This window comes from Apteryx rowi, unplaced genomic scaffold (assembly GCF_003343035.1).
Source record: "Apteryx rowi isolate R43461 unplaced genomic scaffold, aptRow1 scaffold_9, whole genome shotgun sequence".
Classification (NCBI taxonomy): domain Eukaryota; kingdom Metazoa; phylum Chordata; class Aves; order Apterygiformes; family Apterygidae; genus Apteryx; species Apteryx rowi.
The window spans coordinates 3,680,880-3,752,968 of record NW_020451204.1 but is presented as its reverse complement, the minus strand read 5'-3'; the positions used below and the strand labels follow the sequence as shown (position 1 = coordinate 3,752,968).

Genomic DNA, 72,089 nt, shown 5'->3' with positions numbered 1-72,089 from the left:
TTTGCTCTTAGCTCCATGGAAATTGTTTGTCATGCTGACCGGCGGGTTTGAATGTCTGTCTGGCATGGTATGGGGTGTGATCCCTCTTGAGATGAGCTTAGCACAGATAAGAATGTGGCCTTCATACACCGCTGTGTCAGTCTGGCCTCCTGCCCAGTTAGCTGCATTGTTTCCAGTGGGATTATTTCAGTATGGCACTGTAATACCGTGGGGCAGCCTTTACGCTTCTCCCTTCAGCTAATTTTACAGGGACATTTACTGTTCCAAATGTAATCTGTTCTGTACTGTTGATAAGGGCTTGAAGTAATGATGCTTGGTGCTGATAGTAGAGCTTGCCTCTTTAAATCTTTGTGCAGACATTTATTAATCCTTTCACCAGTCTAGTGAGATTGCAAAGATTTAACAGCTGGTCTGCCTTCTGGACACACGAAACCCCAATTCCTGAGAAATCAGATCATCTTGCAGTTTTTCATGTATTTAACCTCACCACACTGCTGAGTGCTAGATARGTGAGTTACCACCAATTGATAGCTTGTCCGTATCCTTGATGATAGTTTAAGTGCTTTGCTCCCACAGAATAGAAATCCAGTGGTTAAATACCCTCAGCAGATGTGGAGCTAAGTGGTAAGCAGGTTACTCAGTGGTAAGCAGAAATTCTGTGGCAGAATAGGCAAAAGAAACAGTTCTAAATCCTGGAGAACTTCTTTTGCAGACAGGGAAGCTACCAAGCAACTTTTTCTAAGGCCATGTAGTGAGTCAGAAATGTTCAGTATATTAGCMAGGGATCCATGATGTTTGGGGGGAGACTGGACCATGTACTGGAGACAGTTCTTTATTGTCCAGATCTCCACAACCAAACTCTTCCTTCACAGGCCAGTGTCAGTGTAAAACAAAATGCTTGTTGTCCGAACTTGCGAAGGAGTTTTCCTTGGTTATGTGATCCGTGTCTGCCAGCAGGAAAGCACAAAGATACATTGACAAGGAGGGGTGAGCTGCAGTCCATGAACTGCACAATGCTGCCTCCAAAGGAAAAAAGGGCAGATTGTCTTCTCCTAAGAGGGGGATGGAAGATAGCAAAAAATCCAAGGATATGATTCTGGGTTAAAGACCATTTTTGGTTCAAAAGTCCGTGTTAAGAACTGGCACGTGATCTGCATTATGTGGACAGAAAGGAAATGGGGACGTAGAGGAAAATAAAACTCACAAGATGTGGCTTCAAACCTCAGCAGAAATGACATTACCCAAACCTTTGATCTCTCTGTATGTCAGCTCCTTCCTGAAAAAAGGTAGTGGTGCTCACACTTGCCTTTTCCTTGGCTGTTGGGATCGCAAACTGGATCCTTAATTTGCAATACCTTGTCTGGCCTCGGTAGAACTGTTCTATGTGCAACTTTGATGTCAGCCTTTCCTGAACTCTCAGTGTTAATCCCTCTAACAAAATACAGGCAGAATTGACCAGATATTGCTGTTTTTGCAAAGTCAGATCTGGAACTTTTCATTAGTTGTCCATGGAAAGGGATAGCTATGAACAAAAACATGGAAGATATTGGGGGAAAAAAAATCCCTCTGCTAATCGTCTATTTTTTTTCTCCCTGTGCTTTCTTGCAGTGTTTTGCCAAACAACATGTTTACTTGTACTTTTCTCCTTATCACTGTAGGAGGTCTGATTTCTGAGCCCTTTCTCTGTGCTTTTACACTGTCAGACAAGTTACTGGACAGAGATGTGGGTTCATAATTCCCTTTGAACTTACATCTTGTGCCTTAGCTCCCTTCTTGTCAAATATGGACACTCACAGGAGATCTGGAAGAACAGCTTAAAGGCTATGGTACATTCAGATCCTGAAGTAATAGGCAGGTAAGCCCCAGAGGTAACAGTGATAGATAGTTGTCCCGTGAGTCAATTATGGCATACTACTGTCAGGACTCTGTATGCAGCTGAAATGTTGTCTTCTAGTTAGAGCATCATTCTGTCCTTCAGTAGATGGTTGTCGATGGTCTCATGTCCTCCATTCCAGCCATCAGCCCAGAGTCAGATTGTTCTTTTGCAGCTCTCTCAGCTGATGGTAATGCTCTCTAAAAACTTTGTGTCCTGCTGTTAGTGCTTTACTGAAAGAGTAGGTCTCTTTGCTAGCCATGCTCTTTAGACTCAATGATCTCAAGCTCACATGGTTCTCTGGTGCTGGCTGAACCTGGAAAGGGGCTGTCACTGGTGTCGATGTCTCCCCGTCCAGCCGTTGCGAGTGCAGATGCCAGCTGTGTTAGGGCCTGCAGGGTGAGGCTGAGTATTGCCAAGTGATCTCAGAGGCACTGGCAGGGTGAGTGCTAGGAGACCTCCCTCTACATCTGGAAACTATTTTGAAGAGGGGGCTGAGGTTACACTGCAGTGATGCAGAGACCAGTTGTTCATACAGAATTGGATTCAGCATGGACTGATAGTCTTTTGATTTCACGGGCTGGCATGAGGCTTGTGCAGAGGATGCGGGTCTAAGACGGAGCTCTTACGAGTGCTCCAAATCAGTGGAAAGCATGAATACGTGGGCCTGGAACATGCATTATAATGAAATGCTTGAACTCCACTCCTGTTTCATAGCAGAGCCAGTGTCTGGCAATGCCAGGGCATCTAACAACCACGCATTGTCTCCCTTTGAACTGCACAGCTTTTAGGATAGTCAGGCTTTGCCCTCACCCTGCTCCTCAAACAACCAAGAGACTGTGGCGGAAACGTCACCGGGGCTCAGATCCCTCCTAAAAGGTGCCCAGATGGTCTGACATCATTCCAGCTGTCCCTGAGGCAGATCTTTAACCCAAAGAAGGGCTAAAGGCTCTCAGCTGGCCCATAAGAGTGTGTCTCCTTCCATGCTTTGTTCCAACAGTGCTTAAGCTAAAGAGGATCTGTCAGCGCTAGCTCCAAGGACCAGGTGCAAAAGTGACAAGTGACAGCTGAACCAAGTGTAGCTGAGGGAGTTCTCCCTTTCTGTGCTGTTCTGGGCATTGTCCAGCCTAGACTGGTCTCAGCAAGAAGGGAACAGATGAGTAGCAGTTGTCTTGAAGGTACAGGTATGACTGTGGCAGTGGCAGCTTGGACCAGGTTGGCGGCTGGGAGCTGGCTTGTTTCTGACCTTGTAGGCCCGAGAAGGCACTACTTGTAAATTGTTTATTTAGACAGTGTTAAGTCCATGTTCAGCTTCCCACTGTTTCTGAAGCACAGACATAACTTCTGATCCCCCTGGCAATCACCGTCACCTCATCCTTCCCCAGCTGTAGACCATCGTTCTTCTGCTCCACATTTGGGGAGTGATGTTTTACAGCCCTGGAGGTGCCTGTTTCAAGTCCTAGGGTTCCAGCTGTGCTGACAGCTGTCATTCACAATCACGGTTTCTCAACACAAATGCACCAGAATGGCGATCCAGTCTCCTCCACATCTCAGCTCATTTTCTCCCATGCTAATTTAGAGGAAACAGGGGAATCTTCCATCAACTTATCCTCTTTTAAATCCTCACTTAAAACTTCTCTGTAACAGCTACAAGCCATACCAAACCGGCAAAAATTGATTTTTTCTAGGCTGTTCTGTATTGCTAACTCCTGCCACCCCCTCCTTTAATCCCTGCTCCTCCCTCCACACAAGCAAGCATCTACCCAGGCAGACGTGTAGGGAGAGGAACAGTCTTTCTTGCTTTGCTTACAGCACTGGCACAAGAGTGCTGGACACTTAAACTGTGCTTTGTCAGTGCTAAAGGGTTAGATCTGTGCTCTGCCTAACCCCAAAATGAGATCAGTGTCATCTACACAACTGTTTGGGAATCGGTGTCATCTACACAGCTGTTGGGAAATGATCTGAAACTTGCCAGGGAAAAAAATGGTTAATTTTCTGCCTTGCACGAGAGAGCCTTTGGCATGGGTTTCAGTGTAATGACTTGCATTTCAGTGTAATGACTCACTAAGGCCTGGCAGGATTGGAAGTGCAAAGACACCGTCCTCAGCAGAGCAGCTTGGGAATCCCACTGCAGCCTCCATCCTTGGCTCTTCAGAGCCATGAGAAATTCCAGCTGTGGCCTTACAAGGCCAGAATGGAGAAACCTGTTGATGTGTCCTAAGCAAAGCTGCTGCGAGGCACTCCCAGCACAAAGAGCTCTGCAAATCCTCGCCTGAGGACCAGGGAGACTGGAGGAAAGGACTGGGCCTGGAGAGCACTCAGTTATAGCAGCGTATATAAGGATTTCAGCAGTGTACTTTTACGGAGATGTTCCCCTTATTTAAAGCTGCCAACTCCTGAATCATATCCAACCCTCCAGAGGGAAGTCAGGTCTCTCTTGCAGCCCATTTATGGGTGAGGGATATTGGCAGTGAAGCATATATTGCCACTCCATAAGGACTGCAGCCTTTAGGATAAACTAGGAGGTCCATAAGGGCTGGAGGAGACAGGGAATCACACAGAATAAGCCAGGAAATTCAGAGCACCTTGAGAGAGTTGGAGAGCCAGTTCAGCTCCTGTTAGCTTCAGTAAGCACTGTGGTGGTCAGTCTTGGCATAAGCCTTGAGGTGAGTCCTACCTTTGCTATAGCTGAGCTACTCACTCAGCCTCTTGGACAGATGCACTTCTAGATGGTGACTCAGCCCATCCTAAAACCTATCTAAAATGGATGGGATGAATGACTTTCTGGAGGTGTCTCCCCCTGCCTGGTGAGGGATTGGATGAAATACCTAGCTTTCTGATGACTGAGTTGGGAAAATTGAATCACATAGTTCATTTTTACTGGGGATGAGGTAAAAGCTACGGGAGAATAGAACCCTTTGGCCAAGTAAGCTGACTCCCTCATATTTTGCTCACTTTGGAACCAAACCATGTATGCATGCACACATATATGTGTTTGTTTGTATATATATAGATATATATATCACACAAATGCAAAGGTCTTTAAAGTTGCAGAGACAAGCTTGTGTTAATTAGAGATGCCAGGATTTGGGTTGCCTTTGCACGTGCATTAAAATATTTCAGAATGTTTTCACAGGGAAAAACTTTGACTCAGACTCCATGGAAACGACTCAACTGTGACCAAATGGGAGATGGAAAAGGAAAGAGAGAATGAAAGAAGGAGAGAGGCAGACAGTCCCAGTCCCCTAGTAAGCCCCTGTCTGAGGGTGTGGGGGAGTACTGTGTTTTCAAGGAAAGTCTGCTTCAATTCCCTCCTGACCTGTTCAGCAATTTTACCTTGGATGCTGTGTACATACAAATACACTGCTGTTCTGCATTGTTTTTCCTTTTCTTTTCCCTTTCTTTTGGCTGAACACAGGCAAAAATGTCAAAAGAAATTTCTGGGCACACTGGAGGTGAGATGCAGTCTTTCAGCGAGAAGACCAAAACATGATTATTTTTCCTCTTGCCTTGTTCTCAGAAACAACAGAGCTGCTTGAGCCAAATAAATCCCTCTGAGAAAAATGCAGTTTGACAGAACTGCAAGCATCTGAAAAGAGGATTTTGTAATGGAAAATATCAAATGATGTTAATTATAATCAGAGCTATAATATAGACAAGAAGATTTGGGGAGTTTCCCTCCAAACTAGCTTCTAGGCCTCTCTCTGTTTTTCTCTCTTGCCTACACTGGGAGGTCGGTACATGAGAAATGCTGTGGTCTCACTGTTTCTCACTCTAACATCCTGCCAAAATTTCCCTCACCAGTGGCTGGGAGGAAGGCCTGATCACACTCATCATGGACAGAAGCTTCCCCATTTCCACTTTCCCCTTACTTATGTCTGATTTTTGAGGGGCAACTGCGCGAACCACTCTTGTTATCATGGAACAAATCCAAGAGTCCTTTTCTCCACTGTATGGAGAAGGGCTGCTTTGCCCTTCTGTGCACACAGTTTGGCCTAGTGGATAGACAGCTGAAAACTTTTGGAAAGATTTCAATCTGTGGCCTTGATCTCATTACTCAGGTGGTCTGTGCCTCAGTTTTCACATTTATAAAATCAGACTATGAGTGCATGTCCTTCTGAGGGATGATGTCATGTATTGTCAGATGCATCTTTACCATGCAAAAGCTATTGTAAGAGAGGAGATAGGAGAGCATTAAAAACTTCCCTTCCTTTCTTCTTGGAATAACTGCTATTTAATTTGTCTTAGCAAGCTTCTTAATGACTCTTAGACTGAGGAGGCAACCTTCATGTTTGGGCAGGCATTCATCTTCTTGGAGGTTTGTTTGGTACACCTCATGACATGATATTGCCTCATGCTCCTCTCATGTGTTTTGCATCCAAACATGGGGTATGTTTGCACAGAGAGGGGCTGCTTTTGGGCATCTTCTCTCAGTTGGTCTTTTTAGCTGAAGTTTGAATCCATGCAAACACAGCTGTATGGCTGTTAAAACAAAGTTGGTCACACTGGGGATAACAGGACACATCTGCACTCTTCCTGTTGGCTTACTCTCCATGGTCTGTCTTTACCATCACCCAGGGACCTCACTAGCTATAAACTCAGCTTAATACCAGCTTTCCTCGCTCTGGTTGCCTATATTTGCTTTGGATGATGAACAGAGAGCAATAAAATGTTGGCATATTGCTGGAAAAACAGTATGCCTGAGACCAAACTGACTAGCAGGTAGAATCTGTGAGGCTTCGAGGCTTCTTTTCATATCTTATTCATTTGAATACCTTAGTTTATACATTTGTTAATTGTCTGAACCATTAATTGGAGTACTTATACACAAATCAGTATGCCAATTATGAACAGGGCATGTGTATCCTTGACATCTTTAGAGCTATTGCAACTTATAAGTGACCTTTATAATGATATGCCACTTCCAGCTTACTGCAAGCGTAGAGTGTTTTAGAAGAACTCTGTGAGACTTTTGATATTACTCAACATTATTCAGTAATCCTCATTCCAGGGCATGGTTCTCACAGGCACTGGGAACTTTTATTTTAAATATTATGCATGACTTTTAAGTTCACTTAGATCCAGGCAGGTCTCTCCCAGCTTTGCAAGATCTTATGGGCAAGAGTTGTTCTTTTGTCATATATTTGCACAGTACCTGGCACAACAGTGATCAGACCTTGAGACAGGAAAGGACATCCCAACTGTCTTCATGAGCCAAACTGTCAGTGTAGAAATATCTTTAAGATCAGTAAACATCTTAAGAATTTAATTCTCACCTGCTAAAGCAGTGACAGTTGCACCTACTGGTCTCTTTTCTCTTCTCTTTCTAGACCAAAGAAGCTCTCTTCACAATTCTCCAGGACCTAAGGCCTGAGGACCACTTCAATATCATTGGCTTTTCCAACCGAATAAAGGTCTGGCAACAGGACCGGCTAGTGCCAGTTACTCCAAATAATATAAGAGATGCCAAAAAGTACATTCATAACATGTCACCTACTGGAGGTAGGATCCAGGAATATGAATGGAATCGATTTTGCTATCCAATTAGCTATACCTAATGTGTAGCTGTGTAATGTGGTCTAGTAGCTTGCAACAATAGAAAAGCATTAGGACTTGGCTCATGGGACAAGGGTCCCTTCTCTATTCCTACGCTGGGTTATGTGCAGAAGGATATGTGCCCTGCACCAGTTTACATGGCAGGGAGGTGCCCCCAAAACAAGTCATATAACCTGATGTAGTTGTTAAAGTGAAGCCATGCCCATTTTCCCACTCATCATGTGGGACATTTGGAATGGGAAAGTTCCCAAAGTCATTTCTTGAGGATACAGGAAAAAAACCCTGTATCCTAGAGGAGGACACACAGGACCAGTACTTGTGTGGTTTCTGAAAAGCTAAAAGCAGGCCCAGGGCTTTGTCTGGGTTGTAAACTCCAGGGCTGACCTAGCCAGCGTGGGCTGTGTGGTTGCCCTCTTGAAGAGCTGGTTCCTCACCTAGTACTAGCTCCTCCTTGTCTCCACCTTCTAATTACCGTTATGGAGCAGCCAGAACAACATTTAAGAATTTCTTGTCCCTTTTGCTTGTGCCTTATTGATGGGAGGGGAGAGGAGGAGACACCAGGACAGTGGCAGAGCACAAGCATGATTTTGAATTTGATTCAGTGGTGATCTATAAGGCTGTGGACACTAGCTTAAAAAAGTATAGCAAGGTTTATAATTAAACACATTTGGGCAGCAATGCCCATTCTGGCTAAGTACTCACAAGGTAAGCAAAGAGAGCTGCAAAATGACCTACGCCAATCCTTCCCCATGCTAGCAATGACATCTGGCAGAAAGCTGGACAGGGCTTCCCTACAGCTTCCCCTGAGCAGAGACCACTCCTAGCAAAGGAAACGTTCTCATGGAAAAATGCAGCAAACAGGATGGCTGGCTGTACTGTTTGTATTGCGAGGGGAAGAGTTTAGGAAGTAGCCAGGGGAGCTGCCCAGCTGAACAATTACCAATGGTGGGACTAGTTGCAGAGGTACAAACCTTTTTTGCTGCAGAAGTGCCGGAAGAGAGCTGTGCAGGAACCAGCTGAGTTTGCCTATACTAAACCTGACAAAGAACAAAAGCAAAAGGAACTGATTAACTTTGAGGTTCAACAGGGAGATGCAGTGATTTTCCAGTGCAGACCAGGGCTAGCTTAGTTTTGGCTAATTCTGTGCATTTTCCTTATAAAGGAGATGTTGCTTGGGTATCTTCCTGTAAATGTGAATGGGCACTGGCTCACAGACCACACACACAAAGCATGTGCTGTGCTTACCCTGCTATGTCAAACCTGCGCACTGAGAAAGTGGGAGTTTATTGTTGCAAAATATTTGTGCATGTGGAAAGGCAATCTTCAGTGCTTGGTAACTCTGTGATGTGTCTGGGTTTGAAAGGACAGTATCTGCCACATGGAGTGGTTTKCTTTAACTTCTGGGAAAATAATTCTTTCTGAAATTTTGGATCTGGATGGGGACTGTGAGAGTATTAGGATATTTAGATCCAAGATTTTGGTTCAGACCCATTTTGCAAAAACACAGTCTGGATTTTGGGGACTTTTCGCAAGTTTTAGGCCCTTTCCTGTTCTTTGTCTTGCTGCAGTCACTGGAGCTGTGCACACTAACATTGTAGGTGTACACCCTAATGCACAATCAATCATCAGACCTGCTAGAACATCCTTGCTGATAACCTCCCTAGATCTCCCTTTCTGGACACCCAATAGGCCAGTGTGTTTGATTCTTAACTCATTTCAYCCACTTCTTTTTCTGAGGGTGGTGTTTAACCCAGACATATGGATCTTGCAAAGGTTCCACAACCAATCACTCTATACTTTGACTAGCACAAGAAATATATAGAGCAGGGAGATACCTGTACTCTTTTTCCTGCTTTCTTTTTCTGAACATACAGCCAGCTCAAATCCTCTTCTCTTATTCATGGCTGTTCTTCTGAAGTCCATCCATTCATTCATCTGTTTTCTCTTTTCTTCCTCTCTCCCCATTTCAGGCAGCTCCATTCTTTGTTAGCCAGTTGTTTTGTGAAAACTCTTCTCAGCCAACAAAGCCATTTCTCTTCCCTGTTTAAACTTTGTCAGCCCCTGGGGTTTGAAGAGCAAACCCAACCACTTGTTTTCCCATTTGAAGGGTTTTTTTTCTCTCTCCAGATCCTGCACCCTTCAGACAAACTGGGCAGAACTTGTTTTCCCAGTTCAGATATCCTTTGTGAAAGTCCCATAATTAAGCCTTACTGTTTTTTACGTTCAGGCAGGACATGGTAGGGGCCATGGCTCTGCTTGCCATGGCTGATTATTGTACATCAAGACATTCAAGGATACAACAATTTCACATAATTAACTGCAATTCATAATTCAGTTTATATGAATATAAACATCTTCCCCAAACTCATACAGAGTAACAGAGCTGAACTGAGTTGAAGGGCTAGCACAACCTCATCCAAAGAAAAGGAACATCCTGGTAAATAGAGATGCTGTCATTGTACCRAAAGGAGCTTAGGGGAGCTATCTGCAGCACCCCTAGAAGGGGAAATGAGCTAACCATTTTGGTACCTCTACAGGGACTAATATTAACGGTGCTGTCCAGACTGGTGCAAAGCTGCTAAACGATTACATCGCTCAGAACGACATTGATGCCAGAAGCGTCTCTCTGATCATCTTCCTCACGGATGGGAGGCCCACTGTTGGGGAAACGCAGTCATCCAAAATCCTCAGCAACACCAAGGAAGCCATCCGTGATAAATTCTGCCTCTTCACTATCGGCATTGGCAATGATGTGGACTACAAGCTGCTGGAGAGGATGGCACTGGAGAACTGTGGCATGACGAGACATTTCCAGGAGGATGAGGATGCAGCCAGCCAACTGAAAGGGTTTGTTCTACTTTGTCTGTGCTTACATCTGGATCAAGTCCTCTGGGAATAGGTTTTGGGGAGGAAAATCCTCCAAGAGAGATGGGAGTTTCTCTGAGGCTTAACTCTGGCTGAAAGAGGCAGGATACACCCAAGAATTGGGATATATAGTTTCTTTCAGGAATTATGCCTACCCCAAAATGCCCTGCTTCCTAGCAGACACCCTGAGTTGTACTAGAGCTTGCCAGCCCCTCAGAATGAGGCTTTCATTCACATTGTGCTAATCACTGCATGTAAACCTGGAAAGAYGGGAGACATGAGTGCTATCTCTCCTCAAGTGGCTGGAGGGAAGAAAGGATGCACTGCTCACTTTAAGCTGACAACTTAAGCAGCATGAAGGAATTTAGGAATGACGACATTTGTTTGGGGGGGGAAATGAATTATTAATTTTTTTGAAAAAGATAACTTCATGCCCTAAATCTTTGAGTTTGAAAATCACATCAGGGTCATTCTTGGGATGATAATGTAGTTGCTTCAWTATGTCATTCTTCTTGATGTCCCAGACTCTTAACAAGAATGTCCTGTAATCCTCATGATTCAGTAGGGCCACAGACTATGCTCCTTTTCAATATCGAAGATCAGGAAGCATGATGGGAGCTGCAGCCAAGGGAAGATCCTAGAGAGGAATGGCAAAAAATTTAAACCACAGATCTGTCTAAAATGTCAGGCAGTGTGTTAGTATTTCTGAGTAAAAATGTTTGGCTTTCAGCCAAAAAACAGTGGTGTTTTGAACCTCCAAAACCCAAAAGGAAGTCACAGAGCAGAGACCCCTCATTTTGACTGGCTAATGCCTAATATATTTGGAGAAATGAGACCATGCACCTTCCACCAGAGCTTTTCTTTCTATGTTGGTTACACTGCAACATGAGTTTTCTGTTATTAAACCACATTTTATAAATCCATCTACCACACTACATGTGTAATTTGCTTCTCGGAATACGCATTTTGGTARCAAGTGACATTCCCTGGCAAATGAAGGATATGCTGAAAAAATGATTGATTGGGCCACAGCAACCCAGCACTGCAAGAACTTGTTCAAACAGCTCACTCTTCATCAAGCTCAGCAATGGCAAACCCACTTGGGGTCCGGTGCCAAATTAATATGGCAAAGGACAATAATTTATTGCATGCCAATTCAAATCACTGCTGTGTGGGAAAATTTGCATGGGTGCCAATGTCATTCATGATTCTTGTGGTCAGTGGTGTCCTTTTWACCCAGATATTTCCTTGCATTGCACTATAAGACCGGTTGTATCCCTCACTCTACTAGTTGTTCCACCCCAATAGCTGTTTCACAGAATGTTCTCAGGTTTATTGATGGTTTAAAGTGTATTGAGGTTTCTTCATTGAAGATGCTGAGTGTTCAGAGACTTTAAAGAAAGCCAACCAATTCAGGCTTTAGATTTCATTTGGGAGAGGATAAAATAGGAAGTGCAACTCTCAAGCTTTCAGACAATCTTTATGAGCAGATGTGAAAAGTAAATGCAGCTTGAATTTAAAAAAGGGCTGAAGCCGGTTCTTTGTTTATTTATTGAACAAGAGCCACATGCATGACTTGCCAAGAAATGAGAAGGCTGACATTTAAATGGGAAATATGGCATTCTCAGGGCTGCTTGGGAAGATCCATCAAAAATACATTGYTGCAGGGAAAACACAGGACTGTGAACTTAGGCCTTGACCCCTTGTAGAAGCTTTCCYGCCTGTCCAGGAAGAGGCATTCTCAAAAGGTCATGTTAACAAAGCATTATAGGATTAAACCCTCTGGTTCAACAGAAGCTATTGCTTCAGAGAATCATAACAGAGAATCATAAATAGGGTAGCACTGAGTTCTCCTCTGCCAGATTGCCTGTATTTAGTGGCTAGGATTCCTCTATTCCTTGGAAATGTCCTCATTTATGGGGTCTATTGAGATGCCTTCTTGATTTTCTTTCTCCTTTCTCCCCCCRAAAACTGTATTCCTCTCCATCCTACACTGGATCCTAAACTGCAGTGGCTAGGGCTTTTTCCAGCATTTCCAGCAATACAAAAGTTTTGGGTTCAGATACTCTCCAGCTTTGGGGTGCCTAGCATCTTGGTCTAGTGTTTCTGACTCTAGCCATTAGAATACTATGCTTAATACCATTAGAAAACCATGCAGCATCTCTTCTAATTACATTTTGAAATAACTGTAGTGCTATCTGTGAGCATGAGGAGCAAAAAATGTACTTTTAATGGACAGGTTCTCCTAAGCAAATCAAAGTGGCCAGAGAAGCTCCTTGCAGAGCTTTTGAATCATAGTGGAAGTTAGGTGACTGCCAGAGCATGCTGAGATGCCCCAATCTCTCTGGACCCTATTGCAGTGGATACAGTAGTTAAATTTAAAGTCTGGTAGCCCTAACTGCTCCTGAATATCTTAGGAACCATATTAGGCAGTCTACTGTATCCTTGGTTATGCATAAATGCAACTGTGTGCACACATCTGGATGAGAGTACTAACAGTGAGAAATGTGCGCTTGTTTCAGGTTCTATGATGAGATAGGGACACCCCTTCTCTCTGACATCCGGATTGATTACCCTAAAGACAATGTGGAGCAGGTCACCCAGAACTTCTTCCCCAACTACTTCAATGGCTCTGAAATTATAATAGCTGGCAAACTCGTCAACCGCACCTCAGATAGCCTCCATGTAGAGGTGACTGCTAGCAACTCCAAGAAGTACATCCTCCTCAAAACAGATGTGGCTATCGACCTACCAAGTAGGAATGACATCAGAGGCATCTCTGGCCTAGAAGATGGCAAAGGTGATCAGAATTACATTGAGAGGGCATGGAGTTACCTCACCATCAAGGAGCTGCTTAACTCCTGGCTGAAGAGTGATGACAGTCAGGAAAAGGACTATTTGATGGAGAAAGCCAAGTCAATGGCCCTTACTTACAATTTTGTTACTCCCTTCACCTTTCTGAAGATGAAGGAGGCTGGGCTCCATTCAGAACCTCCTAAAGAGGAGTATATCAGCCCTTCTACTGAAGGCATTGGTGAAAAGCTACAGAGCTTGCAAGGACACAAGGCACCACCAGGTATGGGGAAAACGATAACAATGTGCTGGTAAGAACCTTTTCACATATGTGCTCTCCCATGGCTGACTTTGGTAACAGGGATAATCTAGCCATGGAACCAAGGGCTGGGAAACAGGAAACTGAGATTTTCATACTGATTTTGCTATTTGTGGGCTGGTTGACCTTGAGCAAGACCTTGCAGACACCATCTCTTTTAGGCACCCAGCTCACGTGCTGGAAGCATGTACTGCTCTTTAGTTACTACTGAAGGAATTTTTGTGCTCTAAATGAAGTCTAAAGTAGCTGCAGGAATATGTCCCATAATGTCTCTGAATAATATTTTGGGAACATTATTATTCTGTGGCTCATTGTGCTGCTTAGTATCTGTAACAGCTTTCTCTCTCCACTTCTAGGTATATCCAGGCAGCAAGATAAACAAAGAATTAAAATCTCCAAAACTTCAGGTCAGTGCCTGTTCTAATGCCTTTTATAATCCAAGATAATAACAGTTGATTTATGGAAACTTATGAAAACTATAGAACTCCATTTATGGAATTACATGTCACGGTGGTGTAAACGTCCCAGTAAATCAGCTCAAATGTATTTACTAGACTGCAGAGTAGGGAGGAAAATGAAAACAAAAACAAAATACAAAAAGAATCAGGAATGAGTAAAAGTATGAGAAAACACAGCAAAATGGATTAGCCACAACATTTGATCCTCCTCTTTGACCCTTCTGTAGAGCAGAGGACAGCAGGAAGTGTTTTCTCTCAGTGCTAGAACTGGTCAAATATTGTTTGATTTTTACAAAGTAATGTTGCTGAAATATAAAAATGTTGCTGAAGAAAAAAAAATAATGACAATTCTGCAGTCCTTTACTCTTTTTCTATTTGTTCTGCAGCTCTACTTAAAATCCTTTCATACATTAAACTCTACAGTAAGCCCAGATCAAGAATTTAGACTTGAATTCCACTGGACAAGGTCAAATTTAGCTTACATACCAAGAGTTTTGGTTTGTCTCATTATGATACACATCTGGCACTTGATAGTAGAGGACTGATCAAGGATTGTTGAAAAATTAAGGTCAAGGGATTGTTTAAAATCTGTCTGTGACTGGTCCAATCTGACATTGAGGGCCAGGAAGGATCAGTGTGAGGTGTGGCTATGCACCAGTCCTTCATTAGAGGATACACTTCTGTGTGCTGTGGGGGATGTAGTCCACCAACAGAGTATGGAGAACAGGAGTATAAGATACCTGCATGACAACTCCCATAAGTCAAAGAAATGATATTTCAGGAAGAAAATATTCTGATTTTTACCCGAAATAGTTTGGGGTTTGATTTTTCATTGAAAACACATTTTCCATTAGAAAAACAAACAAAATAAAACACTTTTTGTGAAAACCAGAGCAAAGCACAGCATTTCCTGGCAAACTTATCCAACTTCTCTAAAAACAATAAACGAGGAGGTTTTAGAAAAAAAAACAACAGGCCCAAATTTGCTTTGAAAAGCAGTTTTGTTATATTCTTAGGCTCTGGAGTTTTGTGTATGTCTCTCACATTTTTTCCCTTTCCATGTCAGCGGATGGAGACCCTCACTTCGTCATTGATTTTCCCTCCAGCAAGTTCTCTGTCTGCTTCAATATTGATGGAGAACCAGGGGACATTCTCCGCCTGGTCTCTGATCATAAGGAATCTGGTAAGCAGTTAAGAAAAGCAGTTGCTTGAAGAAGAAAACTGAAGTGCACAGTCAGCTCTGTTGTGATAAGACTTAGCACCAAGGTGCTCCGTAGGCAAGGAAGCTGTAGGAATTTGGAAAAAAGTGCCTTTTAGGCCAGGCAATGAAACATGGATGCACATCATATTACCTGTAGTAGAAGGAGAGGTAAACTCTCTTGCACTTACCTCCAACAATATCATGGCTTATGGGTAAGTTCACAGCAAGTGTAAGCAAGAAGGAGGTCTGGCCGCTGTTACATACATGATTCATCTACAGAAGTGATTGTCAACAGATTAGAGCCAACCACAGAGAGAACTGGTCTTAGTGTGTATCCAAGCTATTTCTAATTCAGGTCTTCATTGACCAGAATTGAGGGAGCTTCAGTTACATGTAAAACAGCTGAGGGACCTCCTTGAGTGTGTGAGGACCACACTGATCCCCTTTCTATCCACCTGGACTGGAGAGCTCAGTTCCTGATGATTAGACCTGGTACAGACTATTGGTTGCAGCACAACTGAAAAAAACAGCCACAAGCATTTTGGATGCTCAGTAAGTAGGGTTTGGGTGAGTCTTGCAGCCAAATCCATGACTAGAGATTAAAAAGGGGATTCAGCAGTCTGCTGCAAAGGCAGCACATTAATGGAGAAGCTTCAGCAATTTTCTAGTTGCAAACTCACAGCACACAAGTGAAAGATGTAACAACATGGGCTTACACAGATTGCTCTATTGTTGGAACTTCACTCTCTGCTATTTACTTATTGATCACTTCAGGACAGAGTGAAGTATCCTAACAGGTTAATCAATCACTGAAGCTATTTGAAGCTACCAAACTTGCTACTGAACCATGACAGCCTTGAGAAAACCCACACAATTCAGGTTCTGCTGGGGCAGTTTGATCTCCAGGGGCCCAAATTCTGGTCTGATCTGATCTGGAATTCTAAGTAGGGCAGCTAATAAGAGGATTATTCCCTGAGCAGGAAAATGGTGGGAGGCAGGGACATCAAAACCAGAGATAATGCACAGACTTGTTTTTACAAATGAGATAAACAACCCCACAAAAAAAATCATAAGAATTCTGTTCTGCATGGCACTGGTCTAGACTCCATATTTTTATGTTCATGCTTGCATTAGTGAATAAAATCCAGCTCCTGGCAATGTTTCCCTTAGACTCCCTTCACAGACTTTGTTTGTACTAGTGCTTGGCTGATTCTGTGGCTCAAATACAGAATGAGCTAGGGGAGAATAAAGTCCTTAGAAGAATTGGCAGGTTAAGTCTATGAGGACAGGAATGAGAGATTCCCCTGGGGATGATGGTATATAGAGATATTTCATCTCAGTGTTGATAGCTTGGACCCAGCTTGGGCTAGCCACAAGTGTCCTCCCTTATTATTACTGTCTAGTAGGTGTTCAGAGACCTGTAGGGAGTGATCCACTGTTTTATGGACAGGGAGTCACAAAAGTCATCAAAATGGTTGGGAGTTTTGCTGTGGACATCTAGGATTCATCTGAGTCAGTGGGATCTGCACCTCGGACTACTCAAAAATGGTTCTTCTGGGGCAAAACTGAGGCAAAGTGGAAGGGAAGCACAGGTGAAGCTGGAAATAACACAGTGGGAGTGCAGGGTTATGGGTCCTCCTCTGCAATGGCACAGAGAGACCCTGAATTTTTTTCAGTGCCACTGGAGGAGGTTTAGCACTTCACCTCAGACTGTTGCATGTCATTCTATTCCTTCTACAGGTCCTGTTCAGTCTTTGACATGTTGGCCAAGATAGCAACACTTTGTAGCTTCCCAGACTAGATCTCTTAGAAGTCAGGTAGTGAGGGACAGGGGCACCTGTCTCCAGGGCAAGTCAGTATTTCTGAACTTGTGTAAATTTAATTGCTCTGTATAAAGCAACCAATTTACAACACATTGGCCATACTGTTTGGAACACTGGGAGGTGAAATAGTCAAGTGTGAGGTAGTGAATCAGCATCTCAGATACAAGGCTTGCATCTCTGAGACAATAGACCTCTTCTTTGGTTCCAGCTTTCCCTTGCTGATTCTTTTTCTCTACAAGGTGTAACTGTGAATGGGCAATTAATTGGAGCTCCTGCACCACGCAACGGCCACAAGAAGCATCGGACTTACTTCAGCACCATCACTATCCTCAGCAATAAGCCAGAAAGATCCTACCTAGAGATCACACCCACCAGAATCGTCCTGGATGATGGGGAAAGACTTGTTCTGCCCTGTGACCGGAGCGCCACTGTGCAGAGCAGCAGCCTCGAGGTGTCCACCTCTGCCAATTCCAACATCACCGTGACAATACGAGACACAATCAGCTTTGTCATCCTCATCCACCACTACAAGAACCCAGCCCCCTATCAGAGGGATCATCTGGGTTTCTACATCTCCAACAGTAAAGGCCTCTCTCCTGACTCCCATGGGCTACTGGGTATGTAACAAGTTCTCAGGTTCAGAGCAGTATACCAGAGAGCAAATTGAGATAGCTGGGGAAAATGATCCTTCTAAAGAGTTTTAATGGGCAGAGACAGGAGGTCATGAACAAGGAAGGTGGGGATTAAGTTCCAGGTGAGACTTTTGCTTCCACTCAGAAACAACTTCTCTGTTGCCTGTATCTCCAGCTCCTCTAACACCTTTCTCCATATGAACTGTCTCCCACTATCCTGGCCATGTGGCTGTCTGTTTTCATATTTCCMCTCTTTTTATGATTCTTTAATGCAGTCCTCATTAGCACATACAGGCTAGAAGCTCCCAAGGTTGAATAATACAGAGAGAGGGAGTGAGAGAGAGCGCACATGTATTGCAAGAGATTCCCATGCAGACCCCAAAAGAGAGCTCTACTCACAGAGCTATTGCACTGCTGGAGATCGTTGGCTTTCAGCCTTGAGCTCTGCACCTGCACAAGTCCAGAGGGACTATCTTCTTTGCAGGACCGAGCTGTTCACATCTGAGCCTGATCACAATCAAGAAATAGTAGTTCTTGTTCCCCTTTTTTTTCAAACATGTGACATGAAAGAAGAGCCATCCCCACATTTCAAGATCATCTAGGCTTTAGGTAGGATCAGAGAACATCTAGAAGGTTGAGCCCTTTCAAACAACAAGAAGTACTGATGTTTATTGAACCAGATTAGGCTAAAGTGTGAACAGCTCAGTCCTACAAAGAAGATGGTCTTTCTGGACATGTGCAGAACTCTAAGGCTGAAGCCAAAGTTTCTAGGACATTCAGACACCCCAAGGTTAAGCAGAAGATGAACCTTCGGGAGTGCAGTTTTGGATTCAGGGCCCTCACACATACAAATATCTAAATCCACACATAGATTTGGCCTTGAAAGGCTTGCCCCCAGGAAGGCAAGGGAAGGGAACTTGGAGCTTCAAGCCTAGATTTTCTTTYTTCTTGCTGATAGACTTTTTATGGGCTATTATCCTCTAGTAACCTTGGCCCACAGAGGCAAATATGAGGTCCTTACTACCAGAAGCTCAAAAAGCTCTTCAGCTCAAACGCTTCATCTTGGCAAGTGGAAAAGAAACAGGGTTTTATTGTAATCTCTATCTCTGTGCAAGATTTATAAAATAATTGAAGGATCTAGACTCAGCCTGCTATTGTGGAGAAGCCCTTCACAACCCCATACTCTAAGAATCTTCAAAACACAGCTTGTTAAAATAAATCCAAACTTATAAACAGGCACAAAACAGCCACTCATGGCATTAATGTTATCTTGCTTTGCAGGTCAGTTCTTGAACGATGAAGTTAAACTTCTTCAGGAATCTCTAAACGTGAGTCATCAGCAGGCTGGTCAGAACAACACTGAAGCATTAAAGTCAAACCCTACAAATACCCTGAAAGTAAAGGGACGCCTTGTTCCTGTTGTGTGGAAACAGAGGAGGATCTACAATGGCCAGCAGGAAGTTGACTGTTGGTTTGCCAAAAACAATGCGGACAAACTGATCGATGGGAGCTACAGAGACTATTTGGCTTCTCATCCTTTTGACACAGGAACCAGCTTTGGGATAATTTAATAGCCTTTAAGACYGATCACAGTGTCACATTGCAGCAGCATGTGTGACAGCGGTTCCTTTCCGAAGCCTCTAGAGCTAGGCAGCTTCTGAATATTTCTTTATTTTTGGGTGCCGAAGAAACCAAGGTTTTTCCCCTTGGAAATCAGCTGTGTTTCTTTCATCCTAGATGAACATGGGTCATCAAGGTCCTGAAGACAAGGAGAGGGGGAAGGACACTGTTAAAGGCATGATCAGTGCTCTCCCAGTGGGAGGGGAGGGARAAAGGGGACAGCAATCATATCTAACAGTGCAGAGAGCTGCTGGCCTTAAAATAAACCCATGCAGCAGTCTGTGCAATACCCCCAGTGGCTGGTGAGTCACCCAGTGTGAGGCACAGATCAGACAGCATGGTGCACATCTAAAGAGGCAACCTTGAGTGATACACTTTGCAGAGATGTGACTTGGAGCACCTGATACAACCATGCTCCCTGGGGAAAGGACAAGAGAAAGAGAGAGAGAGAGAGAGAGAGAGAGAGAGAGGGGAGACATGGCTGGATATTCATCTACAGAGACCCATTAGCATCAAAGAGGTAACAAAGAAATTGAAACCTTAAATCAAAAAAGCTCAAGAGGGTATTGCTTTCTTGACCATTAGGATGGGGCCTACATTAGCCACTAGCACAGTGTCCCCTAAACCACTACAGACCCGTTACTCAATGGTGAAAACCATCGCGTGGTTTATTGTTGCCTCAAGTACAGGCCTTGTGTTTAAAAAAAGCACCTCAGGTCTTCAGCACTACGAGGAGTTGAGGAGTCGTGTCAGCTCTCATTCCATGAAACATCTCATTTAAATAACCTTTCAGGTTCAGTGTTTTAAACCAGATTCTTTTTTCCCTCAGAGAAAAACAATTTTCCACTGTGAGCTACCACCTCCTTGAGCAGAGCATCAGTTCTTAGCAGAGATTTAAATTCTCTAGAGATGAACCACAACCCTGGAGAGTTTATGACCCCTTGAAACAAAGCCTGACTTGAATTCAAACTAGACTTTCCTAGCTGCTTTTCCTAATCAGGGAGGAAGTCTTTATTTACTCCAGATCTTCAGAAAATTTTCATACCTGTCTCCCTGACTGCTTGTCTTTCCTTACACTGCAGGAATTTGGCAACAAGGAGGTTGGGAAAGGGCCTGCCAGCCACCCCCACTGCAGGTGGTGCTGCTCTGCAAAGAAACCTCCAAACCCAAACAGCAAAGCTGTGGTCTATTTTAAAACRAGGCACCACTGAATAATGCTATACATCAGCCACAGGGGAATTCGCTTAGTAGAGAATTCAGCCAGCAAGGACTTCAGCAACCACAAACACATTTACATGGCAGGGCCAAATTGAGCTCATGTATACTCTGCCTTTCCAGGACTGAAAGGAGGAGGGTGGGGGAGGTGGAAGTATCTTCAGCAGCTAAATTATATCCATATGTTAGAAGAGAAACTCTCTCTGCCAGAGACCTACAGAAATAGATTCCCTCATCACTGATTTTTTGCATATTTAAAAATTAAATCATACTGTTGCTGGAGGAGGTCCATCTGCTGAAACGCGGGGTGTTTTCCAGCTGCCTGCCTGACCATCTAGTTAGCAGCACCAGCACTGCGACAGCAGAGCAGGTAGGTAGCATGGTTGCTTATTCACACCATGCCTTGTGGGGAGAGGGAAACAGCCAAAAGCAACCAGCTAAATTTAAAATTGTGCTCTGGAAGGTCCTTATAGAAAGTTTAGTGCTGGCTGAGCTTGTGCCAAGGCTCGTGCTTTGGAATGAAACATGTAGCCAAAGCACTGCTTTGGGCACAGCTATCTTGGGAAACAGCCCTCTTGCAAGGGAGAACAGAAGGCAAGACTGTCAGCACAATCCTGAGCATGGGATAACCAAGGAGGCTAAGGTTCATTGACATGCACATGAGTCAGGAATGAGAAAACAAGAGCTTCTGTGAAGCTGAGTCCTCCTCCCAAGGACATGGTGGTAAGATCACCCAGCCCATTCCCAAATAACCTCCTGTTTCACTAGCAAAGGGTGAGCAGGATAGTGATAGTGAATTTCTAGACAGTCCTGGGTTCAGCAGGTGTCTTCCTTTATACTGTCCTTACTGCAAAGGGATTTCTTTGAAATCTTCACTCTCCTCCCAAGTTTTTCTGTTCAAATATATTGCTAAGAGGAGCAGTTGGCTCCCCTCTCATCTTTCCTGTATATATATAAATATACACATGTTGCTAATGCTTCAGGTGCATCATTGCTCCTCTTCCCCCAGCTGAGGAAACATATTTCATTCAGGGCCTGGAAAAAACAATGATCAAATCCAACTTCCCAGCCATGCAAAGCACCTAGAGCAATATACTCAAGTTCTCATAAAGGCTCCAGTTATCCATTTCACAATAAATATTTTACAGTGAACACTGCAGTGAAGCTTTCATTTGGCAAAGTCAGAACAACCTTTGGAGCTAAGGGTACGTATATTTTACACTGCTGGACAAGCCCATGTTAACCACACAGCTGAAAGAACCAGTCACAAGTTAAGATAGGATAATGACACTTCCTGTCTCAGAAGGAGAACATGTTCCAGTCTTGGTCCTCATACACTTTGTGGTAGCACAGAGAGCTTCCAGGAAGTGCACTGCAACAACTGCACATGCAGGTATACAGACATACATTTGTTCCCATCTCTCAAAGCATCACAGAGCACTTTGCAGAGATACAGCTAAAGATTGCAAGCTGCTCAGATAGTCCAGGAACGAGGGCTGAGCAATCACTTTGGAGCGCAAGGGAAAAAACTGGGCTACTAGGACAGCAGTACATGCCAGCATTTAAGACAAGGGAACAGGACTCCTGAATTCAGGGTTCCTGAAACAGCATGGGGGTACACAATGTTGGACTGGGGCTACCTTGCCCCACATCATACTTCCCCTGCTATGGACTATTCTGAGCCTCCTCACCCAGCCTCAAAACAAAGCTAAGAGTATTTTCACTGAAGACCTCAGACAGTGAAGGAGTTACTCCAGCCCTCATCAGCCCAGAGCCCTGCCAGGCAAGCAGGAGCTGCATTGTGAAACTTATCTCACTAAGCAATATAAGTCTAGAGCTATGCCCCATTTGTGCTAGCATATCAAATCGCTCTTGGAACAACTATGATTTTGACCCTTTGTTATTAGCAAGGAAGAAACAAAAAGGGACTTCATTTCCAGAGGTACATTATACTATATTATGCTTGTAAACTACTTTGAAATTGGAAAAAACTTCACATACTTTCAGCTTAACTTGGCTTTTAAAGGACTAAAGCCATCTAAGTTAGAAAATCCAACCCCTTTTTTTTTCCCTACTCTTTATTAAAGCAGACTTTCTTGGGAAAACACAAAGGAGGGAAGGGGGGGAGATACATCCTGCCCAACACTTCTGGAGACTATTTTGCAATAAAAAGTAGCACGTGTCTGCCACTCACCTGGGTCTTCCCCTTCAGTTCAGTGGATTCTGGCTCAGTCCAAGTGACAGTGCTTAGAGCAGGGCCTGTCTCATTACCACTGTATCTGCTCAACACACTGCCGGGCTGTGTGCAGCTGCTCTGTTCACTCCCTGGAGAGTTGCAAAGTGTTTTGCATTCTTGCTCTGCTCTGTATGTTAACAAGACAGCACATCCAAAGCCCCAAATCTCCTTCCTAGAGCAGAAGGTGCCAGGATCTGGGAAGACCCAGGGGTCTCCCCCTATGGCAGCCCCACCCGAGACCATTCCCTGACACCCAGAGTTTCAGTGCTGGTTAACAGGGCTTTGACTCTTCAGATGTAGTTTTTGGATCAGGTTACACACATTTGTTTTGAACTAGGTAAGAAGGAAGGAGTCACCYTCCCCAGCAATGCACACTTGTAAGCTGGCAATTGGAATCAAGATCTCAGATGACAGCTCCGGTCTGGAGTCTGACATGGGCTGATGCTGCAGCATCAGTGCTTATCGCAGAAGCGTCAGCAGAAGTTCCTACTTCACCACGACCCTAGCTGATACAACCAGTCTACAGAAAATGAGCACTGGCTCAGCTCTTCCATACGTTTTCTAGGATAGGCCCTCTGCTGAAAGACAACTTGCCTTGCAAAGCACTGGCTAGGAGAGATTTAAAATTCCCTTCCTCTCCTTTACAGAGTTCAGCTCTTGCAAAACATTAAGCATATTGAAGGCATTTCAAATATGAAGCAGTTTTAGGTCAAACATTTATTACATTCCTTATAAAACAGTAAAAAGCATCAGATTCAAAGTCAATCTTCCCAATTCAAGACCTTTAAATACATATTAGCAAACCAGTTATTTTGACCATCTGTGCATGTAAAAGTGTCACAGTTCAATTAGTACAGGATAGATTTTTTTTTCTCTAATAAAAAAGGCAGATTTAGCCTTTTGATTTCAGTCTTAGCCCTGACAAAGTTACACCCAGCTGGCCAGCCAGAGGAAGTACATTTCCATAACCCTAACCAAAACGTGCCTGCGTGTGTCCAGGTTAGGGACAGACTGGTAAAGCAGATACTGCCAGCTGCCGAGCCTGTACAGGATGCACAGACACCAAAAGAGACAACTGCAGAAGGATAGGTCTAGACGAGGCAGGCAAAAAAGGATCTCCACTGATCCATGGGGATCAACTAGCATTCCCCACCCTGTCCTTCTGAGGCCAGCTCAAGGACTGCAGTGCTGCTTCCCTTCCTTCCACCCTTGTCTTGGTGTTGTCAGATGACCACCTGATAGCTGGGCTGCTTCATCTTCTGGCTTGTTCCCTGGAGTCCTGAAATATCCTGGTCGCTTTCAGAGTGATCAAAATCCATATCTGGTGAGAGCAACACCTAGAGAGGAGAAAAAACAGATGCTGATTGAAAGTTCTTTGTCAGACATAGCTGATGCTTCCTCAGCTCTTCTAATAGGAGGTACYGTAGGTAAAATCCCCTAACAGTGGCTGACTGAAGGGGTTGGGCACCAACACAGAGGTCAGCTGCCAGATGCAAGTCTCCCTGGCAGAGGAAGAGGTCTCAAGATCAGCTTGTCCATCTCCTTGGGCTCCTCTCCAGTGACAGCTAGGCAGATCTGGGTGCAAACATGATGACGCTCTGGTGTCCCAAATCCCCTCAAGAGCAGGGCAGGAAGAGGAAGACTATTCACTGAGGGGCAGGACTCATGCCCAGACATGCATGTTCACGCCTGGCTGCAGCCTCAGTGAAGGTGTGCAACAGCTAGGCCATATATTTTGCAAAAAGCTGTACCAAATGAAGACATTGTCCCAGGCCCTCAGCTGCTTGCTACCTCCACAGCTCTGCCAGGGAAGCCAAAAAAACCCCACCATGGGTAGGACCAAAGCTACAAGGTTAGATTCATCCAAGGCCAGCAAGCTCAGGGGTGCTGTACTAGCCTGGCAGCATCTTATTTCTGTCTTACATAGCAGCTCCTGGCTCAGCCCAAACTGCGGGAATCAAAGAGCTCTGACACCTCTCACCGTTTCCACACCAGATAAGAAAGCCCTCAGCTTTGCTGCACAATCAGAGGCTGCCCATTGCCTCTAGTGACACCTACACTCTCAGCTGCTAACTTCAGACCTGAAGCTATTAACAGGCTGTTTTGAGCTAAGTGACTGCCACTGGCCTGGAGAGTTTGCACAATGCAGACAGGATGCCCCATGTGTGGGGCATCCTCCAGCCACATCACCTGAAAGAGGATGAAGCCTTGATTTTACTTGGGCTACAGCTACTTTGACTGCAGAAGAGTGGAAATCCAATGCCAGCCAGCAGGCTGGATGGATGAGTGGTTTGCATGGAAAATACTTACAGCTTTGACAGACTGTTTAGTGAACCCCATGCTATCCCTTCTTACCACATAAACCTAACTTGAGGCAAGAGAAGCCCAATTGTCTTTAGCCTTGACAGCAATTAGCTCTAAGCATTGCTAAAACGCAGCATGCTTTTGTGCTACAGCTTGAGTCATGCCCGGCAGTACTCAGGAACTTGAAGTTGCAGAATTTCTGGTCAATGCTAGTTTCCCACATCAGAAGCTTGGCCAGGCCCTTGGCACCTGACCACTCAACCCTACACAGGGCACAAGCGTGACACTGCATGTTCAAGAGGCTTCAGTCTTATTTTTCCAGAAGAGCAACTCTGGCAGCTGTTTCCCCACCTCCCTCCACTTCCCCTTCCCAGAACCCAAATAGCATCATTAATTCAGAGCTGATGTGGGAACAAATGCCAAATATCACAAAACCCCCACACAAACGCAGCTTGGCACCCATCTGAGTGCCAGCCCAGCTGGCCCTGCTGGGCTTCAATGGCTGAATGGCCTCCTGGCTCACACTGATGGGCTGCCCATGGAGCATGCCTCTGCCCAAGCCATAGCACGCAACAGCCACTGCAGTGCTCTGGCTTAGAGGCGTGAGGCCAGGGAACACACGTGTTTTCAGCCAAGAGGTGTAACACGTGGAGCTTGGCTAGTCCCAGAGCCCAGTGCTCTCCAGGGCAAGATCCAGGGCATGGGGAATTGGTCTTATCAGTAGCTATCTCAGGGCATGGTTATAAAGAAACATGCCTTTCATTTGTTACCATTTAGGCAGCACTCCAGGGCTAGTAACCACAGCAACAAAAAAAACTAAATAGGAAAAACAAACTGCAATGAATCAATGGCTTCAAAGGAGAAGAGCCATAGGGGAAGTTTTCCTCCCCATCCTTGCACACACTCCAGCCCCTCTGATTTTATCATCTTCACAGCAGCACATAAGACAAAGGGGAGCAGTAGACCAGATTGAAGCTCTCAATTTTGTTTTTTTTTTCCTATTGGTCTCAAGGAATTTTTAAAGATACACACTGGAAGGTTTCCATCTCTTCCAAGTGAATACTTCCTCTGTTTATCACATAAATATTGTGATGCCATTGAACCCAAGAAAACAGGCAAGTAATTACTCACACAACACTAAATCACCGGACTCTGACACCAAGAGGCTGGAAGAGGCTAGCTTTAGGGCCTAGTGATCTGGTAGTTAAGGCGAGTTTCAGCTTCAGAGTCAATCCTCTTACAGCCACACACAGCTGACTGAGCAGGCACAGAGCATCGTACATCCAGACCCGTCCAGGCTGGTGCCTGCCTGCCATACAGCTCACATGAAGTCACTTGAGCTGACAGTCCTCCAGGGACCTTTCCACAGTTCCATGGGGAAATTCATGAGAAGGCACCTCATCGTTACAACAGCCACGGGATGTACCCTCAGATATGCAGGTGAGTTTAGAAGCAGCAAGGACATGTAAATAGGGCTTTACTGGGGGGATGCTTGCACCCAGAGATGGTCTGGTGGTCATCCAGCTGCCAGTCACCAAGTCAGCTACTCCCATAAGCTTTGCTGTGGCAGTGTGGCACAAGCCCTGACCAGAGCCCACCACGCCAAGTGCTGGTTTTCTAGCAAAACCCTAGCTTGAGCATTGTCAGGGTAACTTGGACAAGAGGCTTCCCCTGCAGATGTATCCAGGTCAGGAGCACAGCAGGTCAGCGGCACAGCAGGGAACGGACCATGGTTTCCCAGTCACAGGACAATATGCTACTGTCTCACTCAGCAAGTCAGCAGTCATCAAATACTTCATGCATTCCTCTCCAAGCCAGGAGGCCAGCAGCTTGCAAAACAGATCAGGGGGTCACGCTACAGAAACAGGGCTGCCCACATGCTCTGCCAGCCCCTCCAGTCTTGGAGAAGAGGCTGCACACTGATTTACTGCTCCTTCCCCAGACAGACTCATCAGGTAGTCAAGAAATCTGGGGCAGAGAAAGATTGCATGGAAAGGAAAACTGCAGCATAGGTGATAGAGAAAAGAAGCTCAGATGCCTTTTCCCCCCCAGCAGCTGTGGAAAGCTGTTTGCCAACAACGTCACCTGCCCGGAGCACAGGCAGGAGCCATGCCACCCACCTACTTCTCAGCTTAGACATGCTCCCAGAGCAGTCAGTGGGACAGTCACCTTTGAGAAGAGCCTCTACAATCTCTATTTAGCTTCCTGCTAAGGACCAGGCACCCGAGTTCACCCTAAAATTGAGCCATTTAAAAATGAATTTAACTAAATCACAAATGAATCAAACTAGCTCTTAGAATAGTGTTTGATAATTAAAGCAAGCAGTAGGGGTATCAGCATTCAGCAGTATCTTTAGTGATTTGCCAAGTCAACATGGTTCCTATGCAAGAAATTAGGATAGACACTGAACTCCCAATGCTGACCAAGGGCAAGTCCCCACATAACTTTCCTCCCAACTCCAAATTAGCTTCTAGCTTCATCCTAATGATTCTTTGAAGTACCACTGTTATTAGACTAAGTTTTGCCATAATGATAGTTTCTGAAAAAGTCAATCTTAAAAAGGAAGGTTGGGGCAGGGAGCAGCAGCAGCTCACCCACCTCCCTGGAAAAAAACAAAATGAAACCAGTCCAAAGAGATCAAATGAAACATTAAAAAAAATCTGACTTGTTTTCCAAGTGTAAAAAACAAAGAAACCATTGATAAGATCTAAAGTTTATCCACACTTGCAAGAGCAAGAGAGAAGAGAGACTCAGACCGAGGCCAGGATGCTTGCCAGAAAATAAGGGCCATGAAGATCAATACATTACTCCAGGTCAAACAGCACTGGGCTCAGATTGGCACTCCTCAGTAATCTCTTCCCCATCCCACAGGAGGGCAAAAGACTGAACATTTACCAAAACCACGGCACAAGTCTGAGACAACAAAAAGTTAAGACTTGCCTGTAAGGAAGGGTGAAATTCCTCCGGCAACAAGGGTGAGTTTGCCCCACTCAGAATTTCAGTATTTAAAAAAAAAGTGCAGCATTCTAAACAAGAGCCCAGTTTTGCATCCTTGGCTCAACAGAAGAGCCTTAAAACCCATGAGAGATAGGGAATTCTTTGGTCTATGCCACAGGTGTGGAGTCAGTGAGCAACTCCAGCAGCAGGACCCAAGGGCAGGTCTTCAACAGGTTAACTGCAGTCCCCACTTCCCATTCCCCTTCCTCTCCCCCTGCTCCTTATCCTAAGGCAAACTGCTAGTGCAAGTGAAAATAATGACACCCTTTATTGGTGAGATAGGCAAAGGGCTGAAATTCAAGTAGGCAGTGTGATGGAGAGCTGTTGGCGCCTGCTGCTAGACAGTCCTGATGAACCCTGATAAACTGCTGGACACATTAGCCTCAGCCAGCTCYGCTACGTACAGACAATTCTCAGCTGCCCTCCTCCCTCCCCCTCTAGCAGGGCAGGAGGGAGGGAAGGAGGGAGGAAATCCTCCCGTTTTAACAAGTTATTAGCAGCAAAWAGCCCAGCAAACTCATTTTTTGGTTTTGAGCCTAGATTCCAGCCAATCTGGCTCTGGGGCTCAGCCAGACAACATGATTTTTAACTCCTAGCCTAAAACGGCAATTTATGAAGCAGCAGCTGTCTATGGCTACCCCAAGGCACAATGCCAAGAAGCAGAGATGGAAAACGAGGTATCCGAGAAGCAGGCACTTCTGTATTTCTTCATTTGCTTCCTTCTCTGGCCCAAACTCTTTGTTCCTGTGCCTTTGGTGCAGCACTRTACATGCCGGAGCAGGAAGGAGGCAGTCCCAGCAGACAGCTCCAGTTCCCCACGTAGTGCCACTCCAGTGATGGAYGGATGACCTGCATGTTGAAGGCCTCGGCAAAACTTCGTCTGAGGAAAAGAGTCAAGTACTTGAAAGGCTGGAAAAGCCTTTGACAGCAGGAGTTAGTCTGTGGGAGTCCCATTTCCATCGCTTGAAAGAACCTGCTTAGGCTCAGCTACTTGAGAACAGCCATTAGAGAAAGTTCCTATACAAGACTGTTTTAACTCTTTCAACTTCTAGAGAACAGCAGGTGTCTTGCCCTTAGATTATCCAAAACTGGGATAGAGGCCATGAAAAGTTAACCCCCTTCAGTGGGCCAAGGCAGAAGGCCATCTCTGTTTCTACGGCAGATTGATGACTGAGACACCATCTGTGTATCCACAGCAGCAGAGGTCTGAAGGTTTACATTACCATTTATGAGATTAGATGCTTCAAGTTTAGGTTAAAAGGCTAGAAAGGGGTTGGAGCCTCAACTAGAGAGGACATCTCCTTACCCTTGCTTCTGAGCTGGTATAATGTTAAGATGATCTCAGACCTGCAAGAACACACATATATATCCAGTCAGTAAAGCAGATCTTCACCACCAGCTTTACATTTTGAGCAAATGTCTAATCAGACACATCCAAGCAAGTATCACTCCTGAATATCAATCACCAGCAAGAAATCAGGACTGGGCCATGAACAGGGAGGAGTCAAGCTGCCATCATATCCTAGATATGAGTCCTCAAGCTGCTCATGTAGATGCACAACTATGAAGATATACATTGGTACCCTTCACTCGGGCCTTGCCTCCCTTTCATTCCCAAATCAATGAAGACTTCAAGGATGCCCCCGCCACACACACAGCTCAGGAAATTCCCTGGGACACACTGTTCAGATGTCTCTAGTAACCTCGCCAAGCTACAACTGTTTATTTGGAGGCCAGGCCGGGATATGACTCACATGTCTCACCAGCTGTTCACATCTGCCTGTCCCCACTCTGAGAGGAAGGATTCTTCTAATACCACATCCCCATCAGTAGTGGCTGCTTCCCCACTACACCTTTGAGCAGTTTAAGCCATTGCTCTTAGATTGTCAAGTATGCAGTTAAAGCTACTATTTGGTGCATAAGCAAGCACAAGATGAGAGTTGCTCTAACAGATATGCTCTGGCTTTGAACAGTCAGCTTCACAAGAGTACAGGACATGTTCTCAGAAAAAAACCCTAAAACACACACACACACACCCCCAAAGCAAAAGCTATTCCTGTTCAGCTTAAATTCCTCAGCAGAAACTACTTCAGAAGCCAGCCGACAACTGCCAGAATCAGTTTTTATCTTAGCAGATCTTGCCAGTGAACTGCAGGATATCATAAGTCATGCATGGAGCACTGAAACCAAGCCTGGGAGTCAAAGGAAGGAAGGAAACTCAGTCCAGCTATTTCAGCTGTGGCTCTAACCCAAAAGGGGCAATCTGAAGYGTAGAGCCTACCTGCCTGGTGAACTGTGCATTCTTAACAAGGAGAACAAAGCCTGCTAGTAATGGATTATTTTTCCCCCCAAGCCTTTAAGTATCAAGCTCAAACTATACAAAATACGATTCCTACAGTTAAACTTCTCAGCCAGATAATGGCCCCGTAAAAACACTGACAATATAGGACTCCCATCTGGACTTTCCGTAGTCCAAAAAAAAAAAAGCCACCACTCCCTATGAGGAAAGCAGTCTTCTTGCCAACATTAGTACAATTAACAAYGGCAAAATTGAGTGACAGTGCTGAGGTACCCACCAGCTTCAGCCTGTCACTCAAAAAAGCCCACACAGGTTTGTGCAAAGCTAGCTCATTTAGGGCAATATTCCAGCAACACTGTGTAGGCCATGATACTGCTCCCTGTTACAGAGGGTCAGATTCCTCCAGTAAATATTCCTCTGTTGACCTCAGTTGCAAACATGAGAAGTTATTCTGTCTTAACAGGGTCATCACTCATTTCTGAAGCATCACTCTGCATCTAGGTCATCACGATGGTATGTTGCAYAGTTTTGGTAAGGATATATAGGCAAAGCATAAAAGCCAAACCACAGGTTTGTAGTCTGGGCTCATGTGCAGGACATCTTTGGCCTTACCTGAGATTCCTCAGTTCTCCTAGCCCGAGGGGTTTCTATGGATCCATTGATGTCCAGGGTATCCTTCTGCTTGTATTTCCTCATGATCAAGCTGTCCACAACCCAGAACATTATGGCCTTGTGGGGGGGAAAGAGTTACATGAATAGACTGCAGAGATCAAAATACAATACAGTATGCACTTCAACTATTTCTTCTCCTCTTGGCTTCTCCAAGTCTCCAGCCTTGAGCAAACTGTCAAGTGTGTGCAGGAGAGTTGGACTGGGCAAATTCCTCAGGTCCCTTCCAATGTAAATTCTATTAATTCTATATTTGCTGGAAACCCAGTTAAAAAGACCATTGGTAGGCCAAGTTTTTGCCAGGAAAAAAATCCAAGTTTTTAAGTCAAGGTAAAATTGCAGCTTTAAGCTCTGCAACTGGCCAAAGACCACATCCAGCAGAAGGTCTGAACCCTGACAATCACCCAACACCTTTCAATGTGGCCAAGTCTCCTGTCTTAGCAGCACTTTGTACCCATGTTGCATTACAATAACAACCATACAGAACAGGACCAATCTGATGCAATCCTACTAGGTACATGGCACTACACTTGCCGAAGGAGACCTGTTTGAATGCYGTCATGGCCTTTATTGGAGTGACATGTGCCCAGGACAGCCAGGTAATTACTGGGACTCCAGCCTCAGTTTGGGCTGAAAACACTTATGAGTTTTTGGTCATTCTTTAATAGCTTTGTTAAAGACTATTATATAATATAAGGCTATACTATAAAAGAAAGGAAGAGTTATTATTTAATAAGACTGGAGTCCGAGTAAGGCATGTTTGGGACGCTCAGACTCTGCACTCTGTTCCTAGGGACTCTTCACTTGGCAAGTACCACAAAGAAGGATGAAAAATTGCTTTTCCTTCCTCAGCTACAGAACAGTGTTTAAAAAAAATTTGATCAAGAAGAATCCATTGTTAATAGATCATGGCATGAACAGGATGGAYTTTCGCCCTTAAGATCCTCTTGAGTTACACCTTCACCTCCCTTTCATCCCTCTTCCCACCTGCATACACATCTCTCCCCTTAAAAGGGGACTACGATTTCCAAATCGCCCTGTCTAGCACTTGCAGAGGCACCACTTACATTGACAATGAAAGGCACAATAAGCATCACCAGCACGAGCTCCAACTGGGGGTTTGGAATGTAATTCAGGAGGATCTCCTGAAGCTGCAGAAGAAACAGCATTTAAAAGTGTTATTTGAACAACTCTGTTATAGGATCTTTGTAGCAAACTAGCTGCCTTCATACACTGGCAGTCTCCTAGTTGGGGCTCTGCAGCCTTTCCTTTAGCCCAGATGTTAAAGATGACAAGGGCTATCCTTTAGTCCAGCTGCCAAGCATCTGATTTTCTACAGAGGAAGAAACAAGCATTGCTAGCCTTCCAGTTYAATTATCCATGACAACAACTGGTGGGATTTTCCTTGGTTTCTTGGAGCCTAGCTGCAAAATACGGACACCRGCCACACACRAGGTGTGCTGAAAGGAAGCCAGCAGTGTTTCTGGATCTTGCAGTGTGCTGTTGAACACGTTCACACACACCATTACATGCAAAAATCCATGTTCATTTTCCAAGTCTGAGCATTGTAATCTACTGTGCTTGAAGGACAAGCCCTGAACAGGAGTGTGCAAATGCTTCCAGATTATAGTAAATAACTCTGCCAAATCACAGCCTGTGGGGCGCCAAGTATAAATGCATCCAACACTGGAATGACCTCCAGTGACTCCCAGAACAGGTTTTATACCAGTGAACTCCAAGAGATCTACCTGCTACCACCCATGCAGCTACAACACCCATAGAGTTATTTTTGTTAGAGAAACTCACGACCAACACACCAACTATCATTGCACAAGCTACCATTATAAGGTGTGTGTGTCTGTGTGGGGGGAAGGATGGGACACTACTATGGAKAGAGGTTAATTTGGGAAAAAGAGTCCTCCTAGTTTAGGCATGGAATCATGAAAAATCAACATGAAGCAACCTGACAAAGTAGCAAGGCAATTCTCTGGCAGAGTGGAAATACGTAGACAAGCCTCAGACCAAGAGAACTCAGCTGCCAGCCCAAATCATTTGATCTTTCCAAGGATGGAAAAAGAAATTCTTAATCCACTAATTTGTCTAATTAGCTGGAGAATGTACCAAAAGCCAAGCTGTTATGAAAACTATTTCCCCAAGCTTAAGTAATTGCTAACCATCAAAGAACTGTCCACAAATCACAAGGATTAAAGGTGGTGACCTGTGATGACAGGGACCATCAATAGGGCAAAGTTGATAAGAAGCAAGCCACAGTGCTTGTGGCTAGAAAGATAGAGCTAGGGAGCTTACCTTGGTCCAGCCTGGGATAAGCAGGACCAGGCTTATCACAGTCTTCTCAAAAACCATTATCAGCAAATACAGAATACAYTGGCCAATCCAGGCAGCAGCTTGTGGTGGGTCACCTGGGAAAACAGCACATTAAGCCTGATACAGAGGTCAGAAGGAGACAACCTTGCAGAGAAATTGCCTCATGCTTGATATCTGGGCTGATCAGAGGGGCAGGAGAAACACTCCCACCCTACAAGTTTTGCAGTGAGACAGCTACTCAGAGTAAAGAGACTTGAAATAGTGGAAAGATTCTCTATGTATAGCTGTAGGAGCATACATCTGGGGTGGAAAGGCTGGGGGTCCCTGCTAGGCCATTACTCCACTGAAGACCAAAACATACCTAGATCTAAGCTTTCCGGTAAAAAAATATGATCTACTACTGCAACCTTTTCTGTCATCCACTGTTTGCTCTCCATCCACACCAAGTAAGTCTGACTTGTACTGATGAAGCTCCTTTAGTAGACTTGCATCCCTTACTAGTTACAGATTATTTCTCATCTTTACAAATTGATGAAAAGGAATAAGAACAGAAAGGCAAGATATACCTGACCTCCTACCCTGCTCTTCATTTCACCAACCTGCCTCTGAAAACCATCAAGAGCAGAACCACCAAAAACTTGGTGGACTTGCAATATGGCATCTGCACCCTGCCCTTCCTAGACCAACCGCTTTGCTAGAGCACAGGCCTGTCCTACAAGGCATACCARTTTGCTCCTCTAAATGGCAAGAGTCACAGCTCAGGCTGTGCTTGAGGTCCTGAAATCCTTCGTGTTTAYTCAGTGATCCTGGCACTTGCCTACTAAAGGAACATCCTTTGCATTTGACAGTTCATTTCCACCCTCACCTCCCTTTGCAGCTTCCCCCTCTTCAATTTCCCAGTCCTTTTACTAGAGAGCTTTCATYTCTGTTTGTCATCTCAGTGGACTGTTACTAGCCATCTTTAAACCTAGGCTTTTTTTCCCTCCCCTCCTCTTTTTAAGCTGTTACTCAATGGAGCAGATAAAACTCTATGGGAAGAAAATCTACCTGGCAAAGGGATAAGGAAACAGCTTGGCTTTATAGATTGCCACTTCGTAAGAGTTTGATCTTGACTATCTGCCCAGCAGACATTCGACTCCAGAGACTGTTGGTCCAGCTCAGTTTGCCTCCCTCACCCAGAAAGAGTAAGTTGTAGACAGTGAATTTGTCAGTTATTTAACCTTGTTTCCAGGGGTTTGGACACTCATGGGCTCTCCAAGGCCCAGTGAAGCAGCATCACAAGCGTCTGGGGAAAGAGCCATTGCTGATACTGATTAGAAGATTGGGTTGAATGTTATGAGGCACCATTTGGGATGACAGGGAGATATTTATATTCTGAACAGACCTTTAATTCGCTATTTCTTCTCCTTTCCTCAACTGCACTGCAGGTATTTTCCCCCATGGYGTCGAGCTGCTTTGAGCTGGACAGATACAGGGATTCAAGGAGAGGAAGTACAGCTTGTACAAGGAGGCAAGTACCCTGGCTCCTGAAAGCAGAGATCACCAGAGCCTTTGCGCATGGAGAAAACCCAGAAATCTCAAYGTCTGACTCAAACAATTCCTTACAAGCATATGTCGCTTTGGGGCATCAGTAGTTTGATTTGCTTCTTGTTTTTCTGAGGTGCTAGAGATTTCATTTCTCTTCACCTCCACAAACCTAGAAAAGTCCACAAAGACAAGTCCTTCCCCCTGCTGCCCCCCACCATTTTTTTTTCTTGCAGCAGACAGGAGCTTTTTAGGCTCCTCCAGGTCCATTTTCGCCAGAATGTTAGACTGTTAATCCTTTTTGCATTAAAACTAAACCCCATAGCAATCCCCAAGGCAAAGCTCTGCTGGGCTGACCCTCCTCTACAGAAGGGCCAGTCAGGATCCTGTACCAGTCTGAAAACTTCCAGGCACCAGTTTCAACTCAAGCAGCATAAGCTTTCAGTCCTAAACAGAACTAATCTTTTTCTGCTGATGGAGTGAATGGCTGGTTATGTGATACTTATTGCCTGAGCAAGAGACAGGGGCTCCATTGCCCCAGGTTTTAGAGCAATTCGCTCAAAAAGAATCAATGCTAATTAAATATGAATGCTTCCAATGGGGTACTTACCAAGTAATAATTAAAAGCATATTTGTATTCTTAACAATGATAATGGTACCATATCTATTACATTGCTTGCTTCAGCTTTCTGTAAGCACCCTGCCAGCTGGTTATTATCTTCCCAGGCTCATCAGAATATCTCAGGTCTGCAAAACTGAGCTACAGTATCTGGCTTCAGAAAGACGCAACATTTCCTCTTACTACTTGAACATACAGATAACCCCTGGCAACACTTGCTTCCAGGGTAATGAGGCCAGAATTTGGGACTACATCTGTGCAAGAGAATACTTTGAGAGGCCAATGCTTGGCTCCGTTGTCAGATTTGAGCAGACTGGAAGGTCTCTGCCTCCCTTTTCTCAGCACAGCACTRCTGAAACATTGCAAAGAAAGATGAGAGCAGTGGTTTGCAAAAGTTGGTCTGAACCATTATGCAAGACTCCAGCCCTAGAATCCAGCTGTGCACACCAGGATTTAATAAGATCTGGTCTGTCAATAACTCCAGTTCTCAGGCATCTGCTTCCCTGGGAAGGCAGAGCAGGTTAGCACACATTTATACTTATTCTATAATTTATCAGCAACATACAAAAGCATTTGCCTTATGTCAAAGCTAGAGCTCTGAGAAGCAGAGGCATCCAGCTCTCCATGCCAGAGACCCCCAAGAGATGGARGGTCACCTTGCACCACAGCCCTTAATCGCTTTGCCCAGGATCATCAAGGGAGCAGAGGAGGGAAGAGGAAAGGAGCAGGAGGCCAGGGGTGCAGAGAGGCTGCCAAACCAAGGGGACAGCAGCAGAGAGCCAGAACAGCAGGCAATCATGCAGAGGGGCGGAAGGAAAAGGCAGCCAGCAAGGTTACATGCAGCAGCAACCAGCGAAGCACACGGGATTTTAGAAAACACGCATCGCTGCTCCTTGGCAGGCAACTGCTTAATGGGTGGTCTGCGAAGGAGACTGGAGCAGTGTTACTAGGTGGTTGGCAATAAAAGGCTGGTACTGGGGAGGCCCAGAGGGCATTACTGCTCCTGAAGTACGGACAGACTCTGTCACACAGTCCTACCCTGCTGCACTCTTTGGCACAGGGGGATTGTATTGGGGCTTTTTGCCCAAACCGCAAGGTTGACCAGTCCTCCTATGAACTCGTGAGTTAGCATTGCCTGTCACAGCTCYGAGTACAAACAAAACAGGAAAACAAACGGATCCTTCGTTTCCTTCCTGCATTTGAACTCTTTCCCTTTTGCTCGCTGTGTTGTCAGCTGCTTTGCTCTGTCCCCTGCGGAGAGGCAGGACTAATAGCCATAGCACCCTTTGCAAGTCAGTTCATCGGCTCTGCGATCCTGACGGCACTTGCTGAATATTTCCCTCTGCAGCCTCAGCTCACCTGAAAAGAAGCTGCAGCAAGTTTGAACCCATTCGTTATCACAAATGACTATGGCTCTGGAGTTTTGCACACTATGCACTAGGCAGCCCAAACACTCAATGAGTCTTTACAGTCTGGTATGGTATTGGCTAACTGGGCTGAGACAGACCCTAGAAAAGACATCCTTTGTCCCAACTCAAATTAGGCATGACCTCTCCATGTCTTCAAGCTTAATAGTTCCTCATGCAAACCACCTTCCCCTCACATTCAGTTAGCAAGAAATCCAGCAGACTGCTTTTCATGGTTTTCCTGGTGTTTGAAGAAGTTTAAAATGCCTGTTTGCTAGAGGAAAAAAAAAAAATCCCTATGCAACAGCAAAATCCCACCTTGACCTTCTGTTTAAGAACTCTACTCTTCCTGAGATCAGATGTTTGTCTGGTTAGGCTAGCTTCACTAAGCATGGGCACATGAAACGGTGTGGCACACCTGCACTGCAAAACAGGAAAGACCCGTGTTCTTTACGACCCATGACATCCCAGCACAGAGCTCCAAATATTCACATTTCTCCTTCTGGTCCTTTCTGCATCACTTAAAGRTGATGCTGTGACTCTCTCCACAATTAGAGGGACATGAGCACTTTTGCATGTCCAGTGGAAGGAAGTGCGAAAAGACCCACAGACCTATTTAGGGGACAGATTTGGCCACCTGCTCTATCACCTTAAGCAGCTCTGAGTTGCTCCTATTTCACAACCTTTCTTCTTACATTCTGAGCTTTATTTTCAGACTAAGGGAAGACATGTTTCTGCACAAAAATCTGTTCTGGAGCACAGAATTAAACAGAGCTTTATTTCCAGCCTCTGGCAGGAAGATCAGAGGGTTCTCTGCAGTTATTTTTTACTGCATCTTGTGCCCCCAAGGACAGGAGGCTGCTCAGTACCAAAATAACTCTAGACAGAGGAATATGGAACAGCAGCATAGCCCAAGGGGCCACAAGGATGACTTGAGCTATAAACAGACTGTGGCTTGTTTCCTTTTCACTGAGGAGCTCAGCTGGCTGTTCCTTACCTTGGTGGATTTGACATCATCCAAGGGCCATTGCTCCACCTCAATGACAGTCACCCAAATCCAACTTGCCACTGACTAGTGGCAATAGCATACAAGCAGTYGTCTGTTGGCATCTCTTCAGGGAAGAGGGAGCCTTTGGTGCAGGCCCTGGACAAGCCAAAAGACAGTACAGCCAAATCTTCTCCTCTTCCGCAGTTAGCAAGGGAGGCATGAAAACTCATACTAATCTCAGCTAGCTTGGCACCTCATTTAGGTGCTGGCTTCCGACAGCTCCAAGATGGCCAGAGGCACCCTTAGACAGAACTCTAAATCTTAAATGGACCAAATGCTGCCTAGAGGTGCCCTGCTCCGTGAACAGGGAAGAATGTCTTGTATTAAGCACTTCAATTAGATAAATCCAGGAGAGTGCCTGCAAGGCTGCCTCCTCTATACAAGATGGCCAGCTAAGAAAAATTATCTGCTCCCTGGAGGCCAAAACCAAATAGAGATGGATTTTTCTTTGCTATGGCCAAAGCTTCACTTTCCTCATAAAAGAGGGAGGAGCAGGTCCAAAGGATATTCTTGGCTTCTACAACACATCATCTGCTTGGAGAAGCCACATGTCATACTCTTTGAGCAACTTCCTGAAGCAAGGGCAGTTTCTTGCCCCCAGTTCTAGTGGAGGGTAACCTAGGACCTTTCAGTTCCACATACCAGTTCTACCACAAAAGCTGTCCTTTTAGCTTGATGAACACTCTTTGCTTAACCCTTCTCACAGCTATCTCCCACCATGACAGAAACATATATCCCTTAGTCTTTATCCTGAAGGATGCAAACACTGCATTTAGTCCATTCTCCTTCAGCAGGATCCACACCCCCAGCTTGGTTTTCTCTACATTCTGCTCTGAATCAAGCTATGTTGTCCCGAGTTCAATGCCATGTCCCAGATTTGGGCTTGTCAGCACTCACCATCCCTTCCTTCCCACCACTGGCAACATCTCCTCAATGCAAACCCAGGATCATTAGCGTCTGCAGCAACCTCGCACGCAAACATTCACGTCTCACATATTCCACTTGCGTGTGGGAGCCCAACTGCTCGCAGAGCCCAAAGCCAGCAAAAGCAGCACTGCTTGAGGTATTTGAGTTGTTACCACACAACAGGATTATTTTTAATCCCAGCTGCCTAATGTACCAAGCTGTCAGCAAAACCCACATGCTACTGCCAGACAGATTTACCGCCTTTCAGGAATTACTCATGCACTGAGCAGGTAAGGAAAGAATTTASCCACAGCCAGAGCAGAGGGCACAGGGAGGTTGAGGAAAAGTAAGCATTTAAAAGCATTTAAAGTGGCACAGGGCGACATGGTGGGGGTAGAAATAAGTCACCAGAAAATCTTGATGATGAGCTATTTAAATGATACCCCTAAAACAAGGAGGTCTAATCATCAGTGCTAACTTCCACATACAGAGCAGGGTAAGAAACAGCAGTAAAGCATGTGAATTCACAGAAGTGTATACTGAGGCAAGACTGGATTTTCAGAGATTGAGACCTGACCAGCAATTGTGCCAGTTATAGGCAGGACAGTTTGGTGTCAGTGCAGCCAGATGTGCCCAGTCATTTGTGCTGACATCCAAGACCCTCTGGCACATTTGGCACCTGAACTAAGGACGAGCACACAGCTGAATCGGTCCCCACAGTTGGTGGTGTTATGCCATTGCTCTAGGTCTTTCATCCTTGGAGATATTTCTACTGTAGTAGCGTGAACACCACTGTCCCCTGTCAGGGAGATCCAGAAGGGTTCAAGGATTTTGCACCTGCTCAGAGCAGGGGACCTGACCATGCACTCAACCACCTGAGGAGGATCCTCAGCGCTTTCCTCACTCTTTCCTCCTGGTCCTGGCAGCAGAGAGGTCAAGCGAGCTGAGGACAAGACAGCCCCTCAGGTTAGAGCTATTTTCAGTAGTATTTCCTTGAGCATTAGCAGCCAGCTCCCTCGGCTGCTTCAGGACATGGGAATATTTGTTATGGAAATTTTGTATAATACCACAACAAGGCCAAAAGCAGCCCACACAGGTCCTCAGTTAAACTCAGCAGCTGGCACAGAGCATATTCTTATAACTAAATTTGACCAGCAGGGTTCAACAGGCCACTAAACAGAATTCAGAGGCCTCCAACCAGCATGCCTTTCCATTTCCGGACAGTGAACTAGCAGGATGCATCAAGCTTAGATTAGTCAGGGACCACAGCTACAGAATCCTATACAGAAGTGAGTATCCAGGCAGGTACTGGAGAGGCATTTTCAGTCAAGAACACCCACTTTTCCCTATCATTCCCTTAATGATTCTCTTCAGCATTTTGCTYACACTTTGCAGAACATCTCTTAATGCGAATTCACTACATTTGCTTACCTCTGAAGCAGGATACCACAGCCAACAAGAGACTTTCCCCTGTAGGGAGAAGCCTATTGCCAGGGACAGGAGAGAGAAGAGGGCTGGAGCAATTTGGATACGGGGCATGAAGTTGAACCAGGCTGTTGTCTGCAAGCTCTGATTTCAGCCCATACYGAACTCTGCTCAGTTTGTACAAGCCCAGCAGCATTTCCAAGACCTCACACATCTGTTTCCCTGAGGTTCTTGCAGCTGAAGACCAGCTTAAGCTCTGCTTCTGTAGAAGGTCACCTACAAGGAGAGCACCTACAGGCATAGCCTGCTGCTATCCTGATARAGCAATGATGCAAAGAGCTTTCATGGAGCTCGTTGGCCCAGCTAGTGCTTCAAACATAAGGCAACCATCATTCTCCAAAGCCAATTCAAACCAAAGGTGAAGACTAAATGTCTCCAATCTTTGATCTTAGGAGCCAAGCACCCTCAGAAGAGATTGTATTAGAAAAGGCTGCTGTTTTCTATCCTTAAAGGCACTCCAAAGCTGAATACAGAAGCAATCAAGAGCTGTTGGGCAAAGATGGAGGAACACAAATACAAGTCTTTGACTTTCCACTGGCTAAAAACAGGTCTTTCCTGGCTGCAGCAATCTTTGGCTAAAACTCTAGGCACAAGAAGTGGCTGACTTCATACATGTCTTCCATTTTTGAAGCATGAAGATAATGGATTTTTCTGAATAGTCACTTCTGGAGAGCTGGTTGTTTAAGRGTTATTACTTTTCCTCTGCAGGTTGGAGTCTACTTTGCAGATGCACCAGTCAAGTAACTAGTTCCTCTTACTAGTGTGAAATCTTAAACATGGATTTAGTTTTCTGATCAACTCAATCCAARTGACTCTCCAATATGGTTTCCCAAAGGACCTTAGCCAGGTTTGTCTAACAGCCCTGCAAACACAGGCATCTGCAATAAGGAAGAGAAGGCTCTCAAGCACCTTTTGGAAGCAGAGTACTAGGAACTTGCTTAAACAGACATTCTGCTGAGAGGCTGCCTTGGCTCACAGATGTCACAAAACAATCTTCCTAAGGACTAGAAGGGTTCRAGACTGATCCAGAGGTATCTCTTCTAGCCCTCTGTTTAAGCAGCATGGATTGAGATGCTTTCCCTTCCCTCCTCTTTGATTCTCTATTAATCCAGCTATTGCAGTCACTCAGGGAAGAATTGCATGGGGCCTTGGAGGCAGGCAAACCAAATGCAGCATAGAAGCAAAGGCAGATTAATATTGGCTATACTGGAGAAAGATGAAACTGTTCCTTGCTCAGAYGGTTGGAGCAGTGACACGCAACATGTTTTGTTTTTTCCCAATATTCTGCCCTTCCTCCTCTGCAAGGGGGGCTTTTATTTGTTGGATACTTGAAGAAATCAAGGGAAAGTCTGGTACAGTGATTAGCACAGGAAGTGAATCAATATTTCTGGAGCCTGTATCAGACTATACCAAGTTTGCTAGCATCTTCCAAACTGTTTTGGAAGTTGCCTAACAAACTAGATGAGGATACCAGAGTTCTGCTTCCCCAGCCCTGTGGCAGCATTGCTCTTGGACATGCCACTTGACTCCTATCTAACTTTTCCATTGCAATCCTTTGGCCAGAGACTTGCACCAAGAGCAGGGTGGATGAGATAATTAAGCCCTTATTCAAGAGCACAGACTTATTTTTTCTGTTGTTAATGAATACAAGTTTTCCTCAGAAGTGAACTGTTTCTGTAGTCTAAGCCAACTTTGAAGAGGGGAAAGCTACAGCTCAGAAGTTCATTACTGCTGTGCAAGGTTAAAGCCGTCAATACATGTTAACACTTCTTTGCTTCTGGTTCAACTGCARACGTGGCATTTGAAGTTGAAGCTGTGGCAGGACTTAGAGTCCTCCTTGCTCAAAATGGAAAAATACCAGTCCCTGAACCAAGAATATCTGGATTCCTTTATTGTCTCATCTGAAAGACTTCAGTGCTCTGTTCTTGGATCCTCAACTCTGAGAAAGAGCTACTGGGGGGGGGGGCAGGGGTTGGGGAGGGGGAGGAGCAGTTCCCATCAAATACAAGCTGTAAGAATGTTGAACTTCCTCTGGGTGAAGCCATTCTRGAGACCATGGCAGCCTTCAAAGCCACTCAGGTCTGTATGGAGGTGTTCAGAGCCTGCCCTGCCCRGGTCCCCTGTTGTTTCAGCTCATCTCTTCTCATCTCATTCCCAGTCTGTGGCTGCTCCTGCAGTCTCACAGACCAACCTCATTCTTCATCCAGTGCCAAAACCCAGTTACCTGGGTGCAGCACTTCACATCGGTTACATGCCTGATTAAAAGCTCAAGTCAGTGGGGTCTTCGTGCTAATTCCATTCTGGTCTGAGTTTCACCTGCTCAGTTAGTAAACCAGATCCTAAAAATGTAAGGGTGTAAGACTACCTTTGGGAAAACAGGCTTGGTGATTAAGGTCTTAAAGGTGAAAGTTATTTGTATGAATGGATGTATCTAAAGTAAAAGATTGAACTGGTCTTTAAATTAGATACAATGTAAAATAGCAGAAAGGCTAATTTGCTTTTCCTCCATCCCCTGAGAAGCAGTTCTCCTTGAAGCTGGCTCTCCTCTTTCTAAAGAGAAGTGCTACCCTCTAGTGGAGCTGTCTGAGAAAGGCTTTTGAAGCTTGTTTTTCCCCCTTAAGACAGGAATTGAAGCAAAAGGCTGTCAGGCTCAGGAGTAAACTTGTTATTTAACATCAACTGGGAAAATAAGCCATTTGATAACTCAATTTTGGAGCCAGGCTGTATCCCACTCATGCCTGCCATAGCCCAAAGCAAATGCAGCAGCAACTGCATGTCTTGAACCAAGAGGCTGGCCTAAAAAAAAAAAAAGACCCCTTAGCTTATTGTACACATGCTCCAGGGATACATTATTTTCCCAGAGAAATGTTCAACCTGCCTCCACCAAATTGCTATGCCCAAGTTTGCTTGGCAAGGTAGCAAGCACAAATAATGCTGGGATGTCACTAGGCTGCAAATAACACACTATCACTACAACACTTGACTAGCTCCTTGAAGAAAAGAAAGATAACTGAGAGCAAATGAGTCACCCTTTGCAGCAGTGCCCAAGCAGGAGGTTAGAAGGAGAAGGAAGACTGCAGTAGAGATGTTTGACACCTACCATATTCTCCAAAGACCAGGTACGTGTACTTCTGATGCTGCACAATCCAGGAGACAACATTCACACCAAGCCAGATCAGCAGCATCCCCAGCGTGGCATCAAGGATGAAATTAATGAGATAGCTAAAAGCAGAAGAAATAGCCACCTTGTAAAACTTAAATTCATGTTTTAGTTGTGTTCTTAAATCTACACAAAACAAGACCAGACCTATTATTTCAATATGGAAAAACAAAAAAAACCCAGAATCTTGAAGTCTCCACTTACCAGTCCAAGCTCTCCTCCTTTCTCTTTTACTGGTAGGGATATGAAGTCCAAGACCAGCAGCAATTTCTTAGTTTAAGAGTGTTATTCAGAGAAGGGAGCAGGCTCCACCAGCTCCCTGGCCTTATTCATTTGCTCATACAGTATTGAATACTTTTGGGGGTAACTCTTAAGCAAGACTAGCCCAAGAAGAAGGTAACCTGTTGACATCTTCTGTTCCTATTTGGATGAAACGCAAAGTTTTTGAGAAACAGAACTGAACTTTTGGGGAATGTCCTACCAGAAAAAAAAGCACTAGCTTGTTGGGCACTACAGCTGCTTTGCAAACTGTGCAGCAGAAGAGACAAGGCAGCTGATTTACTGAGCAACTCCAAAGGTCTCTGAAGAGCAGTGCCTTTAGGGCTGCCTTGCCTTTCAGAGCATCTCCAAGTTGCAAATGGTTTCTGGGACAGGAGTCAAGCCCCGGCTCAGCAGCAGGCATCCCAGGGTCTCCAAAAGCCTCAATTTCAGAGTCCCTGCTGCAGATCCAGGAACTGAAGTCCCATCCCCACCAGGTGATTTGGGCCTGATGAGTTTGCCTTGCAGCTTTGGATGTTTAAGCCCCACTGGAAAGAGTGCCAGAGGGCAGGAGACCTGCAGGGACCTTCTAGGGGCTGCAGTGTCCAGTGTCTGATACAGGGCTTTAATACAGTGTTTTAATAAACTCCAGAGAAAGCATCTCCCACTCAGAAAGCTAGCCAGAAAATATTCATCTGTTTTTGGAGTCTTTTTCTCCCAGATCTGGCCAGATTTTTACAGTATGAGGAAATTATCAAGCACAACTACAGGAATGAACATTTCCTTTTCCAGAACTTGACAAAGCCTAAGAATAAAGGCACTGAAAATAATGATCTGCTTTTAATATCCACTTTGAAAAGATRACATTAAGATTTGCTATAACCTAAGGTTCAGACTGGCTTACTAAAGCATTCAGCTGCTGAAATTGGAGTACTCCAATACAAACACAAGGCTCTTGGTCGTTTGTCATGGGAAGGACACGTAGCACAAGAGCCTCAAAGTCCAGGGACAGTTTTAAGCTGCCTGGTTCAGAATTACAAATCAAAACAGTACAGGAAAATGCAAAAAATCCATTAAGGAAAACTGAAGGGCAAAGTATAAGCTCAAAGGGTTTTATTTTGTTTTAAAACAATGTCTGTTTAAAAACAATCATGATGAATCAGTTTAGATGTTATATTTAGTCCCAGACAACCTTGTGGATGTTTAAAGAAACATATCAAGGTGCAGCACTTTAATATATATACAAAGGAGGTTGGGCCAGGAGATTTTAATAGCATTTTAAGGCCTCAAAGGAGTTATTCAAATGAGGATAAAGTTAATTCTGTAACTAAGTTTGCAGCTGCAAGGCAGCTGGTCTGGAAGAAAAGGTGACTTCAACTATGATCATAGACATATCTAGCTTAGAAAACCCCAAACCAGGACTATGTGAATGCAGGTGGGTAGATACAACCGAAGTTCCAAAAAAAATCCTTACACTGGAGGCAGGCACACAAACAAACAGCATATTTAACCATTGCAGTGGTTTCTCACACAATTGCACTGGGTACCACAGCATTGAGCCAGTATCTTTCAAGGTGCTTTTAAGGATCAGAAAGACACCGTCACCCTGCCCCATCTCCATCAGACCAGGAGACTGCAAATACCATAAGATAACCCAGATCTTGAAAGTAAGCTCAGCACCATTTATCCCTACCTAATACTTTGAATGCTTCAGTTTCTACTGTATATGACACTTTCCAACAGGTTTGGTCCCCCCTTGTACAGATTCAGGGCATCAGTGCAAGCACCTTGCATACTTACAGAGAGCAAGGGTCCTCTTCAGTAAGATCAGACAGAAAAACATTGGCAAAGTGGATGAAGAGGGCACCTATTGCTTGCTTGGAGGTATCGTAAAACCTGAAGGAAAAAAAAGGCAATATGATCCATTCCCAGCAGCACTGCAACATGATCATCAGCCACCCAAATGAAGACCCTGGATTAATCTACTTTCCTCTAGAGACATTCCTGATTCTCAGAAGTCATGCATGGTGAAAAGTGGTAGTTTGGCAGATTCAAGAGAAGGAAGAAAAAAAAAGATACCACTTCAGCATTTTAGTCTTGCAGATCTGCATATGAGACTTGCTAATGACTTTCAGACCACAGTGAAGAGAAATTTACCCTCCAGTGTCTAGTCAGGCCTCAACTTCTCTGATCAGCAGTAGGTGCAGAGATGGTGTCAACTTGCTACATCTTACAGCACAGTGGTGCTTCATAGAGGTGTCCTAAGCTGACAGCTCTCTATCTTCCACCAGAGCACAGCCGAAAGCATTGTCTGGTCTTCAGCTGGGCTGGGTCAGGGGCTACCACCAAAACAATAAATCTAACTTAAGGGGAAAAAAAAGATCCTGTCTAGGAGACTGGCCTTGTGGGGTTATGCCAGCAGATTGGAGAGGACCACAACCTTGCAGTTCAGGTCACCTGCAGCAGAACAAGTCAGACTGAAGAAACTATGCAGGGCATTTTACTTCTAGGGATTACCATCTACTTTATCGAGGTTTCTTTGGGAAGAGACAGCAGACTTTCATTTAATAACTCAATATGGGATAATCAGAGAGCCTAGAAGGCTGCTGGTATCCAAGAAAATATTACAGATGCATGTGTTTAAGCTCCAAATTAAAAATCTCACCATATCCTCCAGGGACGCCTCTCTTCCTTTGGTTCCTTAAATCGTTTTACTACAAAGAAACAATTGGAGAGGTTAGGTTAATCAGCAGAGTTGAACTGATATGAAGTTTGTGCTGATCTCCAATGCAAAAACAGTCAACAAATCTGGAGGACCCTCAGCACTTACCAGTCTAAAGCTGAGCAGACCCAAAGGACCTGGCTTCAAATTAAGCAGAGACAAAGAATACACCCATAAATCAGAAGCCCAAGCACCAGAGCTATTTTAGGAGGTAGGCACATACTTCTCACATCCTTCAACTGTGCAGCATTTTATACCACAGGAAGCAACCTGAGGGAGACTGGAGAAGTCCACCACTACCTACCAGCCCTGAGAATTCTGCAGTCAAGCCTGAAATCATGGTAGTGACAATCAAACAATGTGGCCCAAGAGTCCATTAACTTCTCGAATCACAGCATCATGATAAAGCCATCTCCTAGTCGCAGCTACCTGGACAAGATGACCTTCAGGAAGCAGGACCTTGCCCACACCTCTAACATAAAGGTATCAGTGCCAAACCTTAAAGCCTTGCAAGCTGGCACAGCTCCTAGCCTATGCCAGCTAGCTGTAGGCAGTATTAAAGCACTGTTTTGTTACACAATATTTTACATGTCAACCAGCTACTGCTGTGGAAAAGTTGTGAAGCAACAGGTCAAAGTGCTGAGGAGAAGCTAACCAGCAAAACAGACCTTCTGCCACAAATTGCAGGAGTATAACGGAAATAAGAGGTGTGTGTTAAGTCTACTTATCTACAGTGGAATGACATTGAGTTTCTGAAACCTCAAGTTTAAAACCTGCCAGAAGCAGATCTGTGAGTATACCCAGGCCAGCACCCCATTTGGCCAGAATGAGGCAGAAAGCCAGCCTTTATCACCCCAAATCCAGCCACCCCTGTAATAGTGCTTCTAAAACCAGAGCGCTTGCCTGCTGTGCACAACCTGAGAGATGGGGCTCTGATGCCACTCACCATGAGCCCCAAAAGAGATATTTGAAGCAACTCTTTAACGGGTTTAGAAGGGATTGCTTCTTGCAGGCCTTCAAGTGTGTCCTTATCTACACTAGCTCTCCAGCGCTGGCTATCACAGTCACTTCTCTGGGCTTTTTCTAGTTACTACATGGAGATAAAGGCAAGTTTGTTTTCCACTCAGTTCTGTTCATGAGCATTGCAGAAAGTGTCTCAAAGGGTCCCAGTTAACTTGTCCTAGAGAACTGGCAGAGCACTGATGCTTTCCCTATGTTCAATCAGCTTTTACATGTGCAAATCATAGCTAGTAATGGAAAAATATGAAGTGCCACATCACATGCAAAAGTCAACTTGGATGGTTTAAGTGTCAGGACAGCTAGAAGCCCATTTTAGAAAGTACCAGTTACCAGGCTAACTCTTCTCCTTTATAACCCACAGGTGCTCTGGAACAAACTGTCCTGAAGGGGCATTTCAACCACACTGAACTGCTGGATTTAAAACAAAAAAACCAAATAGCTACATCTAGAGCTACAGACACTGCAGTTACCGCCACTGTCTCAGTCGTGCTGCCTCCAAACTTCAGGCAGAAACAGAGGGTGCATATCCCAGACCTTGACTCAACCACTGGAGCAACTCACCTCCTTGAAGGCACTAACGAACTCAAGATGCACAGCAGATTAAATCCATCACAATCAGTTCTCAAAAACGCTGCCAACTTGAGCAGGATTCAAAGTCAAAAATAATGAGCTGTGATAATTTTTTGGAGACAAGAAATGCACTGAAAAAACACAGAATGGAAAAAACAATAATTCAATGCATCCTTTCTGTTTCCCACAGTCCGCCCCAGGACATGTGCAGATCAGCTGTTCGGTGGTGCCATCTAGTGGAACTGGGAGCCTAAAAGCAGCAGGACACACCAGTACGAATAAGTGTGCAGTGTACAATCCTGCTACAGTATACACTCTTGGGATGGTTTCTGTAGGTGTTAATTGCCAAATCCTCCTAAACCTACCGGAAGTGTCCAATAAAGTTACTGGGAAGATCATCTGGGATGAGTACGCTAAGTGTAAGCGGATTACTCCTGCAAACAGCCAAATGGACAATCAGTTAATCTATGTCACTAAGTCTTCATTTTTGGAGTGCTATGGTCTGCTTCTTTAAGAAGCAACCAAAAGCCAGAACAGACATGCACCATCCTGCTAGTCTGTCATCCGGCTTCTGTTTCCTCATCATCCCACCTACACATATTCAGCCACTGCCTTCAAGTTTACAGCCAGAGGAAGGACTTTTCCTCAGTGCTGATGGTTCTTGACACATCAGGACACTTCCCAGGGCTCCATGGTATTAGGAAGACAGCGACCCAGTGTGCCATGGATGAGAGCAGAGCTCAGAGCCATGTGGATCTACCTGCACTTCAGTGGAGTAAGGAGATGCACTTTTAGACATGAGTTTTCTTGCTCCCCATGGGAGGAAAAGGGCACAAGCAATCCCTCTGGTCCACTTTAGATCACTAGCAGTGCTGGCAAAGGCACCCCACCAGCACAATGTTTAGCACAATTTGTTACCCAGCTTTCTCTCTACATTTCATCCATCAGTTGGTCTTTCAGCAAATGAAAGCAGAGAGGCTAACAGCTTCGGCCCAGGCAGAAACTTTCCCATTAGAGCCAGAAACTGGTCTACTCCAGGCACACCACAGTAGCCAGTACCATGGGCATCCCATGAAACACCCACAGGGAAGTTCACCCCACATTGGGAATCTGAAACAAGACTTTCTCCCCTGCTCAGTGGTGCAAATGCACATTTTTGGCAGACCAGGACTCAGCTCTTGGAGTCACAGCACTGACAGGCCTTTCAGCTCCACAGGGAAAAGCCTGAAAGCACAAGCCGTACAGGCTCCGCATGCCAGAAGGCAAACAGACCTTCGGGGTCCAAAAGCAGAGTCAGCACCAGGGTATGTGCATTTCCCCTCACTCTCCACAGGGAGGGTGACACTACGTGCTTTTAGAAGCCCTGCTGTCCTTCTGTCCTGGAAGAAAAATCCCAGCTGTATGAGAGTATACTTGACATCACTACAAAAACGTTTGCTCCCCATCAGCAGAAACAAGGGTTTTTCAGCACTGATTCCCCCAAGGGGCAACTTGCATTTCACCCATTYGCAGGCAAAAGACCTATGGACTAACAAAGCTGCTCAGCTGGCCAGAACTGTTTAAACTGAACCTAGCAGAATCATAGAATGGTTGAGGTTGGAAGGGACCTCTGGAGATCATCTAGTCCACTCCCCCTGCTCAAGCAGGGTCACCTAGAGCACATTGCACAGGATCGCATCCAGGTGGGTTTTGAATATCTYCAGAGAAGGAGACTCTACAACCTCTTTGGGCAACCTAACAAACTAGTTCAGCTCACCAGGCAGAGAGCACCATGCTGAAGAGCTGCTGAACAGATTTGCAGGTCTCCAAGCCAGGCAGCTGACCATTAGCTGGACTGCAAGAGCATCAGTGATGATTTTCATTGTTTTCTTAATGAAAAGTGACATGTTATGTATCCACAGCCACTCAGGYTAGAAATACAGTAATTCAGTGTGATAAGATGACAAGTAAGAGGCAAGACGTTAATGGTGTGGTGCCTTGTTGAACATAGCTTGTCATGCCTCATTAGATTTAAGAGAGTTATCCGAGACTGTGTAATTATCAAAGACAGTAAAACTGTTGTATTAAAGATAAAGCTAGTATTATAGAGAAATAATTAACTGCTTAATAGGGCATTTACTGTGTGGAGCTGCAGCAGGCTGTCTCTGAATTAAACCAGAAAGCCAGCCAAGATTACTGGGGCTTAAACAGGCAGCAGAGTAGTTCAGTAGCTGTGACCCAGAGGTTACGGGTGATGTTAAATCCACATAAAAGTGGCTCCAGGTCTTTGAAAGCTCAGGGAGCTGATAAAACCCTCTTTGAAGGAACGCTGCTTCTTTTGTGCTTTGGGAGCACAGGAGGGCTCTGGTAGCAGCCGCCTGAACAGCAATTGGAAAGTGCCCCTTGTCTCTTCCAAGCCACGCAGAGAGCCATGCCATGAATTTCACAGCTACCTGGGGGGCTGCACAGCCACATACTTAGCTGGCTGGGGCTGGTGAAAAGCTGGCACCCCCTTTGCTCTTAAAAAAGATATCTATGCTCATGGGGGTCAGAGTTTTCCATCAACTGCGGGCACAGGTTGTTGTTACCATGGTTCAGACTGATCAGTCCAGACTTAAGACTTTAAGGATACCTATGCATTCTCATGTGTGCAGCAAGCAAACAAGACATGTGATCACCTGAGTTTTAACTCTTTTTCCTTGCTTGAGAGTTACACAGGATGACAGGGAGAGAAACCACCTCACTAGATTAAAAACAGGACTAATGAGTAACAAGTCTACACCAGAAGGCATCAGGAATGTGGTTTTTCAACAGCGCCAATGGCCGCTGCATCGATATTTTAACTCTGCCTTCCTTTGCAGCTTTGTCCACATGTAAACCAAGCTGCTTGATGCAGAGCAGCAGTGTTATTGTACACCTCTACAGCAGGGCAATACTCCCAAACTACCAGCTACCTGCAAGCATAAATTATGGCAGCCATCTAGACCATATCACAGGCCAGCAAACTACAGGTGCCCCAGTTGCCAGCAGGTATTTGCTACCCACAGCCGCATGCTAGTCACCCCTTCACTTTGTAAGTCTTTGCAAAGATGTTATATGCACACAGTAAGGAGTCCTGATCTCACCTGGTACCTCCCCGCACCACCGTTAAATAGTAAACTAGTTTGAGTAACATTAAGTAAGATTCACATGAAGATATTTAGAAAGATTTTGGGGGGAATCTAAGGGAAAGGAAACACCAGCCAAGGCACAGAGCAGCTTTCAGACAAATCCTCCAAGTCCAAGAGAAGCAGTGAACCTCAAAGTTAAATACAGGTTGGGAATAATYGTTCCAGAGTTAACTTAAAGCAGGGAAGCTTGAGAAATCAGCCTTAACTCACATTTCCACTAGCTGCATAAAGTCTGGATGTTTGCAGCATGTTTAAGGCAAGCCCCAGCTTCACTTGCCTCTTGGAAATCAGATTTTCGTTGGCAGCTTGTATTTAGTGCCAGCTCAGTGACAAGCTATTTGAAAAGTTACCCAAGCGCAGCAGTTGAGCCCAATAACATCTGCATTTTGTTTGGACTTCCCTGGATAGGAATAGTTCATGGCTCAGATAGTGTTTACTGAGCCCTGGAAGATAAGGAACCAGTCTGAGATCAGAGATATGTACATAAGAAGAGTCTATCCTCTGGTTTTGATGCAGGGAAGCACATCAGAAGCTCTACAGGACAAATGTAGTGACTGAGCGGAAGAATACAGCTTGGCAAGCACATTGGTAGCAGAGGAAATACTGACATATAAAGCAAGCAGAACAGAAGTCAATGAAGAGACACCTCGAGAGTATCACAAGCTCTGAACAAATAGCTTTAGTTCTTAAGCACAGCACTCAAAGTCATTACAGATAGACTTTCAGGATCTTTACACGGCATTTAAAAACTTGACTCCCAGTAGACTTCCTAAAAATAAATCTTAATACAGGAACATGAAGAAAGCAAAGCTTTAAGATACTAAATCCTTCCTCTTCTGTTAGGCCAGACTAAATCTTCACATACTGGGATGTCCCTAACGCAGGGCCAGACAGTTTGAGAAGCCTGAACTTTTTAAACTACTGTATTATCCTCCTTGTTAGGCTTTTTTGATGGATCCTATGCTCTGAACAAGCCATTGTACCTCATTGAACACTCATTGTCCAGTCTCAGTGCTTATGCTTACATTCACCCTTCAAAAGCTAAAGCAGGGCAGGGCTAGAAATAATGGAGATGGGCTGAGTAGTGGTAACCATGGGTGGAAAGAGGGGATGGAAAACTGTCCAAGGGTATAGACACTTCAATAAGCAACTAGGCCTGGAGTTATCAGATGCTGGCATGAAAGGCAGCACCCTTTGAAACTTCAGAAGATCTTGCAGAAATGCTGCCAGTCAAGCATGAAGGTCCTCTAAGCACTACTGCTGCACCCACATGGAGTCAGAATTAGAAAGCCTCAGTCAAGCAAAAGATTTAAGATCTCCCAGTGCCCCATGCTTTCTTGAAAGATGGTTTCACATCCACTGCATTTCATGCTTTCTAATATTGATGGCCTGCTGAGTCGCACCTTTTATCACGAAGCAGAGTTATCTAGTGTTCTGAAGAGCAGCAAACTTGGGAGTTGCACCAAGTCAGCTTCCCCTTTAATAGCAAAACCACACCAAATGATACATACTTCCACAGCAGAGACTCCACAGGTTGATACGAGATGCTGGGTGGAACAATGCTGAACTCCCCATACTCGAGGATCAAAGTCCTACTGCACTGAACCTATTTCAACCTGATCCTGAACTACTCCATTTAAGTTTCAATTAACAGTAAAGGGGGTGGATGCTAGCGGTAAAATAGTTCACACTGTAATGGCAGAAATGCATTTCCTTTGGAGCCTTTCCAAAGGTGGTCCTCCAGAACAAAGAAAGGGAGCCTCACGAAGCTCCAGCAGAGTCTGGTGTCACTGTTCAAAAGCTTCACACAAAACTCATGAGAAATACTTCCCTTTTACACAGGAGCTACATTCAAAGACACCTTCCTAGGAAAGAATAGCGCTGAAGTGTTGTCTCACAACCCAATTGAGAGACTCAGAACCAGCCCCCCTCACTTCTCTACAAACACAGGCCTCTGTTTGCAATGCAGCCCCACAGCTCCTATCTCACTTGGTGACCCTATGCACTAACTACAGATGTTTAGTATATCAAAGATGACTTTCCACCTGCAGCAGTGCTGCCCCACAGTCTACTTTTGAATTAGTSAACCCCGATTATATGATTGGTTAAGACAAGGACAGCACTGATCACCCAAACTCTTTGTGCTGTTCTTCACCCCAACTCGTGTGCTGTGGAGTGCTCTCACACATGGTATCCTCTCCCCATCTCCACTGTTCGTTGTGTTCAGGCAGCTCTGCCGCTGGTACCATCAGAAATGTGCAAGGCAAGGACAGCAGTCCTCTGTTCCTGCTCCAAAACAGGCACACTGGAGCCACAGTATCACAGCAAGGCACTAGCAGTGACAATGGCTGGTCACCAGTAACAGTTCTCAAAGCAGAACAGATGGCTTAACAGTATGTCCCATCTGGACAGGTGCCTCTTATCCCTCCTGGAGACTATGACCATAATTTGGACAGAATTAGCTGCAGTGGCAGCTAGCTGCTGGTTAGCAAAACAGACACCTAAGTAAAGTTTTACAACTAAGCTGAAAAAATCAAGAGGGGAACTTATTTCCCTAGGAAAAGTTTGGGTGTGCTTGCCTGTTAGTCACACCTTCTCCTTGGTGAATCAGCTGTGATCAACCACAGAATTCAGAAGGCAGGATGACAGCTCCCTTCCAAACCTCAAGAAAGAAAACCTCTAGGATTGGATTTATTGGAGATACAAGTCTGATGCACATTGAACTCAGTGGCAGACCCTAGAGGATGAAGGGTAAAAAGGAGTCTGGTATTAGCAGCACTAGGGAAAGCACTAGCAGTGTTAGTGCACTGAACAAATAGTCCACCAAAAGTTGGGCTGCAGTGCCCAAGTTACTCTGTCACTTCCTTTTAAGAGGGACTAGCTAGATTACCTACCAAAAAGCAGCCACTAGTGCCAGGAAACCCTTCTCAGGGGCAACATCACATTACCAAGAAGGTCAGTACTTTATTTCCAGCTATTGCAGAAGAGAACTCTGAGCTACTGAACCAGAGAGGAAACAAAAATAAAGTGGAGGTTGGGCAGGGGAGAGCTTTTATCTGCAGTATAGTCTCCAATAACACTTTCCCACCTATTTTGAAGGACACACCCTTTCCCAAGCTCAGGGTTTTTCCAAGCCCCACACAGGAAGAAGTCAACATGCAGGATACAGAGGCCAAAACCCTGGGGTCTGCACTATTCTTAGCCTGAACATGTGGCTACTCAGACAGCTCGACCKGGGACACAATGGGAGGAAACAGCAGCCACCGTTTGCAGAGACTGCCTAACACGCTGCTCGCGAGGTAAGCGCATGCCTGAGCTACAAAGATTCACAACATGGAGCCACCACGAGGTTCACAGAGCAAGACTAGCTGCCTGTTACAAGACTCAAGAGATAGAAAGGGGTATTTAAATGAAGGCCCTATAGAGCAGGAGATTTGCAGTATTAAGTTGAAATCAGTGAACAAGAGCACAGGATTAGGGTGTAGATGGCCTGGGATCTGTTCCCATCACCTGCACAGATGATCCTTAGGCAAATCGGGTTGCCCCATCTTTACCAGATATGGAACCCCTCACCTTTAATACAGCATAGCTGCAGTAACTATTTTGAGAGTCAATCACAGTTTTCTAGGAGTAGTGTTATAAAGACAAGGATCTTTTTACTTGAGTTTAGCAGCAGAAGTCCTATCAATATTTATGGAATCAGATTACTGCAGTGACTTGCATTCTCTAGTCTGCACTAGATGTATTTAATCATTCCAGATCCCTCCCAAATATCCTTATACCCATGCTTTAAGAACACAAGCACCTGTAACAAAACTTTCAGAGGGGATATTTCAAGAAAGAAGCAGGAATGGAAGATATGCTCTGGATTACTACTATGTCAGAAGGACACAGGACAGTATAAAGATGGTACTAGCTCCTACTGAAGATAGGCAGCTATTGCTGGGATACTCCACAGCATCTTCCAGAGAAGGTTTCTTTTGGGATAGAGTGCTTTGACTTCCAAGAGAAGCATACACTGATGGCGAGTTTAAGCACACAGGAGTACACAGCTGGAGCAAAGGCCCCATGGAAATCCTGCAAGTCCTACATGATGCCATGCTTTGGAGCTCCCAGGCTGATGTGGGGGCAGAGGAAAGGAATCATTCTGCTTTTTAAAAACATCCACACTCCGAGATCCCTCATAACAGCTACTCCTCTCCCCTTTTTTATGTAGTTGCTAAAGTTACTTAGCCCATCCATCTTTATTCCCCACCCAACTTCACAGTCATCCAGAGTTCAGCAAGACAGAGAGCACCTCCAGAACCCTTAGCCAGACCCTCAGAGCAGCACCACCTCCCCATCACCCATCCTGCAGAGAAATACCAAAGGCTGGATCATCCACCTGCCTGGGGACATTAACAGCTCAAGTTAAGGCTATGTGGTGCTTTTGGAGTGGGTCTCAGTTTCAAGCTATGCCTCAAGCAGCAAAGGGTGCATCACCCCTGCCGGTCTTATTTCTGTGGAGATTTTTATGGCTCTCGCCCAGCATTCAAGTGCCTGGTGGTCATAAAGCATGCTTTGAAATAACAACCATTAGTCACATTTTATACACCAAGAACTGGGCAAGGTATTTGATGTTACAGTAAATCTGTCAGGAGACCTGGCTTGGGGCAGGACTCTAACTCTCCAGACAGTCTTTTTAACTCTTTCTTGGGAGAGGCAGTCATGAATTTGTTTTCAGCCCCCACTAGGTTCCAGGTAAATTATTTGAAAAAATAGGTTTTAAACAGGAAATTTTTTATCTCAAGAACATAAGGTAACATATCATTTAGAGCCAAAACCTTAAGAATGAAGTGACACAGCTGGATTGGCACTTTAAAGATTGTCTGTCACAGTACACAGTTCTCACAACCATATTGTTAAGACAGTTGAAAACTTAACAGACTTCTCCTTAGAGCTTTACTTGCTCCAGCCTGTAATCAGGGAAGACAAGTTTCACTGTGAAGTTTCTCGTACAGTGTTAAAAGTTATCTATAACATCACTTGTTTGCCATGTGGTATAGAACCATTTCAGCAATGTGTTTCGCAGTCCTTRCATTAAGGATAACTTTTAAAGCAGTTCTAGTCTGCAAGCTCATTTGTCATCTCACCCAACACATTTGTCCCGTTCTGAAACCAGGACCCTCACAACCTGAATTTAGCACACAGCTTTCATTGCTTGATTTAACTGATAAAAAGAACAGACCAAGAACAGGTCAATACAATTAAAATTCAAAAGCTTTGTAAAAAGCTGCGTTCAGCTTAACTAAGCACATCAAATGCTGTGCAGACCTCCCAGCTTACAAAGCACAATGTGTATTTTCAAGCTTAGCCAGTTTTCAGATGTACTGAAGCAGAAGAAAAATTTGTCTCAAGACTTCTGCCGCATGTAGGTTTTTGCTTAACCCACAAACTTGCATGTAAATTGACTATTACAGTCAGCAAAGCCTTGTACTTCACACCTCCAGAGAGRAAGTTAACCTTTGTGGTTTGTTTTTCCCCCCAAAGGGAAAAGCATCTGCAGTGGTGAAGTTTGCATTTAAATATGCATCAAACCAAACAGTTATGCATTTACATTAGAAGTGAGGTCAGCAGAGCCTGTCTTGTGCTTGCTAAGTCCTGCAGTACTCTTAAGTTCTGGGCAAATTTATTTCAGAACAGCATGGAAGTCTGGATAGATCAAACACTAGGCTGAACACATCCTTCACTTATTTCTTCCCCTTTCTGACATGCACACACTTCCACTCACCCTTAAGAGAGATTTTCAGTGTAAAAGCTAAAACACCACATACTAAGCATGCAGGATAATTCTGAAGCACAGAAACAACGCAGCAATGCAAAGTAWGTACAGCAACAAGCCTGAACATAGCGCTGATTCAAAGTTGCACTGGAGCAGGATACTTAGTCTGGTTTATCCGATCAAGATGATAATTACTGCTGGTTCCACTAAACCCTTCCAAAATTCAGACACTTCCACATACTGGGAGACTGCCTCCCATTTTCACTAGCCAGTAACCCACTGTCCCGGAGAAAAATGCATTGCAAGGTCAGTTGTTAAGCCCACGGTTCCTTGCAAGGATTAGCTTGGGAACCAAGGAAACACATAGATGAGGGGGTAGTTTTTATATTCTTTACCAGGTATTTTCCACCACAACCCAGAGATTCACTGCTTGCTTTTGAGTCAGTCTGGCAAAAACTGATTCTGTGGTCCTGCCTTGGGACAAACTACTTAGACCAGAATTATAAAATATTACCTTGTTGCTGTAGGTCACCTCCATCACTACAGGTCCCGACTGGAAGAGCCAGCATCATGCTCCCAACTGCAAGCAACGCTGTCTTCTTAGCGTAAGCTCAAGGCAAGATGTGCTGAAGAACTGTGTCTAGCAGCGATGTGCAAAAGGAGCTGATGGGACACTACTCTCACATTAGGCAGGTCCATTCACAAAAGTCAAGCTGAAATCCAAGTTTCACCGCTTGAAGAAGGGTGGTATGGAGCTCAGTCCAGTGCAACTCTCTCTGCCTAGCCATATGAACTGTCTCCAAGAGCTAAGCATGTTTTGGCACCTGCAGCACAAGCATTACCAAACTTCACTCAGGAGCTCAAGAGGGCTGCAAGGGTACTCTAAGGGACAGAGTAATTTGGAAGAGTAATAGATGGCCTCAGATGCCCCCCCCCCATGCTGTTTGTCATGGGGGGGGGGACAAAAATACCAGCTCCAAGGAAAGCTTTTTCATTTCACAATGGAAAAAAGGTCCTTGAACTCCCAAATTCTGCTTCTGCACTCCAGTTCATCCACAAAGGCGGCTGTGGCTAAGATTTCTATAAGAGTTTCCCTCATTCCAGATGGATTCACTGTTCCAGGCTGAAAGTTTGGCAACTTCTGCTGTCCTACAGCCCCCTCCTTACAACAGGTTTAAACTGAATAGCAGCAACTGCAAGGATTCAACCTCCAAGTCACATCCAGCATCTGCAGCTGACATAACCATAACATGCTTTCTCCATTCAGTTGACTGATAATCAGGGCAGAGTGTTAAGAACTACTTCAGATGGGGTTACTCAATTATCCACACTGCTCTGTGCTGTGACCTCCCCTAAGGGCAAGTTCACRCATAGGAAACAGCCAACTGTCACACACACAGCATGCTATGCTTGACCACCTCTTCTTTCAAGCATTCACAGCACGGTTTTTGCAGCAAGGGTCCTACAGCCAGTTTAAAGTGCCTCTGAAGCCAGCCCTGGGGGTGGGAAGGGTGACAACCCATGGTGTCAGCTCCATTCTGCCACTATTTTCTCTTCTGTGATYGCATACSATCTGCACTTCACACRATCCAGACCCACACTTACACAGTATCAATTCAGACAAACACACAAGACTGGCCAATTCACATGCATTTGGGTTCTCCTACCAGGTTGGCAGGAGGCAGTCTTTCCAGACCCACAGAAGACAGAAGTTCAAGGATACAAACCCTTCCACTGATAACATATGATCTTATCCATCCTGGAATAGGCCATATTAGTGACCCTCCATATTTTGGCTGTATGCTCTGTGAGCCTGCCCCATTTATAATGTGGTGTTTTGCAGGCACTTGTAACCAGCCTGAGTTCCTCAAGAATTATTCCAAGTGCTCTGTATAGTATTTGCACAATCTTGAAGCTTTTTCTATTCAAATTCTGGGGGGGTTCTGTTTGTYTGTTTTTAAAGGGCTATTTCCCCATTTGATACTCCTGAGTTGAAGGGAGAGCTGTAACTGGATTTTGAATTCAACAGAGCCATGGAAACTGAACAAGGCCAATTTTCAACAGGTGAGACTTTTCACAGGATGATAATCAGTCCCTTCTAGACCAATTGCCTCTTCTTGGCATCTCTGCATACAGCAGCTAGCGCACACTACTTACACAGCCCTAGGAACGTGGCTTTCCTCTGGCAAGAGGTCTGGACCTAGCACAAATCACTTGAAATTCCCAGGATACAATCCCACCACCAAGCTTGTTATGCTTGACCATGTTTCTTTTGGAAACAGCTTGTTAGAGCCATAACGAACAAACACCAGCTGCATAGCTCTCTAGCCATAGCTTCTCCTACAGCTAAGGTGAACTTAAGCTTTATAGCAGAAGGAATCCACAATGCACAGGCTTGCATTCAGATAGGAATTAAATACCCATTCATTGACCTGTAAGACCAAGCAAGCTGGCCTACGGTGTCCCATTAAAGCAGAAATCAGACATACACATCACAAATACACATCCAGGAACATCAGAGTACAAAAGGAAAAAGTAGTAAGATGGGCCAACACCGATTCCAGTGAAAGCAAAGTACCAAAACTTAGACAAGGCAGTCATTCAGCTGTGACTGCCTACTTCACATTGGGCTTGAGTGAAGATGCAGTCGAGGTTCCCAGGAGCATTTTAGACTCTAAACACATCCTCCATCAGCTCAAGAGGCTCCCACACCCCACAGCTGCTCATGTCTTCTCCTCCCCAGGAGGCTGCCAGCTGAATGGTTCACACAAAAGCCCCAAAAGCTGCTTCAGAGCCAGTTATTGGTTAACATAAGGTCATTGGTAAGCCTGTTACTACTAAAATGTGTTAGGAGTCAGCATGCAAACAGCCCCAATGGAAGATCTGAGAAAGTCTCCAGCAGGGAGTGTGTAAATTGGTCATAGATGAGAAACAGCTGGGGTGAATTAGGGACAGACAGCCCTGCTGCAGCCAGAGATGATGTGTTTGAGATCCCAGGGTTGTAAACACATCTACTTGCAGGGTCCCAGCCAGCAATTTCCTCCGCAGTTTTAGTCATTGAGCGGATTCACTGTGAATCCCCTTACAGCCAGCTTTCAGCTTCTTGTTAACCAAGAGGCTGCTAATGTTCAAGGAAACAGTAGCCCTTGCACCATGGGGRTTAACAACTGGTAGCCCAGAGTTGAGGATTTCCTGCCAGTGATTATGAAGTCCTCAGCCACAGGAGTATTTTTGGCATGATTAACCGATTTTATGGGATCACTCTGTGGAGTTTACAAACCAATTAACCTGYGTGCACACATCACAGTGATGGGAACAGAAAGACCAAGTTAGTCTATTCTTATTGTCAATACCTGGTGAAATACAGGCAGTGAAGTGTTAGAATTGGGCTACTACAACTGGAGAAAGCTATTGGTTATCACAGAAAGTTTGCTGCAGTTTTCCTGACAGCTTCTGGTTACAACTACAGTCCTGGAGTCCTGCCTTCAAAACGGTTTTCCAGAAAAGGGCAGGGGAATACTTAACTAGAGAACCTGAAGTTTTAGCTCACAATCACCACAGGTTTTTAACAAGGAAAACAGATTGAGTTCTGCCTCATTGCTCAGTTTGTATCAGACCACTTAACTGAATGGTTAAAAAACTCCTGCATTGCTATGAACACAGCACATAGCAACAGGTTTTCTCAGGTCTTAATATTGTTCCCCCATCACTCTTCTCACTACTCAGCTGCTTTATACTATTACCATCCTTCATAATAAGTAACAACATAGTTCTAGTTTAAGGGCAGCCCATGCTWTGCACCAAATTACCTCCCAGTACTGAGGTCTTGGATTTTAGCACACATCTCTGAGCCCCAGYAGCTTCCTTCTCGGGCCTCTCAAACCCTAATCACTCTGTAGCCTAAGCAAAGTTAAAACAAACAATATCACAGTTCAGTTAAGGGAAATATTACTTTAATTTAGCAGCATGCTATCTGATGCCAGCACTAGTTTTGTTAGATTCTCTCATCTTCTTGCTAGCAAGTCATTGGCTTACACCTTCAGCTTCCACCCATCGTTACAGCCTTATGAGTAACTGTGGAGTTGCTCACCCAAGCAGAGCCAGCCTGAATGCATCATAGCAGCGAGCCTGCTGTACTCAATTACTCACAGACTACGGCTCGAAGCCCCAGCTCTAACGAGCGCCTGGCAGCAGCGCACACGCAGCCGCCTCCCGCGTTAGGGCCCGCGGCGGAGCGGTACTCACGCATGAGGGTGCTGAAGGCGCCCAGCGCCAGCAGCGCCTGCAGCAGGACGCCGAAGCGGCCCAGGAGCGCGCCGCTGCCGCAGCCGTGCGCCGCCGGGGCCATCGCCGCGCCGGGAGCCGGAGGAGAGAGGAGGGGAGCGAGGGGAGCGGAGCGGGAGCGGAGCAGCGCGGAGCCAGGCGGCCCCGCCGCGCACAAAACGGCTCCGCGCCGCCGCCCGGCCCCCGACGGCAGCGGGCGCGGTGGGGTGGGCACAGCTGGGATGGGGGGTGGGATGGGGATGGTCCCAGCTGGGCATGGTCCCAGCTGGGATGGGGAGGTGGGGATGGTCCCGGCTGGGCATGGTCCCAGCTGGGATGGGGAGGTGGGGATGGTCCCGGCTGGGCTGGGGGTGCAGGGATGGGTGACATGGGGATGGCCCCAGCTGGGCTGGGAATGTGTGATGGGGAGATGGGGATGGTCCCGGCTGGGCTGCAGTGTGTGTGGGGATGGGACCACGGGGATGGGGACACAGGGATGGTGCCAGCTGGGCTGAGGGTGTGGGGATGAGGAGATGGGGACGGTGCCAGCTGGCCTAGGGGTACAGCGATGGATGACATGGGGATGGTTCCAGCTGGCCTGGGTGTGTGGGAATGGGGAGGTGGGGATCATCCCGGCTGGGCTGGGGGTGCAGGGATGGGGAGATGGGGATCGGGAGATGGGGTGGTCCTGGCTGGGCTGCGGGTGCAGAGATAGGTGACATGGGGTTGGGGCCATGGGGATGGTCCCGGCTGGGCTGTGGCTGTGCGGGGATGAGGAGATGGGCATGGTGCCAGCTGGACTGGGAGTGCAGGATGGGGGAGATGGGGATGGTCCTGTTTGGGCTGGGGTTGCGGAATGGGGGAGAGGGGGATGGGGACACAGGGATGGTGCCAGCTGGGCTGGAGGTGCAGGGATGGGTGACATGGGGATAGGGACACAGGGAAGTTGCCAGTTGGGCTGGGTGTGTGGGATGGGGGAGATGAGGATGGGGATACAGAGAAAGTGGCAACTGGGCTGGGGGTGTGAGATGGGGACATGGGGATGGTGCCAGTTGTCTGGGGGTGTGGGATGTGGAGATAGGGATCGTGGCAGCTGGGCTGGGGGTGTGGGATGGGAACACAGGAATGGTGCCAGCTGGGCTGCGGGCGTGGGGATCGTGAGGATGGGGATCATCCCTGTAGGGCTTGGTGGTGTGCAGATGGGGGACATGGGGATTTGCCTGGAAGGGCTTGGGAGTGCACTGATGGGGAAATGGGGATTGTTCCAGCTGGGCTGGGGGTGCTGGGCTGGGGAGGATGCTGATCATCCCAGCAGGGCTTAGGGGTGCTGGAATGGGGGGCACAGGATGGTCCCAGCAAAGCTTGTTGTGCTGGGCTGTGGAGGATGGGGCTCCTCCCTGCGGGGTTTGGGGGTCCTGGGTTGAGAGGGTGGGGATCATCCTTGCAGGGTTTGAGGTTGCTGGTCTGGGAAGGTGAGGATTATCCCAGCAAGTCTGGGGGGCATGGGGCTAGGGAGGATGGGGATTGTCCCAGCRTGTCTTGGTGGCATGGGGCTTGTGGGGGGATCATCTCTGCAGGTCTTGGTGTGCTGCCTGGGGGGCATGAGGGTTGTCTGAGAGGGCTTCAGGTGCTGGGCCAGGGAGGGTGGGGGTGGTCCCAGCAGGGCTGTGGGTGGCTGAGAGGCAAAAGTCTGCCTACTTACAGTCTTTCCTATCTGAACTTCCATCACTGAAACAGTGTTGGGGGGAATATTCACAGACACTCCTTAATTCATTGTTTAAAAGAGCTTTAGAAACTCATTTCTCTCAAGGCCAAAGTAACCAAAGCATCTTTGGAGAATAAAGAGAGATTCCATTAGACCAAATCTAGAGTACTGCGGTCAGTCCCCCCAGTTTAGGGAAGACACTGGCAAACCAGAGCGAGTCCAGCRCCGGGCCCCCGATACCCGGGGAGTATCTTGCAGTGAGCGGAGAGGCTGAGGGAGATTGAGCTTGTTCAGCCTGGAGAGATGACTTTAGGGAGAGCTCACAGTGGCCTTCCAGTACCACGAGAAGGTTGTCAAGAAGATAGAGCCAGGTGCTTCACAGTGGTGTGTGGTGGGAGGACAAGAGGGGATGGGCATAGTTTGAAACAAGACGATCTGGCTGGATAAAAGGAGAAACTTTTTTCCCCATGAGGACTGTCAAGCAGTGACATAGGTTGCCCRGAGAGGCTGTGCAGTTTCCATCCTTGGAGATTTCCAAGATCCAACCGGATCAAGCCCTGAGCAGCCTGGTCTGACCTTAAAGCTGACCCTGGTGTGAGCAGGAGATTGGRCTAGAGATGTTCTGAGGTCCCTTCCAAGCTGAAGTACCCTATGATCCTATTCCTAAGGTCTGTGGCCAGGATGAGTACACAGCGAGCTGATCTGGGACCCTGCAGGTTCTGGTGATGGGGTCAGAGTCTCAGACTGCGTCTTAGATTTAGGGCTTAGATATAGGCTTTGTTAGAAATGAAATGTTAGAAATATGCACAGTGGCAGGAAACATAAGCAGACCTATTTTTTCTGGTGCTCTGACTAACACTGGTGCTGCTCATGTAGCATTAATGGGATGAGCAGAAATGAGGAAGCAGAGGGGCTGTGCGCCTGACCCTGCACTGTGTTAGCATTAACAACTCAATAAGCATGCGACATTATGCAACGGGGGAGACGTTGCCCACTCCATTGCCCTTTACAGCCACCTCCCAAGAGGCGAATTTTCATTTTCTCTCTCTTTTCAGTATAGTCGAGGCCATCTGTAGGGAGCACTGAGGTCAAGTGTCTGAATTTTCCTGCCTGACTTTGAGATGGAGGAACTTGCATGTAATTACGAAACCAAACAGCCTGCAAATCTCATCATATCATGACTCCAGGCTGTGGCCTTAAAAATAACGACATACATTACGAGGCACTTCAGAAAATCATGTGAGCTGGCTTGGTTCCCAAGCAGGTCCTATTCACAGTGCAAGAGAAAACTGCGTTTGATGTGCTCGGGAGTTCCCTGTCGTAGTTAGATCACRAGCGTGAGTTTTGGCAGGGGTCAGCCCTGGCCACGCAGGCTGGGCTGAGAGTCGTCCCTCCTCCAGCTGCTCGTTCCTGCCTGCGCTGACGTTGCCCGGTCCCTCAGCTGAACTGGAACAACCTGCATTAAAAACACTCCCTCCTTCTTTTAAGGGTGACTTGGRCCTGAATCATTATAATATGTCTTAAAGTGCAATATGGGGGAAGGAATGAGCAGCTTGGGAGCACGTTGTCAAAGTAATGCCCAGCATCTCCGTGTCCCTCAGCAGCGTGTGGAGCCAGAGGAGACCTCCCCTCTGGCTGCTGCTGCAGGGAAAAGGGTGCTTTCCTTCCGTACATCTACAATCTGGCTTCGTCGAAGAGAAGCAAGCACAGAAGAAATGGCTCGAAAGCCTTGTCTTGGGTTGATAGACATTAAAGTGATTTAGCTCACTGGCTTTAATCATGATTTAATCACGATTTCAATCAGCAAGTTGAAAGTTTGATCTTACTAATTCATTTTCAGCTCGTTTTATATGTGTAGCTGTTACTTGGTTTCATAAAAAGGTTCATTCCCCTGTGTTGGTGAATCTGTTTATGTTTTACAATCAGTTGCCTTTATATTAAATTCTAAATCAAATATTAAATTTGATATGCTTATGCAAGCCAGGTGAGCAGACTATATCTGGAAGCATCTATTAAGCAAATATATCTCTTTACTCAGGCGCTGACATTTTACATATTCTTAAGTTTCCTAGGCTGCTGTGAAAGGACCAAAGGATGATGATTTGTCACCTGGGAATTGCATCAACCTCTATTTGCCCAGGTAAGGCACAGCAATTGGAGAACATGAAACAAGCACTTAAATTAGATCAGTGCTTTTTAAACAAAATTTCATTTTCTGTGGATAACCAGTAGTTTTATTCAATGCTTACCAAAAGCAGGATTTGCACTTATAAATGGTTGCATTTTCTGAACAGAGGGAGTGTTTCCAGTTCATAAGACCCTGATAGGCTGTGTGTGGCTACCGCAAGCTGTGATTTGAAAGGTATTTGAGGTGAGACCTTCAGTGTGTTGTCCTAGGTATTTCCAGGCAGGTTTTCTACTTTTTTCCGCTTGCAGTGTGAAAACAAGGTGAGCAAGTTATCTCCTACTTCGGAGGAGCAGGAAGAAAAGCCGGTTAGTAGAACTCCAACAGATGACATGCAGGTGAGGGATGTGTTAAAGGTTCTTCCAAGAGAGGAAAAGGATCTGAGTTTTTATGAGAATGCAATCTATCATGACTTATTAGTTCCAAAAATAACCCATGCAGTAATAACCCATGTGCCCTTTAGGCACAGCGGTATCAGCAGTGGAGTCTATGAGCTCTGACTCCTAATCTCTGCTCTATTATASTAGCACTGAAGGTGCCACACAGCTGTTTCTTCCAGGGGTTTCTATCCCTCCACAGGAGCAGCAGAATAGGATTTGGATCCTGTTTACACCAACCCCTGCTCCCAATGCGTGTGTCAATCTGGTTGTGAACAGCGCAAGCCGCAAACGTCAGGGCAGATAAAATTGTGAGTCAGGGTTGCCGCAGCTCAAATGATTATTTCCCCTAGGGAAATTTTCTTTAGGGGGTCCCAAATTTGGGGTGAGAATCACTCTCTGGGCACTCTTGTCTCTCTCCACTGACTGCACCGATGGCCAATGGAGACTTGACATCTAATCCAGGCCCCGCAGTTATATCAGCCCCGGAGTGCCCAGTGGGGATTTTCCTGCCCCGTCCGTTGTCTCAAAAGCTGCAGCATGCCTTGATCCAACTTTCTGCCTCTCAGTCATCATTCGGAAAGTTTTGTCGCTATAACGGTGTTAAAAACTTAGCTTTTCCTGCAAACTCGCTTAGCAGGCATAGCAGTGATAACGGCAAAAGGTAGCTGTCATTTTGCTGGTATAAGTGGATATTATCCTCCCTGTTGACGCAAAGCTGGTTTCCGAGCAGGCACTTTGGATGAGTTCAAACGCGCTCCCTTATCTGTTCAGGGTAAGGCCCTTGAGAGCTGTGCRATGGCAGGACTTTCCAGCCAATATCACCGATAAGCAGAAAGCCACTTCTGAGAGTTGTGTGATGACAGAAAGGAGAAGTGCTGCAAMCCTTTTCTTTTTCCTTACTCGCTTGGAATAAAAAGTCGGGAGAGGGTCACAGTGCTTTGGTCAGTTTATGCTGRTTCACTTCTGTTTATTCATTGATCTTTTTCAGCTTATAGAAATATTGATGCCAGAATGGCAAAGTAAGAAAAAGGAAACATAGTGAGCAGTTGTGCCAGAAATTCCCTGAGAGCTGAAAATTAAAAAGGAGTCGTGAAAAAAAAGGAAAATAAAGACCCAGGAAAGCTGAATGTAAAAYATTAATCGACCTGCATAAGCTCAACATCAGAAAGGCCAAGACACCAAAATAGTTTCAAGGAACAAGGGATGTCAAAAGCAACCCTGGCAATTCTATACATGCACGTAAATTAGAGAAAAATGAAGGACAGAGTAACCCTGTTAGTTCTCAGAGGGTGGAAAACCAAATGAAGGAAACCACAGAAAATAATTTCTCTTGTTTCAGCCTTCTAAGAAGGATTAGCTATGCCCAGCTAGCAAGTGAAATGAATTTAAAATAATGTGAACGGGAGCACAGGGTAGAACAGGGGGAGAACACGCTAAAAGGCAGAGGAAAATCTGCTGCGTGMAGGGGCCTGAAGAAATCAATGCAAGAGCAGCTGTGAACTGGGCAGAGTAAGCCTGARTCCTTGGGGTTATGGGCGAGGATGCGGGGAGGACGTTTCAGAGGACTGGAGAAGGGCCGACACCGTGCCTGGCTTTGAAAAGGAGGGAAACGAGAGTCTGGGGAGTCAGGGACCAGCCAGCTTTATTCCAGTAGCCGGGAAGAGCCTATTAGAAATTATCAAACAACCAATTTATAAGCACCCAGAGGATAATAAGGCAATAAAAAACCGCCGACATGGATTTGACAAGAGTAAATCATGTCAAGCCAGTCTCATTTTCTCCTGTGGCAGGGTGGCTGGCCTGCTGGATAAGAGGAAGCAGGAGATATGCYGTATCTTGACGCGAGGAAAGCTTTCCTTGCTGCCCCAGTGACTCTCATAAATAAGCGGGGAATATACGGCTTGTGAGCCCTGCAGAAGGCAGGTGCGCTGCCTGCCAGCAAACCGTGCTCAAAAAGTAGTTTGCTGTCACATCGGAAGAATGTGTCAAGGGGCTTGGGGCTTTTCCAAGCCAGAGTCCATGACCAGGGTTTTGCAGGTCAGCTTGCTCAATGGCAGGTCTATCTGGTCCTGGTTTTAGCTGGTACCTTCATTAACGACTCGAGTGATGCAATGGAGCAGGGTCCTTCAGCTCATCAGGGTGTCTGCAATGCTGATACCTCCATGTGAGTGAGTTGTCTAAACTTCTTTATTGCCTGTGAAGAGAAATAGGGATTTTTGGAGCAAAATTAATCTCATCTGAGGTAGATACCTGAAATAGGTGAGGTGAGTCACCCTGATATCACCTATTTCTCTTCACTGAGCGTAGAGAAACTCTGAGTGGTTCAGAAGGAGGTATCTAAAGCTAGGTAAGATAAATCCCACCCTTAGGAATGATCAAAGATGTCAAGACAGGAGAATCTGCAGAAATTTTTGAGGTTAGGGTGAGAATTAGAAAGGGGTTTTTTAAACTCATTTAACATGGTCCAAAATCAWCAAAATGAAATGTGATAGGAAGGGAAGGAGACGGAAAGTGGCATGCCTGGCTGGAAAGAAGATCTGGAGACGATAAGGACTCACAGACAAAATGCGAGACAAGAACAAAATGGCATTGCAAGGAAAGCCCATACCATTCTGGGAGGTTATCAGGAATGTTTTATGRAAAACCTGGGGCAATTATTCCATTCTCTTCAGTATTTGGGGTCAGCCCAGTTTTGCTAAAACACAAAGATGTGTACAAGCTGGAGTCTGGAGGAAAACAACAATAGTAAGCATTTAGAGAATAGGAATAAGAATAAAGGTCATTTATTTCCYCCMAAAGCCTAGAGGAATGGTAGGTGTCATTAGAGGAAAGGGAATTGTGGCAAAACTATTCCAGYATAGAGAAAGTTATGATAAAGAGCTGCTTTTCATGTCTACCTGTTCGCTTCTCAAAAGGGCAGAACTGCTACAAGCTCTTTATGCATCTTTTCTGGTTGTGAGGAGAGTGACTGAGAAAATGGAAAGTTCATCTAGGGCTCAAAGAGAGCTTTTTCGTTCCCTTGAATTGCAGCAGGCAGGGGGTGCCTGACCACAGGAGTCAGAGCAGTAACACCTCGTCACTCGTTAAAACCCAGCCTCAGCGGCGGAGGTTGTGGCCAAGATCCTGGGGAGTCTTCTGGGCGTCTCCCATGCTCTTCAGTGAATTCTCCATCTGCTCGTCCAGCCTGAAACAAATGCGTGCTGCAGGCCTGGCGCTCTAGTCGTCGCGACCGCATCAAGGAGTTTGCCTGCCTAAGCAGTGGCGGGAGTGAGAACAGCACTTCACAGCAGGGATCGGAGCAAGCGTTTCGGGCTGGCCAGATCTGATTAGAGAAATCAGCAGTGGCGGTTGCCAGAAAACATATAAAAGAAGTGCATGCTGTTGAGCTAGGTCAGGGTGCTTTTTTTTCTGCAGTAAACCTGCTCTATTATACCCCGTGCATGTTGAGACCCCTTTCATTTTCTTCCTGACCTTTTTATCTTCCATTACAAAGGGCTGCCCGTATTCCTTGAGGACAATATGTTTTTCCCCTCCTTTTTGCTTGCAAAGACAAATCCGCTTCTTTCTTACAGTGCTCAACAAACTAGGGTGTCCTGGCGTGCTGGGAATTGTCCGGCCCATTGCAATGTCTAGTGACAACTGTCCACGTGTCACTCCCTTCCCCAGCGCAGCCAACTGGCACCCAGCGCCGTCCCCGGCTTACGCGTGGCAGTCCTCTGCGAGGCCGGGACTCAGATTTCAAAACAGGCCACGCTTTGCAGGACTTCCTCACTTCAAGGGCATGTCGCTCTGCAAAGCTGCTGGCTTGGGACCAGGCGGGATACTCGGCACCTGGCCAAGGGCTCCCGCTTATTTGCATTCGCTGCTCCTTGCCCGGAGCTGAGGAGGAAGCGTGAGTGCAGGAAACGTCACTCCCCTCCCTGCCCAGCGGCCCAGTGCTTTTTTTTTTAGCTCTATTACACAAACTACATTAATGCCACAGCTTTTAGTAACATCACCATGGCCTTGGATGCCCTTACGGCAGTCCTTGTACAGGACAAAAAGCCAGCCTGTACGTGCTCCTGGGTGGAAGCTGTCCCATCTGACGTTAGATGTCCCCTGTATAAATGTGTCTTGGCTCTTTTTACAGTCAGTGGAGGGAAATAGGCTCTTGCAGGACATGTTGCTCTGATCTATTCTGGTCAGCTCTTATGTGAAGTTAGCCCACTCCATCTTGTGGCCTCACGGCAGCCCAGATGGAAACGAAACTTGGGAACCCCTGTTGCAGAGATGTCCAGTCTTGAAGTGAGCTTGGTACTGGCGAGCAGTGCGGTCATGATCACCCAAGCCCTCATTGGTTTCTTCAGTTCGCTTGTCCCATCAGCACTCAGGTGGYTTGTGTCCCCCTCCGAGGTTCCTGGCATGATGGCAGGAATGAGGAAGGGGCAGCGGCATGTCTGCAGACTGTTACTGTGATGGTGAGTTCAAAGGTGGCACAGAAAATTGCCCTTTTAAAGATGACATTGATGTAAATTATTTCTTTGATTTTATTTCTCGTCTGGTGGAGAAATCGCTTCTGAAAACAAGGTCCTTGGAGAAAACTTCCTTTGACTGATACCTGGAAGAGATTCCATTCATGCTGCCAGCACCAGTGATTTCTGCTGATCAAAAAATAAATAGACCTTATTCTTGCTGAATTACCCCTTCTTACAAGACCTGGCACATTGAACACTCAGTTCTAGGTTATATGCATACACAAGAGGCCAACGCCAATTTTTATTTCAGCCAAGACTTTGTATYGCAAAATACCCCAAGGAATAATTGTCAAAATAATGCTTTTGTATTTGCGGTAAGTGCTTTAGCTGCATTATTATGCCATGTTCAATGTCTAGCACTGAATGACCCTATAGGGCCTGTGGTGTTKTTTGCATGCTGTGTTTGACTTGGAGCTGGGGCTCTCAGATATTTTTTACTGCCTGGTTTCAGGGATTGGCTTTGTTGCTTTTTTTGTACTTTACCTTGGGCCTTTCTGCATTTTCCACTTCCTCTGAGAAAAAATGGAGGAGAACAACAGTTCTTTCCACTCTTAACATTTTGCAGACACTTCTAGCCCATGTATCACAACTAGTCCATCACAGTAGCAAGTGAAACGAGTTTATTTGAACCACCAGAGCAGATGCTTTGCGTGGCCTCATTTTATTCTGCAATGCATTTATTTTGTAATGCTGCCCCAGGAGGGAAAGCAGTCCTGGAAGGTGTTAGTAGCATGACTTGRTTCATCTTTAACTCAGATCACTTCACTAATGTTGTGTGTAGGGAAACCCTTAAAATGTTCCACCTGACACAGCTGATGAGGTGGTGAACTGCAGAGCTGGGGCAAGAGGCAGAAATTTCCTAAACCAGTTTTGCCACTGAAATAGAGGTGCCATATAGCTATGTCCTAGTAAATGGGATCAGTGCAGAAGAGCATCCTGGGCCCCACAGGATCACTCCAAGCCTATATACTATGGTATCTGCAACTGTCTGTCACAGCCCCATCCACCACAGAGGCTGTAGAGTGAAATAATTTAAGTGCTCTCATCTCCCACCACTTTCTTCAGGGGAATTTGAACTCATACTTACAGTGCCATGCTGAGCCCGGAGCAGCTGGTTTACTTTATACTGCAAGATTGCCACTGATTACAAAGCTATTTTTCACAGTGTTATAGATGCCAGATGATCTCCAAGTTTGTGACTATTTAGATAAGAATAAAACTGGTTGAACGGCTCCAAATTTACTTTTTCTTAAAAATTAAACTTTCTCCTAAAATGATAAAACAAACCTTACAGTTCAATTGCAGCTTGCTTTCTGTATCTCCTGACCTGGGGCTGAGCTTTGGGAACATACTGTGTTCAGACTCATGGCTTAGGCTCGTCTTTTGTGAGAATAGGATGGCCAGATCCAAGTTCCTTCAAGCTTGAGAGAAGACTGGAGGCAGACTTGAATTTATGCCTCTTGTGAACTGGGCAGCACGCCCTAGATCTGAGTTGCAACAGAGTGGATTTAGCTTAGCATCAGGAAGACTTCTCCAAGAATAAGACTAGTTAAGCAGTAAGTTGTTGGGGGAAGAGTTTGAAACTGTGTCACTGGGGGGGTTTAAGAACATTCGTCTTTTTAGATAGTCTTCTTTCGTTTTAGATTTCTGCACTGGGGTGGGAGGATGGATCAGCTATCTTCTAAGTTCTCCGTCACTGTATTTTCTGGGATGTTATGCTTTTTAGGGAGACTGTATCTCTAGCCTTCTGGTGTGATGCATCATTACTTATTGTGCAGACAAGTAGTGTCTCAACCAATGCTTTTGGAGATTGGACTCCTAATCCCGCTTTGGGAAACTAGTGACAATATGTCTGTCAGCTTGTTAATCAATTCCTGGTGGTCATTAAAACACATGATTAAACCTTTACCCTGTCATTCACTTCTGAGGGCAGACCAGAGCTGGACTTACTCCAGGCAAGGATCACTTTGAGGCAGCAGGAGGATCAGACTCCTGCTCAGACAAAAAAGGGTAAAGAGAAAAAATCAGATATAGTTTTTGTTCTTTACAGCCCTTCTGCCCCTCTGACAGGACTGAGATTCCCCAGGGGGGAGGAAGCTTTTTCTTTGCRTGATAGTGGGTTTGGATGAATCCTTTCAGATCTTTTGCTGGATATGAGAATTTGACAGTCTGGGTAACTGTTTATGGCAAAAGATAGTTAGAAGATGGGGACCTACCCAACGGAAGAAA

The 72,089-nt window shown here is 45.5% G+C and overlaps 1 protein-coding gene and 1 pseudogene across 1 annotated transcript in view; one reads left to right on the top strand and one right to left on the bottom strand.

Moving 5' to 3' along the window:
• ITIH5 (inter-alpha-trypsin inhibitor heavy chain family member 5) overlaps positions 1-19,091 on the top strand; it is a 48,150-nt gene extending 29,059 nt beyond the window's left edge. The window contains exons 8-14 of the mRNA XM_026091273.1: positions 7,204-7,375; positions 9,967-10,276; positions 12,817-13,370; positions 13,763-13,813; positions 14,931-15,047; positions 17,128-17,505; positions 18,802-19,091. Coding sequence (XP_025947058.1) covers positions 7,204-7,375; positions 9,967-10,276; positions 12,817-13,370; positions 13,763-13,813; positions 14,931-15,047; positions 17,128-17,505; positions 18,802-19,091 — 1,872 coding nt within the window. The remainder of the gene's footprint in view (positions 1-7,203; positions 7,376-9,966; positions 10,277-12,816; positions 13,371-13,762; positions 13,814-14,930; positions 15,048-17,127; positions 17,506-18,801) is intronic.
• Positions 19,092-23,814: 4,723 nt separating this feature from the next.
• LOC112978055 lies at positions 23,815-62,286 on the bottom strand (annotated as a pseudogene).
• Positions 62,287-72,089: the final 9,803 nt, after the last annotated feature.